General features: G+C 41.5%; 2 protein-coding genes across 3 annotated transcripts; both read right to left on the bottom strand.

The window, feature by feature from the left end:
- Positions 1–47,884: 47,884 nt before the first annotated feature.
- LOC131250672 (uncharacterized) lies at positions 47,885–48,866 on the bottom strand. Its single transcript, XM_058250955.1, has 2 exons — positions 48,216–48,866; positions 47,885–48,079 (listed from the first exon to the last, which is right to left on the bottom strand). The coding sequence occupies exons 1-2, from the start codon at positions 48,864–48,866 to the stop codon at positions 47,885–47,887; spliced, it is 846 nt and encodes a 281-aa protein (XP_058106938.1).
- Positions 48,867–51,918: 3,052 nt separating this feature from the next.
- LOC131251465 (WUSCHEL-related homeobox 1) lies at positions 51,919–54,644 on the bottom strand. 2 transcript variants are annotated; one of them, XM_058252178.1, is made up of 4 exons: positions 54,288–54,644; positions 53,888–54,187; positions 53,078–53,157; positions 51,919–52,778 (listed from the first exon to the last, which is right to left on the bottom strand). In XM_058252178.1, the coding sequence occupies exons 1-4, from the start codon at positions 54,484–54,486 to the stop codon at positions 52,383–52,385; spliced, it is 975 nt and encodes a 324-aa protein (XP_058108161.1). In that variant the 5' UTR covers positions 54,487–54,644; the 3' UTR covers positions 51,919–52,382. The 2 variants fall into 2 exon arrangements, with proteins under 2 accessions (XP_058108161.1, XP_058108162.1); XM_058252179.1 differs by having other exon boundaries at positions 53,078–53,154.
- Positions 54,645–72,089: the final 17,445 nt, after the last annotated feature.

Here is a 72,089-nt window from a genome sequence, read left to right as displayed (position 1 = left end):
CACCTCTAACCTTTACAATCCTATATAATGATTAACTCTCTTAGGGACTTACATGGTTTTTTATAAACTATAGCTAAGAACATCAGTACTACATAAGAACCTACATGCACACACTCGTGCTGGTGGCCTACACAAGAACTTGATTTATGTCTTATAGAAGAACAAATATCCAATATAAGAACCTAATTTAGTTTGGCAATTAAACTCTTATAATCAATCCTACACAACGAAGGACTGTACATGAACTCTATAAATGATAACCTTACTTGTCGGATTAAGCCCCATTGACATGCCTTCTCGAGATGCTTCTTCAATGATCTCCCATGCCTTGAATCAGCTTCTTGTTGCTCCCCCAATCTTTGAAGCGAATGGTTCAGCTCCACGATCAAACACTTTACATGTGATGCTCTTTTGAGGTGACCAATGTCATGAGAGTTGGGTGAATCTCATATAACTAATCATAAGATTGGGCTCTTAGTAGGGATTCATATAGATGGTCATTTGAAAGGTTTTTTAGACAAATGATACACCTATTGGGTTTAGTCTAACTTCTAGAGAATGTGAGATGCCAAGTTCTTCAACAAATGGAGTATTTGAATGCTCAAAGAGTGATGAACCACTTTAAAGAGGGCATAGATCTCAATGAGTGACATGAAGGATTTGAAAGTATTGAGACACTATAGGGTCTTTTTCTCACTCAAAAACATCATATTCACAAAGATCTAGTTGTTAGATTTATAGGAAAAAAGGCTCCAACAGATCTATAATGACTAGTCTTCAATCGTACCGAATTTAGCTTCGGTCGCACCGAATTAGATAGGTAAAACCACAAAAGTCATTGGATAGATTTTGGCATTTTCAGTTGGATTAAATATGGCATTCGGTCACAGCCAAAATATCTTTGATTTCAGGGCATGCTTGTTGTCCTGTTTTGATCATTATTGATTGGATCGAATCTTCTAGAAATTTCTTTAAAGTCAAACTAATAATGTTCAAATGAATTCATATGGCTTTGAATGATCAAATAAGGTTTCCTATTAGGAATGGATCATATAGACGTATGTTGATTTTGACCTAAAGGGGTCTAAGGTTATGATACACCAAGGCACATCATGTTTACATGTTTCTTCATTCCTTGATTCTCCATATCTTCATGTGTCTTCAATCTTTAGCTCCCAAGGGCTCAATCGACTCCTTGACACATAGACGCATGTGATTGACAAACAATGTACATAAATAAGTACACTGACATGTTTTACCCGTCGACCAACAATGCTTAAACAATATCTTATGCCTTTCATGCCTCACCTATCGGTCAAATCGACTAGGTGCCAATTAGATTGACAAAGCCATGTCATGCCCTATAAAGGGTTTTCTCTCCACTACTTAGGGTCCTAAGAGCCCATCACACAGCCTCTATCAAATAACAGACGTAGAGTGGGCCACAAATCTATTCTTGGCATATATGGACCGAAAGAGGCCTGAATGGAAATGGGCCTAATCTGATAGATCCGAGCCCAATCCTATGCAAGGCATGACATGATTAGGCCTTAAGTGTGCTCGGGTCAAAGAAAATCATTCCAGATATAGAGAAAGTGATAAGAGAAATGGAATACCAATTAGAGAGGAATTCAAAAAATAATTTTCAATAAAAATCGATCATGATCGCAACCGTTCGATCACGAAACGACCAGATGGATCATCTTTTAAAAGCCTTAAAAATAGTTTTCAATAAAAATTGATGCCACTTACAACTGTTTGATCGTGAAACGATGGGCCCAATCATCTTTCAAAAACCTCAAAACTAAGATATCAATAAAGATCAGTCCCGATCGCAACCATTAGGATACGAAGCGATGGACCAAATCATTATAACCAAAAAGCCATCCCTAGTGAGTCTGACCGAACCATGAGACGATGGATTTGATCAATCATCCTCGATAAATTGGAGTCTTGTTCATGGTTGTCATGCCCCAAACTCAGAAACCGGGCTCACAAAATTCTTGATCGCCGAATCCGACACCGACAGGCTCCGTAGTACCTCATTCTCGGGTCCCGGCACCCATATACTTCCAATCCTAGGACCCTACATGGAGGATTTTCAACATGAATTTATTTCATAATAATACATAATCATAAGCATAACCCACAAACAATAACAAGAACACTATCACAAACTCCACTATGATATAAACAAAACTTTAAGTACAATGCATAAGAGAAATACAATATTAAAATCAAAAGCTCCATAAGACAGCTGCACGCTCCAATCTCAATGTTGATGCGGCGTCCTAGTGTCACCTGCACGCAAAGATCATGCATAAGCTTATAGGGTGGTGTAAGTGTGTGCGCAAGGTAAGTGCCAAGTATACAATATCAGAACAATGTGTAAACATGCTGATAAGTCCATAAATGTTATCAACTATACCAAGGCTATGCGATGCAAGGCATGAATGCTATCGGCTACACCAAGGTTATGCGATGCAAGGCATGAATGTTATTGGCTATACCAAGGCCATGCGATGCGAGGCCTATGTAACCAAATGTCATATGCGAAATGCAACTAAACCATATTAGTCCTCATCTGAATCCACATAACAATACAGCTGATCTATGGAATATCACTGGGGTCTAGTACACTCAACACCAGCTTACCGACTCATCTAAGCACGCAACTGGGTAAGTATAAGAGACCTCACTATCTATTTACCAATATCGAGCCCAGATCGTCGATAGCGGACCCATTCCTCAAGTTGGGTCAAACTCAGCTTAGTCATTGCTGTCACGGCCCAAACCCGGGGACAGACAGCTTTCGTGATGCCCCGAATTCGGCACTCGACTTCCATACACCAAGTTCCGAGTTCGGCGCACCCCAAAGAAGATTTTTGACTATTTTTTTGATATATACATATAATAATAACTGAGCATGAAGATCCATGATTAAGATACCAAGCAACACTTTCCATTATAAATCATGATGGTTACAACTACAATACTTTCCAAAAGGTACACAACGTCAACATTGCCAAATCGAAAAATAAATGCAATGCATCGAGAAAGCAAAGTCTTTCAAGCTACTCTAGCCCTGAAAAAAATGGGAAATAGAAAGCTTAGGCAGAAAGCTTAGTGAGTACATACATGTGTGCAGTGTGTCCTACATGTAAGTAAGATAAATATGCCACGAGAAAATCATATATGTGAAAGGCATGTAGCACGTAAGGTATGATATCAATGTCAATGCAATGCAATGCATATACATCATAGTAATACTCTAAGTTAATGCTATCAGCATCACCAAGTCATGTTTTCATTTCTCCTATATCACGGCATAACCGTATTACACATATCCGTAATCACATCATCATCATCATATTGTCATGCCATAATCATACAATATCAGAGCACACAATATAGATTAGCTATGCAAATGAAGAGTCATGAAGAGTCAAATATCATATGCTGAGGATGCAATATACAATTCCGGATGAGTTCACGAATGCTGGCAACCGTATCTAAATGCAAAAGCACAGTAACCTAAAATGCTGTATGCCATGGATGTAATGCAATATGCAATGCGAATGGAATGACCATACTGGAGTGTGAAGTCGGGATGATAATACATAGTATCGTAGGCTACGGGGTCCATCACAAGGGATTTATATCCAAACTAGTCCCATACCTAATTTAGATAGTCAAACTCAATGTGGTAAACTCCTAATCTCCGGTTAGTCGCGCGCCTTAACCGAAATCCTGGCCATTACGAAGGTACACGTAACAAATAGTTGCGCACCATCAGCCCGAGTGGATAGTGAATGAATGAATGAATGAATGAGTACGCAACTCCTGATTAATAAGTTCACATATTAGTACAGTTCCTCTCTGGGATCATCACCGGGGTTTAGTACAGTCCAAATGGCACTGTCTCTCTCCCAGCAGCACAGTCCAAGTGAGAGTAAGAAACCTCACTATCCGCCTAGTCAATAGTCTACCAATACCTATCCGGCATGTCGATAGCGGACCCATTCACGGGCTGGTCAAACTCAGCCTAGTAATGCCCCCTACCCTCGGGCGGGTAAGTCCACACCCCCTCCCAACCGACCACAACATAGTGGGAGACGCGGCCTCCTAGTATTCGGCACTCGGGCGCTCATGTATCCACTCGGTCTCGACGTTGGGGCGTCTCCTGGCCTCGGAGGTTTAGGAATTTTTACTCAGGGACATCTATGACGCCCGTATGCTAGAACCAAACATTTCCAGTGTCCCATCTGGCCATCCATGATATGCCTATGGAGGCTACGACCCTAATGTCGCTAGGGCACACAATACAAGATGCATGAGTCATACAATACAGTCATGCATCAATCCTGCGCATACCGTGCACTCATGTGAGATAACCTTAAAGAAATTTTCTTTAAGGGGGGTAGATTGTAATGACCTTGGAATTTTTTTTGTGCTAATCTTTCCTTAAGTAGTTATTTTTGGGGTAATTAACGCTTTACTCGATTGCTTGTGAAATTCGCATCAATCATTTTAAATTGTATCTGCATGGCTCTAAATGTGTAGATTAGTGAGCGCTACGTTACTCTGAAATCTGGGATCCATCGCTAAATCCAGTTGTTCTGGAAAATTTTTGGAAGATCTGGATCGGACCTAGACCGCGCGTCGAAAGTCCGATGGCGATGATCTTAGGCTGTTGCGGTCACCGAGTTGGGCTTGGTCATCCCCTCAAAAATTAAGTCCATCTAATGTTCTGGGTCGATTTGCTTGAGCTCGGAGTGAAGAGTGTGAGAACGGTTGGAATTTATTAAGCTTTTATTGAAATCTGAGTCGTGTCGCTTGCGCGACGATTTTAAGCTATCTGACCGTTGGATTCTGACCCAATTTCACCCTCTGATCAGGATAGTTGGCCCAGGCATATCCTAGTGCTTGTGGACCTGATCGAGTTTTCGTGACCGTTGAATTGAGAGTGGTCCGCCACGGCTGATCTGAAGAGCCGGTCGGTATGAAAACTCTGCTTGACCTAGATCCATGGCCAAGGAGCTTAAGTCCGACCTTTCGTGGTTATAGGCCCACCAGAAGTGCTTCGTTGGATCGAGAAAGGCTTACTTTGGTTATAACCTAAGTATACCTTGTCCCTAGGGTTATTTTCATCAAGTAAAGGCCTATTTATAGTCCTTAAACCCTAGCTCTCTTTTCCATACGCTTTTCTCTAACCCTAGCTTGGAAAGAGAGTGGAAAGGAGAGAAAGTGAGAGAGATAAATTGGTGAATCATCTTGGATTCTTCTTTGTTCTTCTTCATCTTTGAATCTTCGCTTTGAATCGTTCTTCTGACGATTCTGAGTTCTTTTGGGGTAAGTTAATCTAACCCTAACCTATGTTAGAGCTTAGATTAGTCTTGGTGTTGTTGTATCTCATTTCTATCCTTGTTTTAGGATATTCTAGCACCGTTGACGAAGACAACTCGTCTAAATTAGTTCGGTGGTTCTTTCTTCGCTTAAGGTGAGGACTTTAAGTGTATTGGTTATGGTTTTCAAGGCTTTCAATTCCAATTAGTGATTTATTCTTGTTGTGGATGAGATTTCACATGTCAAATGTTATGTTTACGTTGCTTTCCTGATATGCATGTGCTATATTGAGATTTGTGTATTCTATGTGTATTTATAAAGTACCGTATACGTATGAAATACGCACTTGGGTTTGCCATGATTATTTGTCATGTATGTATGCTAGATGCATGTATGACAACTCCTTGGTAACAGGAATTGTCTAAGTGCATGTATTCCAACATACGTCATGTATGTTGTTCCATGTATGCTAAGTATTTGTAGAAATGCATGAATGACCTAAGTGTAATTTATTACACTAATTATGGGCGTTGAGAAATGATTCTCAATACTCCTATTGATGCGCATGATTTCCTTTATGCAGTTACATTCCAAGTTATTTAAATTCAAGCATTACCTATGCTTACATTTATGTTAAGTTGATATTCTTCAGATGCGTATGTACCATGATTGGAGTTGTTGTTCCATTACTGTCTTACATTCCATATGAATATCTGTAGTAGTGTAAAGTGTTTGGGACTATGCCTTAGTCCAGGAAATCGGTAATTGACCCTACATGCGTGGTTGAGATTACTTTTGCCACGTAGGATGTATTAGATGAACCCGAGTCGTATTAGAGTTGTCGGCAGTGTTTTGGCCACGCGGAGTGTTTGCACACTCTATGTCGCTCAACTCAACGTGTGCTCGTGCTAGTCGAGTTCGTCAAATAACCCGATTGTCCGATGTATGTTAACCATGTATGGACGCTACTGCTTGAATCTAGGGTACCAAACTTGCCAGTGAAATCCTATTAACTATGGTACTTGATCCGCTAAGACTCATGAGCCGGACATGGTGGTATGGGACACCGTGGTCGAGCTGTCGGCCTACGCTGGGGTGACGAGCCTCCCCGTAGTGACCAGTGAGCAACTAAACTCGTGAGCCGATTATGGTGGTATGGGACACTATATTCATGCTGTCGGCCTACATTGATTGGTGACGAGCCCTTTGTAGTGACCTCGAGCATACTTGGATACTGCAAGGAGGTGACGAGCCGATCTGTGGTAGTAAAGGCATAAAAGGTGTGCATTGATTGGTGGCGAGCCCTTTACTACGACCTCAAACGTATGATCGTATGAGATGTCTAGGATTGACGACCCTAGTATGGATCACTGTTTGGATGGTGATATGAGGAAGGTATCTTAGCTTCCCAATCCTGTTGTGTGAAACGGACTAATAACAACTTGGTAATCATATCCATGCACCTCATTTACATGTGCTTTCTAGATGTGGCGCACTTTGACGCGATGTCATGCGTAACGTAAGATGAAGACGTTGAGGGTGTACGTGTGAGGGCACGCATCATAGTGCATTCATACTTGCATTAACAAGAGTACTTAGGATTTATTTAATTGTCCTGCTTTATCATTACTGTTTGATTAAACTGATAACATGTTAACCAGTGCCTTATTGTTCCACTGAGTTGATCACTCACTCCCACGTTTCTGGGGCGGTGTTAAACACCCACCAGACTCTGTCTTAGGCCCTGATGTTGCAGATGTGGATGCGACGTCTGAGGCAGAGCGGGAGCTGGATGACGACGAGGCAACCTTCTCCTATATGCAGTTTTCAGATGGGTTCTAGCGAGCCTCGGTCTGATGCGCGGGATCTCTGGGATTATTTTTGGGAATTGAAATGATGTAATTTGATACTTATAATTTTGTTAAATAACACTTTCATACGATCTGGCTTGTATATGTAATTCAGGGATTTACACTTGTACACATCTTTTGCTATAAGTCTTCCGCTTGCTTTATTCACTTATCCCTGAATCATATTTGTGTTTTAGCTTAATCTATTCCATGTTTTATGCACTAATACAGTCAACATACATTCATCATTAAATATGTTGCATAAGTGATGTTTTGGAACTCGGGAGCTGAGTTATGCTCGACCCCCGAATTTCAGGGCGTTACAAGTTGGTATCAGAGCATGATCTGGATTAAACCAGACCTGGGTTATGGCCACACACCACACGTTATCGTCACTTTAGTGTAATTGGGTGCGGGTCTATCATCGCTTTGTGTTTGTGCTCCGTAGCTTCTATTGGCGAAAGTTCCTTGAAAACCTTCGTCGAGATCGAGTCTGTACTCTTACCTGATCACACACAGTGACCCGAAACATTTCCTAGACCCTCTATTAAGGAGTGTAGATGGTCTATCCTCCCTTTTTCATCTTTAAACCCTTCAGAAATCATTATTTGGATCAGATTTCTATCAAAATGACCCGATAGGCGTCAAACTATGCAAGGGGCCAATTGGGGCATTTTCTGTGGGACCCAGGGGGGAACCACATCATTCAAACCAAGGGGGACTAGGAGGGCCTCGCCAAAATGGCGAGGCATCGCCGATATGTCTAGAGATCGGCGATGCCATCGCCGGTTCGACGAGGGATCGCCGGTCGCCGGGCCAGGCGGGCCGGGCCGACGCGGGCCGATCGTCCATAGGCCTTGTGTGGCCCACCCCTCCACGGTTTCACCCTTATATCTTTTTCTTTTACCTATTTTCTTCACAAAACCTACTCCCAAGCTTTCCTTTTCTTCAAAAACCTCTCCAAATCCTCTCAAATCTTTCCCCAATCTTCATATTCCTCTATTTTTCATGCAAACCCATCACCCCATCTTCAAAGCTTCCTTCCCATTGCTGATTTCTCCTTCTTTCCTTCTCATTTGAGCCCTTGTTTTCCCTATTTGGCTAATAGTTGTGTGGAAGCTTCACCATCTTCCTATTTCTCTCTTTCTCTCATTTCTCATAGCCCTCTTTAAGATTGTGATGGCCATCTTTTCTATTTCTTCCCTTCTATCCTTGATGGGGAAGAAGAGAGCGCCCATAGATGAAGCCGGGCTGAGCCGCCCAACCTGTGCACGGAGGCCGAGAGGTGCCGCCGCTAGCACGTCCGCCACACGCGAGTTCCAGACGAAGCGTGACCTCGATCCTCGAGCTCCCGTTAGTAGGACTTTGTTGGCGGAATTGTCACATGGAGTCTATGAAGGGCGTAGAGTCCTTTTTGAGGCTCATGTTGATCCGCGGCTCTTTGGTGAGTTCTTCTTATTGGAGCACCTAGAAGGGGCTGGTTGGGGTCCCTTGTTTCTAGGCGAGTATCGCGGGAATGCTAGCACTGTTCGGGCCTTCTATGCCAACATTCTGGAGCCTTCGCTGGATCCTCTGCAGTTCAAGATTCCCTGTGGTAGCGGTCGAGTTGGTATTGTCAATATTGCTTTGATATCCTGACTCTTGAAGGTGCCACTTGGGGAAGTGCATGCCAGCGAGAAGAATGTGGACAGTGTGCGCGAGAGGGATCGTCGCACCCGATCCTTGTGTGGTCGTCTGGTCGAATGGCAGCCGAATAGGAGTCTTTTGGCTTCTCACATGACGGACGACTTTCGTTTGCTTCATCACATCTTTACGTTCAATGTATATCCAAGGTGGAGCAACCGCAGCGAGTGTACGCACCTGATGGTGGATTTCCTATATCAGGTGGGGCAGGAAGCGAAGTTGTGTGTGCCGACATACGTCCTGCGCCAGATTATTCTCATCGCTCGTTCGATTAGAAGGACCGAATCGCTTCCCTTTAGCCGCCTCATTTGCAAGATCGCACATGAGTTTGGCTATAGGCTTGGAGCTGAGAAGCCGGTTCCTATTCGCCATATCAATCTGAGGACTCTCAAGCTGATGGAGGTTGGTTCGGGTAGGCTTGCCTCAGAGGGTGAGGCTGAGTCTGAGAGCGGTGATGATGAGAGTTTTGCTGAAGGTGGTGCGGAGTCTGAGAAAGAAGCAGAGCAAGACGAGGAACAGAGCAGGGCGCAGAGCAGACTGCTAGAGATGCCTGTCTTACACGGCTTGAAGAAGGGCAAGCTGCTTTACGCCAGGAGATGGTTGATCTTCGAGGCTTTGTTAAGCATAAGTTTAAGAAGATGTCTCGGACTCTGAAGTCTATCCTGTGTTGCTTGCAGGATAAGGGTGCTCCGCCTCCATCTCCTGATTCTGACGAGTAGCATCGTCATGGCCGTCTTTGCTTTGTTTGTGTTTTCTTTCTGTGTGTAGCCATTGTTGGCTTATAGTTGGAGTGTTGGAGTGTTGTAGTTGTGGTAGTTGTTTGTGGTTGTAGTTGCTGTGGTTGATGAAGTGTTAGATGTTGTTGTTTTCATGCTTTCCTAGTCCTGATTCATGTATTGCTGCACTACTTGTATTGCGACGATTTTGATTAATGGAATGCATGTTGTTTGCCTTTGGAGTTGTGCTGTGTTGTTGTGTGGATGGATTATGTGACTTAGAATCTGACAAGTTGCATCCTCTGTTGAATGTAGGGATGCCTCCTAAGGGTTCGAAGACTTCGGCCCGTCTCTCTCTGATTGAGTCGCTTGCTGGGGTTCCTCCCTTGAGCGATAGCCAGTCGGATCCGCAAGCGGGTCCATCTCGTGCCGATGTTGGGTCGACACCTATGGCTCCCCCAGTCACACCCTCGGTTCCTGAGCCGAGCCGTGCACCTTCATCTACTCCACCTGTTGATAGGTTTGAGCAGATGATGTTGTTGATGCAGCAGCAGCAGATTCAGCAGCAGTAGCAGCAGGAGTTCCTCTCCCCATGGCTGGCATCTTTGCTCAGTCAGTAGGGGCGACTCCACCTATTTCACTTATGCCTCCATCTGGGAGTGCCAGTGTTAGTGCCAGTGCCAGCGGCACATTCGAGCGATTCAAGCGCTTGCGACCTCCTACTTTCGCGGGTTCTCATAGACCCGAGGAGGCCGAGTATTGGATTGACCGCATCTCTAAGATGTTGAGACCGTTGCACTGCTCTGAGGTCGAGCAGGTTGAGCTTGCCACCTTCATATTTGAGAAGGAGGCCAGTTTGTGGTGGGACAGTGTGCTTCGCACTGTCGAGGAGGACTTCGTGTGGTCGTGGCAGGCGTTTGAGGCGCGCTTCCACGAGAAGTATTTCCCGGTGACGTACCGACACGAGAAGGAGAGTGAGTTCCTTCGCCTCCGCCAGGGAGGGTTATTGGTTACGGAGTATGAGAACCGGTTTACTGAGTTGGGGCGGTATGTTCCTTTGATCCTGGGTGATCAGCCGATGAGGATGCGGCATTTTTCTGAGGGACCGCGACCTGAGATCCATCGAAGATTTGTTGTGCTAGCATTTCTTCTTATGCGGAGCTAGTGAGCACGTCCTTGCGAGCAGAGCAGGACGGAGATAGAACGTCCCGCATGCGAGCACCGATGGCTCCTAGGCCGCGACCGGACTTTCAGGGTGCACCTTTCCTCGGCAAGAGGCCGTATGTTGATTCTCCTCCGAGGCATTCAGCGCCGCCCGCTCAGCAGATGAGAGCTGATCTTAGATGTTCTTATTGTGGGAAGGTGGGGCACTTGGACCGTTTCTGCTTCTCCCGTATGTGAGCAGGTAGTTTTACTCCACCGCAGAGGGTTAGCCATCCGATGCCTCAGGTTATTTCTCTTCCTCCTCTTCGATCAGCGCCAGCTCATCCATCCTTCAGACCTGCAGTTCCTGGTTTCAGGCCACCTCAGCGGCCCATGGTTCCTCCGCCGAATCGTTAGCAGCAGGCTCGTGTTCATGTGCTTTCAGCTGAAGCGCCTATGTCTAACTTGGTGCCAAGGTCCTTTGAGGTGACAGCGCATATTGAAGGTATTCCCGTTTCTATGTTAGTGGATACAGGGTCCACTACTTCTCTTATATCTTATGTGGCAGTTAGGCGTTTGGGTTTGAGATCTGTTCCTATGCAAGGAGTGACGCTTACTACTGATACGGGGATGTCCTCTACTTTGGGCAAGCGTTGTATGGATTGTTTGGTCAATCTGGGAAGTGGATCGATCCGTGTTGATTTGCTAGTCGCACCGCTTTATCACTACGATGTTATTATAGGTATGGATTGGCTCACGAGGATGCGAGCTGAGATTGATTGTGATGCGAGATCAGTGACGATCCAGGGACCTGAGGGCGAGATTGTTACTTTCCCAGTTCAGGTCAGTTACCCTCTTCGTATTGATTTTTATTCTTCTTTGTTGGAGAGTTCGGCCGATTCGGCGTTGGTTAGTACACCGGTAGTTCAGGAGTTTGAAGATGTGTTTGAGTCGATTCCTGGATTACCTCCTCAGCGTGAGATTGATTTTGCTATCGATCTTATGCCTGGTACGGCACCCATTTCTTTACCCACCTATCGGATGCCTCCGAGTGAAATGGAGGAGTTGAGGAAGCAGATAGATGGTTTGCTGGAATTGGGTTTTATTCGGCCCAGTGTGTCTCCTTGGGGAGCACCTGTTTTGTTTGTGAAGAAGAAGGATGGTTCCTTGCGATTGTGTATTGATTATCGCAGTTGAACCTGGTAATCGTGAAGAATAAGTACCCTTTGCCTAGGATTGATGATCTGTTTGATCGGTTGAAGGGGGCACGGTACTTCTCGAAGGTTGATCTCCAGTCAGGGTATCATCAATTGCGCGTCAAGGATGGGGACGTGCGGAAGACCGCTTAGGACCAGCTCCGGTCATTATGAGTTCCTTGTGATGTCGTTCGTTGAGGAACGCACCGGCCGTGTTCATGGATCGATGAACAGGGTGTTTGCCATATCTGTTTCGATTCATCATTATCTTTATCGATGACATTTTGATTTATTCTGAGCCGGGCAGAGCACGAGGAGCACTTAAGAGCGGTTTTGGATACTCTTAGGGAGCATCGGCTTTTCGCACAGTTCAAGAAGTGTGATTTCTGGAAAGAGGAAGTCAAGTTCCTGAGACATGTGGTGTCCAAGGAAGGAATAGCCGTCGACCTTGCCAAGGTAGGTGCAGTGCAGGACTGGAAGCAGTTTGATACTGAGGTGAGGAGTTTTCGGGCCTTGCAGGCTATTATCGACGCTTTATTCGAGGACTTCTCGAAGATTGCCGGACCGTTGTCGCAGTGACACGGAAGGATTTGAAGTTTGCTTGGAGTGAGCAGGCGGAGTTAGCTTTTCGGGTCAAGGACAAGTTGACGTCCGCCCCTGTGCTAGTATTGCGAGCAAGGGGTTAAGTATATTATATATACGGACGCCTCTCGCGTTGGGTCTGGGTTGTGTCCTTATGCGGAAGGACGGGGTGATTGCTTATGCTTGCGTCAGTTGAAGAAACACGAAGAGAATTACCCTACGCACGACCTAGAATTAGCAGTGTCATCTTCGCACTAAAGCTTTGGAGACATTACCTCTATGGTGAGGAGTTCGAGCTCTTTTGCGACCACAAGAGCCTTAAGTACATTTTCACGCAGCGTGATTTGAATATGAGGCACGCAGATGGATGGAAACATTGAAGGACTTCAAGTTCGATGTTTCTTACCATCCTGGTAAGGCGAACCTTGTGGCGGATGCATTGAGTCGCAAGAAGGCTTTGGAGTTTGCGGCTCCGATGATGCGAGTGGGATATGTTGGAGTTCGTGCGTGATTTTGAGCGAAGCTTACGGTGGTTGAGCCGTATGAGGTTATCGCACACATTCGTGTACGGCCTTATCGACGAGAGGATCGTTGCGGCTCGGCGGATGATGAGCTTTTGGTGAAGATGAGGCGGCGGGTTGGTACAGATGAGAACTCCGATTGGAGTGTTAGTTCGATGGGGGCCTACATTTTCGTGGCCGGTTATGTGTTCCGACATCCCCGACTTGAGACGGGAGGTTCTCGAGTTAGCCCATAGTTCTAAGCTTGCGATGCATCCAGTAGCACGAAGATGTATCAAGATATGAAGAGGTCTTATTGGTGGGACAATATGAAGGTCCAGTTCTGAATTTGTTTCTCGTTGTCTCACGTGCCGGTAGGTCAAGGGCGAGCATCGCCGACCTCCTGGGTTGTTGCGCCCCATGCCCATAGTGAATGGAAGTGGGATTTCATCTCTATGGATTTTATTTACGGGTTGCCGAGGACGAGAAAGGGATTTGACTCTATTTGGGTGATCGTCGATCGCTTATTGAAGTCGGCGCATTTCTTACCGATCGAGTCACTTACTCTGCAGACGAGTTGGCTAGGTTGTATATCAAGGAGATAGTGCGTCGACAGGAGTTCCCCCGGAGATTGTGTCTAATAGAGACATGCGTTTTACATCTATCTTCTGGACTCGTATCCAAGAAGCAATGGGTGTGAAACTGAAGTTCAGCACCGCGTTTCATCCGCAATCAGATGGGCAGACGGAGCGCATGAATCAACTCCTAGAGGATATGTTGCGAGCTTGTGTTTTGGATTTCAAGGACAGTTGGGATGATTGTCTTCAGTATGCAGAGTTCGCGTATAATAATAGTTTCCAGGCGAGTATCGGTATGGCTCCCTATGAGGCGTTGTATGGTCGCCCGTGCAGAGCACCACATTGTTGGGCAGAAATTGGTGAGCGTAGTTTGCTTGGCCCAGAGTTGGTGCAGGTGACTTCTGAGAAGGTTGACATCATTCGACGTTGACTTCTGACAGCGCAGAGTAGGCAGAAGAGTTATGCTGATACGAGGCGTCGACCGCTTGAGTTTGTAGTGGGAGACCATGTGTTTCTGAAGGTCTCTCCTATGAAGGGAGTTCTGCGGTTCGGTAAGAAGGGGAAGTTGACGCCGAGATTTATTGGTCCATTTCAAGTTCTGGATCGAGTGGGAGCAGTAGATTACCGCCTTGCTTTGCCCACACCTCTTGCGGGCGTGCATAACGTATTTCATGTTTCTATGCTGAAGAAGTACGTTCCTGATCCTTCGCATATTATCAGTTGGGAGCAAGTGCAGTTGAGTGAGGATGCCACTTATGTACTGCGACCGACGCGTATTCTCGACAGGAAGGAGCAGGTATTGCGTAGCAAGGTTATCCCTCTTGTGAAGGTGCTATGGACGCATCATGGTGTGGAAGAGGCTACTTGGGAATCTGAAGCTGAGGTCAGAAAGATCTACCCTCTGATCCTCGAGGATTATATGAAGGTATGAATTTCGAGGACAAAATTTTCTTTAAGGGGGTAGATTGTAACGACCTTGGAATTTTTTTTGTGCTAATCTTTCCTTAAGTAGTTGTTTTTGGGGTAATTAGCGCTTTACTCAATTGCTTGTGAAATTCGCATCAATCACTTTAAATTGTATCTTCATGGCTTTAAATGTGTAGATTAGTGAGCGCTACGTTACTCTGAAATCTGGGATCCATCGCTAAATCCAGTTGTTCTGGAGAATTTTTGGAAGATCTGGATCGGACCTAGACCGCGCGTCGAAAGTCCGATGGCGATGATCTTAGGCTGTTACGGTCACCGAGTTGGGCTTGGTCATCCCCTCAAAAACCAAGTCCATCTGATGTTCTGGGTTGATTTGCTTGAGCTCGGAGTGAAGAGTGTGAGAACGGTTGGAATTTATTAAGCTTTTATTGAAATCTGAGTCGTGTCGCTTGCGCGACGATTTTAAGCTATTTGACCGTTGGATTCTGACCCAATTTCACCCTCTGATCAGGATAGTTGGCCCAGGCATATCCTAGTGCTTGTGGACCTGATCGAGTTTCCGTGACCGTTGAATTGAGTGTGGTCCGCCACGGCTGATCTGAAGAGCCGGTCGGTATGAAAACTCTGCTTGACTTAGATCCATGGTCAAGGAGCTTAAGTCCGACCTTTCGTGGTTATAGGCCCACCAGAAGTGCTTCGTTGGATCGAGAAAGGCTTACTTTGATTATAACCTAAGTATACCTTGTCCCTAGGGTTATTTTCATCAAGTAAAGGCCTATTTATAGTCCTTAAACCCTAGCTCTGTTTTCCATACGATTTTCTCTAACCCTAGCTTGGAAAGAGAGTGGAAAGGAGAGAGAAAGTGAGAGAGATAAATTGGTGAATCATCTTGGATTCTTCTTTGTTCTTCTTCATCTTTGAATCTTCGCTTTGAATCGTTCTTCTGACGATTCTGAGTTCTTTTGGGGTAAGTTAATTTAACCCTAACCTGTGTTAGAGCTTAGATTAGTCTTGGTGTTGTTGTATCTCATTTCTATCCTTGTTTTAGGATATTCTAGCACCGTTGACGAAGACAACTCGTCTAAATTAGTTCGGTGGTTCTTTCTTCGCTTAAGGTGAGGACTTTAAGTGTATAGGTTATGGTTTTCAAGGCTTTCAATTCCAATTAGTGATTTATTCTTGTTGTGGATGAGATTTCACATGTCAAATGTTATGTTTACGTTGCTTTCCTGATATGCATGTGCTATATTGAGATTTGTGTATTCTATGTGTATTTATAAAGTACCGTATACGTATGAAATACGAACTTGTGTTTGCCATGATTATTTGTCATGTATGTATGCTAGATGCATGTATGACAACTCCTTGGTAACAGGAATTGTCTAAGTGCATGTATTCCAACATACGTCATGTATGTTGTTCCATGTATGCTAAGTATTTGTAGAAATGCATGAATGACCTAAGTGTAATTTATTACACTAATTATGGGCGTTGAGAAATGATTCTCAATACTCCTATTGATGCGCATGATTTCCTTTATGCAGTTACATTCCAAGTTATTTAAATTCAAGCATTACCTATGCTTACATTTATGTTAAGTTGATATTCTTCAGATGCGTATGTACCATGATTGGAGTTGTTGTTCCATTACTGTCTTACATTCCATATGAATATCTGTAGTAGTGTAAAGTGTTTGGGACTATGCCTTAGTCCAGGAAATCGGTAATTGACCCTACATGCGTGGTTGAGATTGCTTTCGCCACGTAGGATGTATTAGACGAACCCGAGTCGTATTAGAGTTGTCGGCAGTGGTTTGGCCACGCGGAGTGTTTGCGCACTCTATGTCGCTCAACTCAACGTGCGCTCGTGCTAGTCGAGTTCGTCAAATAACCCGATTGTCCGATGTATGTTAACCATGTATGGACGCTACTGCTTGAATCTAGGGTACCAAACTTACCAGTGAAATCCTATTAACTATGGTACTTGATCCGCTAAGACTCATTAGCCGGACATGGTGGTATGGGACATCGTGGTCGAGCTGTCGGCCTACGCTGGGGTGACGAGCCTCCCCGTAGTGACCAGTGAGAAACTAAACTCGTGAGCCGATTATGGTGGTATGGGACACTATATTCGTGCTGTCGGCCTACATTGATTGGTGACGAGCCCTTTGTAGTGACCTCGAGCATACCTGGATACCGCAAGGAGGTGACGAGCCGATCTGTGGTAGTAAAGGCATGAAAGGCGTGCATTGATTGGTGACGAGCCCTTTGCTACGACCTCAAACGTATGATCGTATGAGATGTCTAGGATTGACGACCCTAGTATGGATCACTGTTTGGATGGTGATATGAGGAAGGTATCTTAGCTTCCCAATCCTGTTGTGTGAAACGGACTAATAACAACTTGGTAATCATATCCATGCACCGCATTTGCATGTGCTTTGTAGATGTGGCGCACTTTGACGCGATGTCATGCGTAACGTAAAATGAAGACGCTGAGGGTGTACGCTTGAGGGCACGCATCATACCGCATTCATATTTGCATTAACAAGAGTACTTAGGATTTATTTAATTGTCCTGCTTTATCATTACTGTTTGATTGAACTGATAACATGTTAACCAGTGCCTTATTGTTCCACTGAGTTGATCACTCACTCCCACGTTTCTGGGGCGGTGTTAAATACCCACCAGACTCTGTCTTAGGCCCTGATGTTGCAGATGTGGATGCGACGTCTGAGGCAGAGCGGGAGCTGGATGACGACGAGGCAACCTTCTCCTATATGCAGTTTTCAGATGGGTTCTAGCGAGCCTCAGTCTGATGCGCGGGATCTCTAGGATTATTTTTGGGAATTGAAATGATGTAATTTGATACTTATAATTTTGTTAAATAACACTTTCATACGATCTGGCTTGTATATGTAATTCAGGGATTTACACTTGTACACATCTTTTGCTATAAGTCTTCCGCTTGCTTTATTCACTTATCCCTGAATCATATTTGTGTTTTGGCTTAATCTATTACATGTTTTATGCACTAATACAGTCAACATACATTCATCATTAAATATGTTGCATAAGTGATGTTTTGGAACTCGGGAGCTGAGTTATGCTCGACCCCCGAATTTCAGGGCGTTACAAGCACATACATCATGGTGTGGCCATGATCAGCTCACCAAACTTTACCCCAAATGTGGATGTCCGGGGAGGACGCCACCGCCTTCACACCCATTATTTTATTTTAATATTAATATTATTATTATTAGTATTTGTATATTTCTAATCAAGGTGTGTCACTTGAGAGATCCAGTCCATTCATTGTGTGTGTCCCACTTGATGGAGGGGTCAGTCCAAGTTTCAAATGCATCCAAATTTCAGGTGGGGCCCAGCAAGTGCTTTTATAGGTTTTAGCCATGTCTGCACATTATTTTAGATGGTGTGGGCCACCTAAGTTCTTTGTACGGTTGATTTTTGGCGTGACCCATTTTTAAGAGGGGACCCATCAAATGCACAGTGTTGATGCTCGACACACATCAAGGTGGGGCCTGTGGTGGGGCCCACTTCCCTGCCCATTCCAATGCACGTGTCCTCTGGACACTGGACGTGCTTGACGTCAACAATGGGCTGACGCCCTTCTATATGTATATATTTTTTTGTTATTTTTTCTTTCTCAAGGTTTCCCATATGTGGGGCCCATATCCTGACGATCCACTCCATCTATTAGATTTTATGGCCCGAGACAGATCTAACAAGTCCAATGTTTAGTATTTTTCAAAGTACAGAACATCACAGTAGGCCCTAACAAATTATTACTTTTAAAACAATCATTTTAATGGTGTGGCCTACCTGAGATTTGGATTGGCTTCATTTTTTGGCTAAATGCCTAAAATGAACTTGGGAATCGGATGAACGGTGTGGATTAAATACATACATCATGGGTGGGGCCTGTTGTGGGCCCACAGCCCCCTGCCCCTTTTACAATGCAGCTGGGACGCTGCTTGCTGCAGTGTCCGCTGGATGCTGGCAGTAGCGTCTCACTCCCTCTATATATATTTTTATTTTTTTATTTCTTTTTAAATTCATTTATTTATTTATTTTCTTTTTTATATATATTTTTTGTGCACATGTGTGCATGGGGGTGTGTGTGTGAGAGTGTGTGGCCAGCCTAATGGGCCACACTTGGATGATTTGAATGTCATACAAACATTTTTGTAGGGCCCACTATTAATGGGTCCCACATGAACTCTATAATAAATTAATTTTTATTTTATTTTTTATATGTTTTCTCCTATCCATCCACACCATCAATAACATCATCATCATTATTACAATTTTCTTTACCATGAATCATACTATTTTCATCATCCACACAATTCCTAACATTTATTGCAATTATCATCACCATCAATCATACTATCTCCATCATCCATACCATTAATCACATCATTATGATCAACATCATCTCCACCATACAAAAACACAACAAAAACAAAATATGAATGAGTAAGGTGGGTGTACTCACTTTCATGAATTAGATGTATGGTTGAGATAGATGGAAGGGATGGGATTGATGGAGTTGATGGCCCACCAAGATCACTCTTCTCTCTCTCTCTCGCTCTCTCTCTCTCTCTCTCTCTCCATAGAAAATGATGAAATGCTAAGGGATAAAGGGGTATTTATAAAGAAATGGATAAAATTTTGGTTAAGTTAGGTTAATGTGATTAATATTAGCTTAGCCTAGGATTATGAAAATTAATTCATGATTAGTAGTTAATGGTGGATTAAAAGAGCATGGGATGGCATGGTGTGATGATGTCATATATGAGGTGTGGCATGGAAGAGAGTTGACTTTTCATGCACATGAGAGAGAAGAGGTATGGGTATGTGACATCACACACATGGGTAGAGATTCTCTCACCCATGTGTGGCATGTACATATGTGCATGACATGTGTTGTGCACATGTGTGAAATGAAATACATGGTGCCATGCGCACATGATACAATTATTATTTTTCACGGCGTATCTCACTAACGGAGTATCATACCGACGCATGGGTGGTACCTCCACGATCGCAGCGATGGGACGATCGATATGAGATAGGTTTTGAGGTCTTGGGGTTCCGGTCAGTTGGGTGTGTACTATGAATGGCCAATCCAGGTCTAGCTAAGGGCATCGATCATCATGCACATATGCATGGAAAATAGTACCGAATGGACCAGGTGTTACAATTGCTCCTTCACTTGGATAGGTAAGGCCACACCCCCTTCTAACCGACCACGATACGGTGGGAGACGCGGCCAACTAGTATTCGGCTCTCATGCGCTCATGCATCCACTCAGTCTAGACATTGGAGCATCCTCCTAGTATCATAAGAGTTTGAGGACTTTCACCCTAGGACATCTATGGTGCCCCCGTGCTATAACAAGTATTCTCGGTATCCAATCCTGTCATCCACGCTATGCGAGCGGAGGCCACAGCCCTAATATCGCTAGGTCATACAACAATCAAATCATACAATGCAAGATGTATAAGTCACACCATATAGTCATGCATCAATCCTGCGCGTACCGCACACTCATGAGGGACAACTCCCCCTATTAAGGAGTCTCATAAGCACTTTACCCAATGGTATACTGTTATGATCAATCAATCCTCATAAAAAGCATGTAGATGATGCGTATGGGCATGTATCATGATGCTATGCTAACATATACTCATAGTCAAAATCGATAATCGGCTAATGCATAAGGCGGAGTCCATAGAAGGACAACAGATCTAATCTATACATGAAGATCGGTCCTCAACAGTGGATATACCAAATCTGATACCACAAATTCTTCCATCTATGGTAAAGGGTGATGATGTATCCTTCCCCTATCATGGACGGGCCTAAATGGCCTACCCATATCAAGAATGGGCCTAAGGATGAAGAGTGGGCTTCCTCGCTCGCTCCATCATGTAATAAACTAAGCTCCCTAAGGGGCCCAATAAACATAACATGGACTCAATAGCTTGGACAATGTACAAGGCATGATGGAGGTATTAACAATAATGGGGGCCCAACAATTTGGGGTAAACCCAAAGAGGTAGATCATGCTAATGTCAATGGGGGTCCAAAGAATTGGGATAGCCCAATAAGGTGAGATGGATCATACTATTCATGGGGGGCCCATCAATTTGGGTTAACCCACTAGGGGAAGATGAGAATGGGCCTAAGGATGGGCCTAGGGAGGTTACAATGTAGACCTTTAACCATCATTGCTTCCAAGGTGATGGGCTTAGCAACAGGCCTTCGAGAGGCTTACAATGTGGACATTTAACCATCATTGCTCCCAAGGCATGGCTCATTTAGAGCCTATCTTATAATGGGGGCCCATGGCCTTATACTAGCTAGGAAATGGATGGGTATCATAGATATTATTATATACATCAAGGTGGGCTCACATATCGGAGTGGCCTCACCACATGGGCCTCTCATATATCACATTGGACATCATCATATGGGCCTCTCATACCCCACATTGGGCCTCACATAAGGGCCTCATATACATCACATTAGGCCTCACTCAAGGGCTACATATACATCACATTGGGCCTAATCATATGGGCCTCACACGAGGGCTTCATATACATCACCATAGGCCTCATATAAGGGACTCATATATATCACATTGGGCCTTATGGGGCAACCCATGATTCAATAAAAATGGATGGGCAGCATGTACAACATACACATTAAGGTGGGCCCTGCACATGCAAAAGGTGGGCAAGCACCTTTCAAATGGGCCCCACTAGATGGACAACTTGGATATACAACGCATACATCATGGTGGATCCCACCGTTTAGGGACTAGACGGCGTGGATAAATATACATAAATCATGGTGGGGTCCAGCCCACGTCCAAACACTAAATGGCGTGTATAAAACACCTACATCGGATGAGGTCCATGGATAGACGACTTGGATCAAACACGTACATCACATGAGGCTCACGTCTCATGTGGACGGTGCAAATACAACACATGCATCATAGCTAGATAGTGTGAATATAACACATAACTCAAGGTGGGCCCCACCCCCACAAGTGCAGTACGTGTGGGGTGGGTCCCATGTCCAGTAAATGGACAGACAGCATGGGTATCAAAAACATACAATGAGGTGGGTCCCACCGTCCAACAGGCTGGACGATGAGGATAAGACCCATACATCATAGCTAGCCCCTCCACCATCCAAGGTCTGGACGGTGAGGATGTAAGGTACATACATCAAGTGGGTCCACACGTGTAGCCCACCATAGCTTTGGATTAAAGCTAATATTTGTGTCCTGCTTTGTCCAGGCCTGCTAGACTTCCAACGGATGAATGGCTTGGATGAGGCAGTTCCTCATGTGGCCTTACATCTGAGTGTGTACGGACAGCCTGGATAAGATACTGCATCGGGTGGGTCCCATGTGGTGGTTGGCACTGATAAAATACATACATCATAGTGGGTGTCCATGTGGGTGCGCCACCCATCCAGAAAATCAGGCCGATCTATGTGTTTTCCCTTATCCAGATTGGCCCAAAAGTGGGCAGTAAGGTGTCTCAAAAATCTGGATGTGTGAGCGTCCCAAAGTTGGATGGCAACATGCATCAAGTGGGCCATTATGCAAGGGATCAAGAAAGAGAAAGAGAGAGAGAGAGAGAGAGAGAGAGAGAGAGAGAGAGAGAGAAAAAAACATGTGATGGAGGGGCCCCGCCACTATAGGTCCCTCAATACATGCATGTTACATCATACATTCATTAAGATGGGTCCCAAGCATTACATGGCCCTACATAAGAGAATCTAAGGTGGGGATGCCATCCCCACTACAACTCAAGGGTCTAGTTGATCCATCAATAGCATGGATTCAAATAAAACAGCATGATGGGGTCCATGGAGAATGGCCCCATCATGGATCATGCATGCAATAAGGATAGACCATTGGCCACATCCAAAGGGTCAAGTAGGATCTCTACCATTGATTGGTGGGTCCTACATGCTCCCATGCAATAAAAGATAAACATCCATAAAAGAAAAAGAGAAATATAGTTCTAAACATGCACCCACCGATTCCACTTCTTTTTGGTTCCTTAGAATGCTAAGTTCCTTGGCTTCTTCTTTGATAGAGGATGATGAAGATTGAAGGGTTAAGATGAGAGATTTTGGGTAGGGAAGTGGGCCTTGATCTTGGGTTCTTTTTCTCCTTAGAATCTTCTCTCTTGGTTGATTTGAGTAGAGAAATCGGATGGGATGGAGTGATGGATGAGAGAGAGGGATGGTGTTGTGTAAGAAGGATGGGATGAGAGGGACGGGTGGTGTAAGGGAGAGTTGACTTTGGGAATGGCTTGTGTAAGAGAGGGATGGGTAGAGTGATGGGTTGTTACTTGACTATTACTTGATTAATTGATGTGATGTTTGGATAGAGATTCTCTCGGGATTCACAATACGGCATTTCCTCGAGATATGCACAAGCCCACATCTCTTAGCCTGGGTATCGTATAGTAGCGTGATACGCGGTGACGGCATAGTCACTAGGGTATAGGTTTTGAGTCGAGTCGACTCAGATATATGGGATGCGACTTAGGGTCACACGCAAATGCCAACTACAGGTCGCGGATTGCCGAAATTTGATGGGGAGGATCGTAAGAGTTTAAGGAATGGTACGGTCTAGGATATGGCCCTTATAGCTCTCCCCTCCTAATAAAAATTCCGTTCTCGTAGTTTACTATCACGGAGAACAAAATAAGAAGGAAGAGAAAACATGGCATCGCATATATAGATATATCAATCAATACAATACAAAGCATAATCAATCTACAAAAAGATGGGGATAACGCTCTCTAATCTCAAACTCACGCTCCCAAGATGCCTTGTTAGCACTATGATGACCACGCTGCACTTTCACCAAAGGAATGACCTTGGTCTAGAGGACCTACTCCTTCCGATCAAGGATACGAACTGGCTACTCAATGTAAGAAGCATACTCACAAACCTCAAGTGGGTTCTAATCAATCATGAAAATAGTGTCTGACCCACACTCCCGTAATAGAAACATGGAAAAAATTGTGGATGTCAAACAACTGAGAAGGTAAGGCAAGCCTATAGGCCACGACACTAATATGCCCAGTGATCTCAAAAGGTCCAATAAATCTCAAGGCGAGCTTTCTCTTCACTCCAAATCGAACTACACCCTTCATGGATGAGACCTTGAGATACACTCTATCCCCTACTGCAAACACCAAGGAATGACGCTAGCGATCAGCAAAACTCTTTTGCCAGCTCTGAGCTGTGCGCATCCTCTGCCTGATGATATCAATAACCTCTAATGTCTACTGTACAAGCTCGGGGCCTATGAGACGGTGCTCTCCAACCTCTCCCCAACAACTGGGAGATCTACATGGCCTACCATACAAGGCCTCAAAGGGAGCCATACCAGTAGTCGTCTGATAGCTGTTATTATATACGAACTCAGCTAGGCATAAATGCTCATCCCAGCTACCCAAGAAGTCAATCACGCAAGCCTGAAGCATATCCTCAAGGATTTGGTTAACCCTCTTGGTCTGCCCATCGATTTGTGGATGATACGTTGTGATGAGCTGCAAAATAGACTCCATCACCTTCTGAAAGCTCCTCCAAAACTGAAATGTGAACCTTAGGTGTTAGTCAGAAATGATCAAAACTAAAACATCGTGTAGTCTTACAATCTCATCAATGAACAATCTGGTAAGCCGGCCTGAAGGCCAAGTTGCACGAATCGCGAGAAAATGTGCCAACTTCGTCAGAAGATCCATGATAACCCAGATGACGTCATGACTGCGCTGAGTCCTCGGCAAGCACATAATAAAATCTGTGGATTCGTGCTTCCACTTCTATGCTGAGACGCTCAATGGCCGTAATGGACCTGGGGGTCTCTGATGATCAACCTTGACACGCTGGCATGTGTCACACTCAGCCACAAAACTGGCAATCTGGCTCTTTATCCCTTCCCAAAAATACTGCCTCCTCATGTCGTGGTACATCTTCGTGAAGCCTGGGTGGATAGTAAAACTCGATCGGTGTGCCTCAGTCATCAGATCTCTGCGTAACTCTAGAACGTCTGAGATACACAATCGGCCTATGAAATGAAGTCCACCATCTGAACCGATCTGCCACTCCGACTGCCCCTCAAATGCGGCCTCTACTCGGTAACCCTATAACGACTCATCTATCTGTTAAGCCTCGATCACCCTTGTGACAAGAGAGGGTTGAATCGACATGCTCAATAGCTAAATGATAGTAGACAACAGACTAAACTCGAAGTCATTCGCTGCAATATCCCCGAGCATCTTTCACTCATGAATCATCATATGTGCGACCAAGCCTCGTGACTGACAGCTAAGGGCATCCGCTACCACATTCGCCTTGCCCAAATGGTACTGAAGATCAAAATCATAGTCCTTTAAGAGCTCTATCCAACATCTCTGCCGCATGTTTAAATCGGACTATAAGAAAAGATACTTCAGGCTCTTGTGGTCGGAGAAGAGCTTGAACCTGACCCCATAGAGATAGTGCCTCCACACCTTCAGTGTGAAGACGATTGCTGCTAACTCTAATCATGTGTGGGGTAGTTCACCTCATGGACCTTAAGCTGGTGAGACACGAAGGTCACCGGTTTCCCATGTTACATCAGGACAGAACCCAAACCAATATGCGAGGCATTGATAAAAACCACGAATCCTTCACTCCCAAAGGGAAGAGTGAGGACTGGTGCGAACGTCAAATTGTCCTTCATCTCCATAAATGCTCACTCATAGGCATCACTGCATACAAAATTTGTGCCCTTCTGGGTCAACTTGGTCAGCGGTGCTGCGATATGAAAGAATCCCTCGATAAAGCGTCAATAATATCCCGCCAAGCCAAGAAAACTTCGGATCTTAGATGCGATCGTGAGCTGGCCTCACTAACGCACTACATCTATCTTCGAGGGGTCCACTACGGCACCCTCCCTTATCACCACATGACTGAGGAACTTCACCTTCTGCTGCCAAAACTCACACTTCTCCAGCTTCGCATATGGCTAATGGGCACAAAGGGTCTGCAAGGCAATCTCCAAATGCTGTTCCTGGTCCTCGTGAGTCTTCGAATAGATTGGAATGTCATCGATGAAGACCACAACAAACTGATCGAGATAAGGATAGAAGACCTCATTCATTAACTACATGAATATCTCGAGCACATTAGTCAGTCTGAAGGACATGACCTGAAACTCAAAGTGACCTTAGCGCATCCAGATAGCTGTCTTCAGGATGTCCTCCTCTTAGACCTGAATCTAATGATAACCAGACCACAAGTCAATCTTCAAAAAGAACTGTGCACCCTACAGTTGATCAAATAAATCATCGATCCTCGGGAGAGAATACTTGTTCTTGATCGTGACCCCGTTGAGCTCGCGGTAATCTACGTAGAGCCTTAATGAGCCATCCTTATTTCTGACAAATAGTACTAGTGCTCCCACGGTGAACTACTCGGATGGATAAAACCTAGCTCACGCAACTCGTCCAACTGCCGTTGCAGCTCCTACAACTCCATCAGTGTCATATGATACGGGGCCTTCGAGATAGGCGAAGTACCAGGCACAAGATCAAGATGAAACTTAGTATGCTGGCGTGGCGGCAACCCCGGAATCTCCTTAAATACATCGAGGAAATCACAAACAATTGTAACTGATCAATGCTCACTGCTATAGGCTCTTCTACGGCACACAACATCAAACAAGATCACGATTCTCCTCTGGGCTTGACTACGAACTGGAACTGTGGCAAGCCAGGTATACAGAATGTGACAGTCCTCACAGAACGGTCCAGAACGGCGTGGTACTCGGCGAGCCAATCCATACCCAAGATGACGTCAAACTTTAACATCAGCAGCACAAACAAGTCGGTAGGCAAGAAAGTCTCCCCCACCAACATGGAGTAAGACAAACAAAATCAGCCTAATACTGCGGTCTTCCCTAAGGGTGTCGACACTCACAATGCCTCACGAGCAGACTCTAATGACAATCCAGTCGAAATGTAGAAGTCCTCGAATATAAAAGAATGCGAAGCACCAAAATCAAATAGAACTCGAGCGATGCACGCAGAGACAGGAAGAATACCCTGAACAACTCGAGATGACTACGGGTCTTGCTGAGCCATGTAGAATATATCCTGAGCTAGATGTAGAGGTGTCTATTCCCTCTGAGGTCTTTGCTACTGCTGTGGCCGAAACTTCTGCCTCGGCTGCTGTGGAGTCCCACGTCCAGCAGGCTGAACGATATAAATATAACACGTACCTCAAGGTGGGCCCCACCCCCACACGTACAACACATGTGGGGTGGGTCCCACGTCTAGTAAATGGGTGGACAACATGGGTATAAAATATATACAATGAGGTGGGTACCACCATCCAGCAGGATAAACAGTGAGGATAAGACCCATACATCATGGCTAACCCCTCCACCTCTAAGGTCTAGATGGTGAGGATGTAAGGTACAAACATCAAGTGGGTCCACACGTGTGGCCCACAATAGCTTTAGATTAAAATTGATATTTGTTTCCTACTTCGTCCACGCCGGCTGGACTTCCAGCGAACGGACGACCTGGATGAGGCAATTCCTAACATGGCCTCACGTCCGAGTGTGGACGGATGGCCTGGATAACATACTGCATTTGGTGGGTCCCACGTGGTGGTTGGCATGGATAAAATACATACATCATAGTGGGTGTCCATGTGGGTGGGCCACCCATCTAGAAAATCAGGCTGATCTATGTGTTTTCCCTCATCCAGATTGGCCCGAAAGTGACATTACCAAAAAAATGAGCAAAGGCTACAGACTATAGAGGTCTATGGCTATGGATTTAATCCATAGCTAAATAGCTACAGATTAAATCCATAGCTATAGCCTACTACCCACCACCACGCTTTACAGTCTCATAGGGGTCTTAGTGGGGCCCATCGTAATGTATTTATTTTATCTAAGCCGTCCATCTGTTTTGATATCGTATTTTAGTGTATTTGCCCTAAAAAGGAGGCATATTGAGGCCTCAAGTGGACCACACAATAGTAAACACTGAAAATTATGTGCAGGTTGTTGAAAATTATTTTGGAGTGGTGTGGTTGACTTGGGCCTTCAATCTACCTCATTTTTGGTTTCCTGTCCTATCCATGGTTGCATAAATGAATAGACTGCATGGATAAGACACATCCATCATGGTGGCCCCCACGTAGCCCTAAAGATCACCATCCAAAATATGGCCCAAGCTTGGAAGCGAATTGGCGCACACACATGATTTGGTGTGTTGACGTCACCAAGTTGTGTGGGTCCTATCATGGCGTATGAGTTATATCCAAACCGTCTATCCACTTGGTGACCTCGTCGTAAGGCTTGAGACAAAAAATAAGACAGATCAAAAAATCAAGTGGACCACACTGTATAAAGCAGTGGAGGATTAAACGCCTGCCCTTAAAATCGTTTTGGCGGTCATTAGAATTTTGGCCGCCTAAACCCTCTGTCACTCCTCTCCCTCTCGCTTTAAAAGAACAAAAAACCCTCCCTCTCGTTCTCCCTCACCGTCTCCCTCTCCCTCTCGCTCTCTCATGCTCGCTCACTCAATCTTGTTGCCACTCTCCTTGTGGATGGAAGGCCTTCTTCCTATCAGGAAAAAATAGAGCATTTCTTCCCATCTCATTGCCACTCTCGTTGTGGACGGAAGGTTTCTTCCCGTCAGGTAAAAACAAAGGGTTTCTTCCCGTCAGCCCCTTGTCGTCCTTGGTATCTCTCCTCTCTCTCTCTCTCTCTCTCTCTCGAATATTGAATGTCCAAACCCTATTCCATTTTCTTCTAATTGTTTATGGTGGTTGATCTGTCATAGGGCTCTTCAAATGAACTGTAGACATAATGTCTGTAAATTTTACATATATCTAGCTCAAATCCCAACTGTGGAATCATGGTTTTAGGAATCATCTGTGTGGAGTGCTACTCTGACGAGTCAACACCGACTCAGTTGGACCCAATCTGGTTTAACAACATAAGTCAAATCTGAGTTACCCTCAACTCAAGCAAGATAAGCTGAGTCAGCTCTGACTTGGGCGAGTGGGAACTGGACTCAGGGCCAAATGAGATGATGGGAGTCGCTGATCAGTCTTTTTAACCATGGACGAAATGGACATGAATGGTCTATATTATTGAACCATCAGCAGACGCATGGCGCCACATATGTAATTCCTCCTAAATCAGTTCCCCATTTTCACAGCTTTTATCTTAGATTATGAGCCACATGATGCACTAAAATTATGCAGATCCACGACTCAGTGGGCCACACCAAGGGAGACTTCCAGTGACCCATTGTGATGTTTATATGCCATTCAACCTGTTCATGAGATAAAAGATGGAAGAAAAAAATATATCTTCACAATCGAAAACTTCCGTGGCTCAGTCAAGCTGGTGGCATTACCATATGGACTTTTCTTGCAGTGCCATACATGAGCCCAAAACTGAGGTGGATCCAAAGCTCAAGTAGACCATTCGATGGGAAAAAGTGGGAGATAATAGCTTACTGTTGAAACCTTTCTGAGGTCTATTGTAATGTCTATGCGCATTCAAATTGCTCACAAGGTCATTCTCATTGGCATGAATTTAAAACACGACAACTTTGGCATGATGAAAAACTTGTGGCCTCAAGAATGTCTCAACGGTGGGCGTTCAATCTGCCCACTTGAGTTTTGAATTTGCTTCAATTTTTGGGTTGATTCAAATATCATAAAATTTCATGAGATTTTATACTGAAATTAGAATGATTAATCATGATATTTGGTGCATTTTCGTCTAATAACTTTGTGCATTTTCATCTAATATCTTTGTGCATTTCTTGAGATTTGTTTTTAATGCTCTTATTCTGGTGCTACTTTAATATTACTTTTGCTTATTTCCTTGGGTTATTCCTTGTTATATGTGGAATTGTACTTGAGTCCCCTATTGTTTGTTTTGGGTATTTGGTTCTCATTGGTTGGGATTGCTCTATTAGTGTGAATTTAAATATGCACAGTTCCAATGGATTCACCATTTGATGCAGAAACCCGTACATCAGTGCCACAAATGAGGAGCATGAGTTACTTTTTAAAGTCCGCATAATTACCATAGGAATACTAGTGGTAATTAAGTATACACAAGTTGAACTATACACAAGTTATGGGAAGATGGATGATGCACAGTGCTTGTTTGAAGAAATGTCAAGAAGAGAGGTGGTGGGAATCTCATGGATAAAGAGAAGATTTTCCCAAGTGCCTGTTTGGTGACTTTTGTCTATTGAATGTGGACCCTTGGCCGGATCTTTTGTAATTGTTCATTTATAACCATTGGAAGTCCTTTAATCCAATGGTTAGGATCATGTGAATGGTGTATTTTAGCTGTTAAGGCCTGTCCATTTGAGTAAGAGATGACATTGGTTCTTTGCTCATATAACTAGCCTTCTATTTACTATGTTTTTCCATTCATTGTGTGCATGCTGGCTGGGGTTATTACTTGATTTATTAAAGAATGCTTACACCATATTGTTCTAGGTTTTGGTTCCTACAATTGGGGCCCATGATTTAGTGATCTGGACTACTGATATATGGCCACACTTTAGATTGGCATGAACCAAAATCTCCAAGATGGAAAGATCGTGGCCAACAATTACAAAGGGAAGAAAGAAAGTATAACCATGGTTACATTCAACCAAAAATCAATATTCCATTGTATCTTCTATTTTATTTTATTTTTTATTCAAGTCCATGTAGGTAATAGTATCTAGGGATATTGTATCCTTAATTCAAGTCCTTTTAACTCTGTATTAGAAAGGGGGAAGTTTTTTAACTACTTGCTATTATTTTTTCAGTTAGATTGGCCTTTATATCATGGGCCATCCATACTAGTGCCAACCATTTGGACAGTCAGGATTCACTGACCGTATAGCCACATTTACTGTCGAGTTGGTAATGGACCATTGTTCATTGCACAACTGGAAAGTTCCTATGGATATACTCAATGAATGCTGAAATACTTCCCTCTTATGAAACTTAATGTTATTTTCTTAGGTATGGATTTGCATGTGAGATGATTTTCTTAGACAATTTTTAACTAAATTCTTAATATGCTGACCCTCTTTTTTAAAAAAAAAAAAAAAACTTTTTATTTGGCTTTGATAAATTCTCAACATTCGATAATATATGAAATTAATTCATTTGTTTGGGATTTGTTTTTTCACATTTCAACCAAGTTAACACCTACAACTGTCTATATCTTCCAATAGACATGTATATATAGTTTTCCCCTAATGAAGGGAATTGCTTGAAAGTTTCTAATGTAATACAAATTGGATAATGTTGATTCTTAATTTCCTTTACACATGATTTTTCCTTAAAATAATTATTAGCCAATCTCTTGCTTGAGATGCTACTAAATGTGGTATTTACTTGTGAAGTTGCTAAAGATCATGTAAAGAGTATGAGTATGCATGAAAAAATAATAATCTTAGACATACTAGGTATTTAATATATATATATATATATATATATATATATATATATATATATATATATATATATATATATATATCTACTTGTGAAGTTGCTAAAGATCATGTGAAGAGTATGAGTATGCATTTACAAGTTATAACTGACGCTGCTGTTAAAAATCAATCTGTTGTTCACATGTTGTCTGGCTATTCACTTGACCCTTATTACATGGATATATTGTGGAGAAAGACATCTAATAGATGTTTAACTTCATGGAGTGATGAAGTCTCATGGTTATGTTTGCGTTTTGTGTCCACATTGCCCATTCATGTCAAAATACGCCCTCTTTTGTTGAAGTAAGCTACTAGCAGGTATAGGGCTTCTTCGATTTAGATTAGTGAATTCTTTGTTATTCTTTTACATGGTCTTGTTGCATATTTTTCCCTCTGGTATTGATCTATGTTGTGTTGTGTTAAGTCAAATGCATGATAAGTATCGATTATTTCCTTATAAAACATCATTGAGTTCAAGTTCAATTCAATTTTGATCTGGTTGCCTGACCTGTATTGTCTCTTGTGAATGCATGTTGTGTTTGAGCTTTGACTGTTGAACTTTCATGTTCTAAATAAAATGGTATTCTTGTATTTTTGGTGAACTGACCCATTTCACTGAGGAGTTTCAGTCCCAGCTAAAACCCATCCTGTTTCAGTGATGAGTTCTGATCTCAACCAATCCTACAGTCTGGTCCATTCCAGGTAAGTAAACACCGGTCATTGCTGAAGCTCATCAAACTGGAAGCTCCTCATTGATCAAGTGAATTTAATGTGACAGGACTGCACTGGACACTGGTTTTGGGGTATGCTGAATTCTTCTAAATGCCTTTTCAGTTCATTCCATTTCACACACTTACCACCCACTGTCTAAGAAAATCACTCTTACTCTTATTTTTAGCACAATATAACTTTGTGCTTAGCATCTCCAAACTTTAGTGTCAGGTTGATTTTGTCCAAGAGGTTTATATGGTGCCTAGCTTGTTGTTTGGTTTTTGGTTTAGAAACTTGACACTTACATATGCTTCATATTAGTTGAAGCTCGAATTGTTTTAATTTTTAAATCTTGTTAATTTTGAAAAGCTTCTCTATATTTATCTTTTTCATTTGAATGCATTTCAAATTGTATTGGATGGTATCAAGGTTTTATTGATGTTAAGTTTTACCTACTTATCTCCTCTTTTATTCAACTATGGAATGTGGGTTTTTTTTTTGTGCGTGTGGTTTCTTTTGCAAGAATAATACTTAATTTATATTTTCCAGGCAGATCTCCTTTTGTCATATGGCTACGAAGATGACTTAAAAGCCCTTATCCCACATGTCCCTCGACGCTACCAATGCCTTCTCATGTCTGCTACTTCAAGGTATGGTATCTCAATTCTTTGTGTACTAGATTTGAAAGCTCATTCCTTTTCATTCATCACTTACTGCTACTAGCTTTTAAAGTTCATATCTATGTTCTTGTACTACTTTAAAAAAAGTTCTTGGAATGTTTTAATGGCTGTCAATGTCAATAACCTTAAATGGTCATGTAGAAGAAATCAATTATACCTATTTACAAGTGCGGGCATGGTCTAGTGATCCAGCTTGTTGATCTGATAGACCACACCTTGGATGGAATGTGCTCCAACCAATTCTGGTTAATTTTTAACCAAGTTATTGATTAAAGTCAGCCAAGTTGGATGGAGTCGATCTGACTGGGCCAGTTTTTTAGTACACGACAGTTTTCAGGATACTGCGTTAGTTGTAGTTTATCAAACAGTTTTTTAATACACGATAGTTTTCAGGATACTGCGTTAGTTGTAGTTTATCAGCTAACTTTGAAACTGTGCGCAGGTTGCAAGCTGGGGTGCTTACCTGTTGAAAAGAAATGTATTGGCAATGTCCTTTGCACTGAGGGACTCACATGAGGCACAAGTGCAATTTTCTTTGGAAAGAGGTGTGCCTGCAGTTATTGGTGTGCTTGGAACCATACAGCTCCCTTAATCATCTAGAGCCTTTGACATGGCTCACTGTCCGCGTTGCTTAATCCCATGGGAAGCAAATGGTGAGTATTACTTAAAATAACATATGACTTAGATTATGTACCAGCTAACAATAGAGCCATTTTCATTAGGAAAAAAAAAAAACCATACTGCAGGTTCTAAACTTATCGTTGTCTTCACACAATTTCATCTCCACATTCTCATCTCTACAACACCCAAATCTCTGCTCATGCTGCTTTCTAACTACCTAACAGTTTGCCTCATATAGCATGTTGGGTCCTCTTTTTCTTCTTCTTTTTTTTTCTTTTTTTTTTTACTACTTTATAAATTAAAATTTGTATGCTTGTGTATCTTTCAACGTTATAATGTTAACTTTACAATGAATCTTGCATTGAGAATCTTGTTAACCTTTTCCAAGTCGCTCCTAAATTTAGTCCAATCAATTCGTGGCAATTGAGTAAGCCCTTTTCTATTGGTGGAGCTATTTTAACAAGTATATGAAATTTTAGTAGATGAACTCTTCTACCATGGTACCCCTATTACTAAACTTGTTGCCGCTGCATGCGATTGGAACATGGAACCGTAGGGAGCAACCTAGATCTAAGTCTCTTCATAACTATTTGTTGATTTTATGCATGTCTTCTATATTCTAGGACTTATCTGGCAGTTGATAGTTGACTTTCCAACACTGATACAACCAGATATGGTTATTCATCTGGGATTTCTTTCTGATGGATCTACTTACACTTGTTTACATGAAGAAAATCTTAGCTCCGGAAAACATCTATTAACATCCTTTTGGAACTCAAGACTGCAAAAGATATTCATAAGACACTGATGTGCGATGCTCTTCACACTATGATTGATTGACCTCATTGGTGGAGCCTGTACTACCCTTCTTATAATTCTTCTAAAAATGTCAACAGTGGCCAGATTTGGTGTTATCTATTAATCCCTTTAAAGTATATCGATCTCTAATGACTTCAACTTCTAAGAAGCATTTAATTTGGCAGGGTGCTATTTGCTTTAAAGTACAGGTAGATGTTATACATTCCTGTATTGATTACTCAAGCATGACAGTTATGCGCATTCTTTCAGGTGGATGTTGCATGTGGGAGGGTTAGAGCTGTATATTTCAGATTTAAGCATCTGGTACATCTCTTGTCAAGTATGCACATATGTAGTTCATCAAACAATACATTATGTGATATCATGTGCATGATATCTATGTTGTAATTTCCCTCATGTATTATGCATGATTTTCATGCATTGACATGGATTTGGGCCAAAAAAGATCGAAATGGAAAATTTGAGAAAACAGAGAAAATTTTCTTTTATAAAGTAAGTATTTGGGGCCAAGTGGTTATGTATTTGCTCCATTAAATTTGCTCGAAATTAATGGAGCAGACCCGGATGTGCGTCAGAGCTATCCGGATGAGCGGGGGTCCCTGGAAGGTGGGAACCGCAGTTATGACCATGATGAAGCTGTCCATTTCCTATAGACAGCATTGGAGGGGCCTGGCCATTTGGATAGGCCGTGTTTATGTATTTGCTCAAAATTAATGGAGCAGACCCGGATGTGCGTCGGATCTATTCGGATGAGCGGGGGTCCCTAGAAGGAGGGAACCGCTGTTATGACCATGATGAAGCTGTCCATTTTTTATGGACAACATTGGAAGGGCTTGGCCATTTGTGCCAGATGGCCGTGTTTATATCTGTATTTGCAGGGACCATACCCATAATCTAAACTAAAACCTATATCCTAAATCCTAAACCCGAACACATTCTCAAATCCTATAACCTATAACTTAAACCAAAACCAAAACCTATAGCCTAAACCCGAACCCATTCTCAAATCTAAAAAACCTATAACCTAAACCTAAACCTTAACCTAAACCGTTAACCTATAACCTAAATCAAAACCTATAACCAAAACCAAAACCAAAACCTATAACCTATAACCTAAACCCAAACCCATTATTAAATCCCAAAACCTATAACCTAAACCGAAACCAAAACCTATAACCTAAACCTGAACCCAAACCTAAACCTAAACCTAAACCTAAAACCTAAACCAAAACCTATAACCTAAACTCAAATCCCTAAACCTAGACCTAAACCTAAACCTATAGCCTAAACTCAAATCCTTAAACCTTAACCTATAACCTAACCTAAACCTATACTTATAACCTAAAACTATTCTCCAATCCCAAAGCCTATAACCTAAACTCAATTCCCTAAACCTAAACCTAGACCTAAACCTAAACCTATAGCCTAAACTCAAATCCCTAAACCTTAACCTATAACCTAACCTAAACCTATACTTATAACCTAAAACTATTCCCAAATCCCAAAACCTGTAACCTAAACCTATAACCTAAACTCAATTCCCTAAAGCTAAACCTACACCTACTCCTAAACCTATAGCCTAAACTCAAATCCCTAAACCTTAACCTATAACCTAACCTAAACCTATACTTATAACCTAAAACTATTCCCAAATCCCAAAACCTATAACCTAAACCTAACCTTTCCCTAAACCTATAACCTAAACTCAATTCCCTAAAGCTAAACCTACACCTAATCCTAATCTCAACTCCCTAACCTAAACCTAAACATAAACTTGAAAACCCAAACTTAAACCCAATCCCAAACCTGAACCCCATTTCCTAAACCTAAACCATAACCCATTCTCAAATCTTAAAACCTATAACCTAAACCTAAACCAAAACCAAAACCTATAACCTAAACCCGAACCCATTCTCAAATCCTAAAACCTATAACTTAAACCTAAACCTTAACATAAACCTATAACCTATAACCAAAATCTATAACCTAAACCCGAACCCATTCTTAAATCCCAAAACCTATAACCTAAACCTAAACCTAAACCTAAACCTATAACCTATAACCTAAATCAAAACTAAAACCTAAACCTAAACCTAAAACCTAAACCTATAACCTATAACATAAATCAAAACCTATTACCTTTCCCTAAACCTTAACCTAAACCTATAACCTATAACCTAAATCAAAACCAAAACCAAAACCTAAAACCTAAACCTATAACCTATAACCTAAATCAAAACATATAACCAAAACCAAAACCAAAACCTATAACCTAAACCCGAACACAGTCTCAAATCCTATAACCTATAACCTAAACCTAAAACCTATAACCTAAACCAAAACCTATAACCTAAACCAAAACCAAAACCTATAGCCTAAACCCGAACCCATTCTCAAATCCAAAAAACCTATAACCTAAACCTAAACCTTAACCTAAACCGTTAACCTATAACCTAAATCAAAACCTATAATCTAAACCAAAACCAAAACCTATAACCTATAACCTAAACCCGAACCCATTATCAAATCCCAAAACCTATAACCTAAACCGAAACCAAAACCTATAACCTAAACCTGAACCCATTCTTAAATCCCAAAAACCAAACCTAAACCTAAACCTAAACTTAAAATGTAAACCTAAACCTATAACCTAAACTCAAATCCCTAAACCTAGACCTAAACCTAAACCTATAGCCTAAACTCAAATCCCTAAACCTTAACCGATAAACTAACCTAAACCTATACTTATAACCTAAAACTATTCCCAAATCCCAAAACCTATAACCTAAACCTAACCTTTCCCTAAACCTATAACCTAAACTCAATTCCCTAAACCTAAGCCTAAACCTATAGCCTAAACTCAAATCCCTAAACCTTAACCTATAACCTAACCTAAACCTATACTTATAACCTAAAACTATTCCCAAATCACAAAACCTATAACCTAAACCTAACCTTTCCCTAAACCTATAACCTAAACTCAATTCCCTAAAGCTAAACCTACACCTAATCCTAATCTCAACTCCCTAACCTAAACCTAAACCTAAACTTGAAAACCCAAACTTAAACCCAATCCCGAACCTGAAACCGATTTTCTAAACCTAAACCATAACTCATTCTCAAATCCAAAAACCTATAACCAAAACCAAAACCAAAACCAAAACTTATAACCTAAACCCAAACCCATTCTCAAATCCCAAAACCTATAACCTAAACCAAAACCAGAACCTATAACCTAAACCCGAACCCATTCTCAAATCCCAAAATCTATAACCTAAACCTAAACCTTAACCTAAACCTATAACCTATCACCTAAACCAAAACCTATAACCAAAACCAAAACCAAAACCTATAACCTAAGCTCGAACCCATTCTCAAATCCCAAAACCTATAACCCAAACCAAAACCTATAACCAAAACCAAAACCAAAATCTATAACCTAAACTTGATCTCATTCTCAAATCCCAAAACCTATAACCTTAACATAAACCTCTAACCTATAACTTAAATCAAAACCTATAACCAAAACCAAAACCAAAACCTATAACGTAAACCTGAACCCATTCTCAAATCCAAAAACCTATAACATAAACCAAAACTAAAACCTATAACCTAAACCCAAACCCATTCTCAAATCCCAAAACCTATAACCTAAACCTAAACCGTAACCTAATCCTATAACCTAAACTCAAATCCCTAAACCTTAACCTATAACCTAACCTAAACCTATACTTATAACCTAAAACTATTCCCAAATCCCAAAACCTATAACCTAAACCTAACCTCTCCCTAAACCTATAACCTAAACTCAATTCCCTAAACCTAAACCTACACCTAATCCTAATCTTAACTCCCTAACCTAAACCTAAACCTAAACTTGAAAACCCAAACTTAAACCCAATCCCGAACCTGAACCCGATTTCCTAAACCTAAATCATAACCCATTCTCAATTCCCTAAAGCTATAACCTATAACCTAAACTTAAACCTAAACCTAAACCTAACCTAAACTTATAACCTTTCCCTAAACCTTTAACTTAAACCTAAACTTTAAACCTAAATGTATTCTCAAATCCTTAAACCCAATCCTACACCTAATCCTAATCTCAACTCCTTAACCTAAACCTAAACTTGAAAACCCAAGCCTAAACCCGATCCCGAACCCGAACCCGATTTCCTAAACCTAAATCTTAACATATAATCAAGTTCCCAAAAGCTATAACCTATAACCTAAACCTAAACCTAAACCTATAACCTATAACCTAAACCTAAACCTAAACCTTAACCTAAACCAAAACCAAAACCTATAACCTAAATCTTAACCTATAACCTAAACTTAATTATAACCTATAGCCTAACTTTAACCTAAACCTATAATCTAAACCTAAACCAAAACCTATAATCATATGGTGAGACCATTTCTTTTGTGTCAATTTCATTCCTATTTGAAGTTTTTTTTTTATTCATTAAGAAAAAAAGTGGTTATACGTGATGCACTTCTTTCACTGTCTTTCTTTTTCCCAATGGGCATTCTAATTTATGAATGACATGACTGTTTGTAGGATGATGGAATATATGAAACTATTGAAATTTCAGGGTGAAGTCGAGCACATTTCTCTAATGAAGCTAAAGATTTGTATTTTCAGCATTATTGTAAATGTAACTGTAATTGATTGTAATTGTAATTGATTGAATGAAGGATTGTAATTGAATGAATGAATGGTGTAATTGATTGAATGAAGGATTGTAATTGAATGAATGAATGATTGTAATTGAATGAATGAATGATTATACAGGTGGTAATTGAATGAACAAAGGATTTAATTTTTCAGTGTACAATATAGCTACGGATATTGACCATAGCCACTAATCAGACAGGTGTAGCCTTTTCAATTTTGGCATATTGCTACGGACTTTCAGCTACAAATAATATCCGTAGCTGTTTGAAAGTTTTCGCTACAGATATAATTGCTACAGATTAAATCCGAAGCCATAGGTTCCAGACCTATTGTTACGGCACCTACGACAACGGTCGTGTTACGGACTAGCTACGGACTGAAACTGTAGCCATAGGTCTATGGCTACGGATTTTATCCATAGCCTTTGCCCCTTTTTTTGGTAATGTGAGCAGCAAGGTGTCCCAAAAATTTAGATGTGTGGATGTCCCAAAGTTGGATGGCAACATGCATCAAGTGGGCCATTATGCAAGGGATCAAGAGAGAGAGAGAGAGAAAAACGTGTGATGTAGGGGCCCCTCCACTATGGGTCCCTCAATACATGTATCTTACATCATACATTCATTAAGATGGGTCACATGCATTGCATGGCCCTACATAAGAGAATCTAAGGTGGGGATGCCATCCCCACCACAACTCAAAGGTCTAGTTGACCCATCAATAGCATGGATTCAAATAAAACATTATGATGGGGTCCATGGAGAATGGCCCCATCATGGATCATGCATGCAACAAGGATGGGCCATTGGCCACATCCAATGTGTCAAGTAGGATCTCCACCATTGATTGTTAGATCCTATATGCTCCCATGCAATAAAAGGCAAAGATCAATGAAAGAAAAAGGGAAATCTAGTCTTAAACATGCACCCACCGATTCTACTTCTTCTTGGTTCCTTAGAATGCTAAGCTCCTTGGCTTCTTCTTTGATAGAGGATGATGAAGATTGAAGGGGGAAGTGGGCCTTGATCTTGGGTTCTTTCTCTCCTTAGAATCTTCTCTCTTAGTTGCTTGGGATTTGGGTAGAGAAATGGGATGGGATGGAGTGATGGATGGGAGAGAGGGATGGGGTTGTGTAAGAAGGATGGGATGAGAGGGATGGGTGGTGTAAGGGAGAGTTGACTTTGGGGATGGCTTGTGTAAGAGAGGAATGGGTGTGATAGGTTATGTACTTGACTAGTACTTGATTGATTGATGTGATGTTTGGGTAGAGATTCTCTTGGTATTCCCAATACGGCGTTTCCTCGAGATATGCGTGGGCCCACATCTCTTAGCCTAGGTATCACATATGAGCATGAGACGCGGTGCTAGAACCACGGCAATGGCGCAGTCACTATGGTATAGGTTTCAAGTCGAGTCGACTCAGATCTACGGGATGCGACTTAGGGTCATGCGCAAATACTGACTACAGGTCGCGGGTTGTTGAAATTCAGCGGGGAGGATTGCAGGAGTCTAAGGAACAGTACGGTCTAGGATACGGGCATTACCATGGTCGTCGATCATATCCACACTAATCCTAATAAAGTCAGTCTTGGCTGCAGTCATTCGATTGCAAAACAATGGACCATATCATCTTTTAAAATTCTCCAAAAATAGGTCTCAATAAAAATAAGTCCTGATAGCAATCGCTCGATCACACCCATTCAATCCTAAAATGACGGATCAGATCATATTTTAAATGTCAAAAAACTCCGATCCCGATCATAACCAATAAATCACAATCAACAAGTTGGATCACCATTCCAAAGCACTAAAATGCATTCCTAATGGAGTTTGACCATAATCACGATTATCAAACCATGTGATCATGGATCAAATCATCATCCTCAATAGATCTTAATCTTGATAATGACCATCGGACGACTCGTACAGATCCGAACAAAAGGCTAGTCTCAATACCAACTGGGGGATGACAAGATAACAAACTGAATTCTGATTGTAAAACCTAAAATGTTCCTTAGGGGGTCACCATCAAAGGCATAAGATGATGGATCAAATCATCATCCTCAATGGATCCGAATCTTGATCATAGCCATCAATCAGACCCACTCTAATTTCGATAAGACCGGTCCCGATCGTATCTGTGAAACATTAGACTAGATTGTCATTCCAAAACGCTGATCACCACCCTCAATGGATCTAATCCTCGATCGCGGCTGGTAGGTCATGAGATGAAGGATCAGATCATCCCAACTGAGTTCTCCAACCATTGAACTACAAAAACAGTAAGGTTGGACAACCATATCTGAAAATCCAAAAAATATGCATGTCCCTATCAGAGCTGATCCTAATCGTAAACCATCGAATTATGAAATGATGGATCATATTTATCTAAAAAACAATGATTCAAATAAAGTATGATCTTGATCGTAGTTATCTACCTTGAAATGATAGATCAGACCCTTTTCATACTTTCAATAAAAGACAACTCACTTGGGAAACTCACGGACATCCCTAGTAGAGGCAACTAAGTGAGCTGGAAATGTTTATAAAAAAATCTTTAGCAATAAAAAACTCATGGAGTATCACTCCCTATGGTGGGGAAAATTTCTAAAATCATAAAAATAGTTTCCTAAATAAAGCACTAGGTGTCCGAAGCACTATGAGGTCCTCCATAACTATAGGTGGGTTCCAACATAAAACTAAAACAATATTTGATGCCTCGTAGTTTTCCCAAACTTTTCGAATCCATATGCACACAACGTATGGTTAGTCTGAACTCTACTATTATTACAATCATACGGGATGCTTAATGCTAGGATGAATGATAGGCTAAGTCACAGTCGAAAGAAACTATTTGAATGATGGAAAAGAAAAATCTTAACCTAAGTGTCAAAACTAGAAGATTGCAAAGAAAGAAGTTACTTACGCATACCTAGTCCTGGAAGCTTGTAAAACTTGATTAAATCCAAGTCAATGAAGTGAGTTCCCCATAAGGCGGTAGAAAACATGGGGCATCTAATCACTTTGATGATTAAGCAAAACATGTACTCTTGGGTGATCATGTAAACAAAGGACGTTCTAGATCCAGTTAGTAGCTAGGGGATCCTAGTAAGGTCACAATCAGCCGATATAGACATTGAGGCAGGCAACAATTCCAGACCACACTTAAGATTGACTAGCAAGGGTGGGGTGTCCACTCACTTTGCGAAAGAAGGACATCTGTAGACACCCCACTCAAAGGTGGATAAGCTAACCAGAGAACTTAGTCAACTCGATCAAACCCAGTCAAATCCATTCAAACCTAGTTAACCCAGTCAACCCAATCAATCCAAAACCAGGCGTAACTTCGATCTTGAAACCAAGCCTAGTTCAAGCCTATACCTACACCCATTAACACTTAGGACCATAATAATGAAATCTCGAGTAGACTAAAGGAGGTTAGGTGAGGCGCTAACATCATCCCCCTCCTTGGTAAATGTAATGGAAGGGGAAAGACGTCGCTGCCCTCACTTTTGGCCCAAAGTATACCTTTACCACTTGATCCAACCACTCATTGCGCCACATGGAAGTAGCCAATCCCAGCCTTTGAACCATTTTTTACCCCTAGACTTTTCAATAATAACCAAAGTGTCAACTAAAAAAACCTATAAATACCTCATTCCCTTTCATTCCAAATCATCTTCTAACAATCTTATTCATACCAAATCATCTTATATCCTTCATTCTCACCTTCCATCCATCCACCAAGGAGGAGAGTGCAAGAGAGGAAGCTCATCCAACCCAGGTCCATTTAGTCAAGGCTAGATTTAAATGCATGAGCCCAGAGAGGTTGATCAATCAACTCAACCCATGCAATAAACTTGTCCACCGGTCCATCCTATCTTAATCAACCTCAATCATGCTTATATAAGCATCATGCATCATTTCCTCCACTCGAACCCCCTTGCTGGCCTAGTCAGTCCAAGTGCATGCTCTACGGCTGGCTAGTGTAACTAGATCTTACCCATAATAAAAAAAAAAAAAAAAAAGATTGACTCGACCACGACCACTTCTTTAAGTGGTTGAGTCAGGGTATATTTATTTGACCTGGGCCATCACTTGTTGTATAAACTACATCACCCTAACACCTTAAAGTCTATTTAGTCCTGTAAAGGAAATGGTGCCTAATGCCTTCCCTCTTTATAACCGTGGTCCCTTAGATATTTTGTTTGCAAATCAATGAGTCATTTTAGGACAGGGAAACTAGTGATTCCTTCTCCTAAGGTTTCTATAGGGTCTAACTGATTGTGAAAATTTGAGTAATTAGATAGTGGTGACTCCAAGTAAAATTTAATACCTCCACGCCTCAAAAACATCAACTAAAGCCCTAAAAAGGTAGTCATGAATGCATTTTATCTGCGATTAGCATCCACAGGTACATCAAACATATTAGAATCATTTAACAACATAATGGTCAACTAAATCATGCTTATCATCAAATAATCATGGCCATCAACATTATAGACCCTCGATCTGGATCATTTCTCATAATCAGACTATGAGACTTGTATCATTTAGTTGTTAATGCTTGAGGGAACAAAGTGAATGGTGATCATTAGATGGATCATGTGATCTAACAGTCAAAACTTTAGATCTTCAAAATATACCATTAAATGAACCTTCTAACAATAAATTTAGTAATTAATCAATTACTATTCAATTTAGATGGTTTTGATCGCTGATGCATGGTTTGGATTGGTGATCCAATGTACTGATTGTCACAAATATTTGTTTAAATGGTCTAAATGACACACCTAATAGTCGATTATTATTAAATAATTAAAAAAATTATATACCCCTTAAAATTGTTAAGTATATTACATTATTTTTCCAACGAGCATAAAATTGACCTGATTTGACCCATTATGAGGAAGTTATAACAATTTTCATGGGATCACACAATGCTAGAAATGAGAGAGAAGGTGAGTTAAACTTTGGGTCCACTTTTGAAAGGTTAAATGGTCTCCAAATTAAATGATTCCAAAGCCATTTGAAAGTTCATTAAATTATCTTTCCAACGAGCATAAGATCACATCCATCCGACTTGTAACGAGGAAGTTATGACCATTTTCATGGGACTGTGTGATGTATAATCTAAACTTCAATAAGGGTTTATCTAAATCATGATGTGGATTTTGAACTAACTCTTGAAAGGTTAAATAGTCTCCAAATGAGATGATTCTAAAGATGTTTGAAAGTTCGTCAAATTATCTTTCCAATGATCACAAGATCACCCTGATCCAACTTGTACCAAGGACGTTATGATCATTTTCGTAAGACCGTACAATGCATAGTCCAAACCACAATAAGAGTATTGGCCAAATCGCAATATAGACTTTGGACTCACTTTTAAAAGGTTAAATTGTTTCCAAATGATATGATTCCAAAGCCATTTAAAAGTTCTTCAAATTATCTTTTTAATGAGGATAAGATCACTCTGATTTAACCTATAACAAGAAAGTTGTGACCATTTCTGTGGGACCGTGTGATGCTAGAAAAATAATTATGATCTATACAAAACAACAACGATTTAGATAAAATAATGATCGTAATTTGGATAAAGTCCATATTATGGTTTTTTCAGAATGATAGTTCCATGAAAACATTCATAACTGCCTCATTACAGGTCGGGTTGAGGTGATCTTGTATTAATTAGAAAGAGAATTTGACAAACTTACAAATGACTTTGAAATCATCTCATTTTGATACTATTTGACTTTTCAAAGGCCGGTCCAAAGTCCATATCATAATTGGGACTATGCATCATGTGGTCCTATGAAAATAGTCATACACTCCTCGTTACAAGCCGAATCGATGTGATCATCTCATTTAAAGTGGGTTCAATGTGTCAATCATAATTTGGACAAAACCCTCGGTTTAAACTATGCATCGTATAGTCCCCAAAAAGGTCATAACTCCCTTTATAGGTTGGATCAAATTGATTTTGTATACATTAGAAATACAATTCGATGAACTTTTGAAATCATATCAATTGGAAATCGTTTGATCTTTTAAAAGTGGGTCTAAAGTCCATATCACAATTTAGACAAAACACATATTATAATTTAGACTATGATTTGTGTAGTCCCATAAAAATAGTCAACTTCCTCGTTATATGTCAAATCAAGGGATCTTGTGCTTATTGGAAAGATAATTCAAAGAGCTTTAAAATGGCTTTGGAATCATCTTGTTTAGAGATTGTTTGACTTTTAAAAAGTGAACCTGAGTCAAGCTCACGTTCATTCTCATTTCACATTGCATAATCCCATGAAATGGTCATAACTCTCTCATTATAAGTCGGATCGGGGCAATCTTGTACTCGTTGGAAAGATAATTCGACGAACTTTTAAATGGATTTAAAATCCCTTCATTTGGAGACCATTTGACCTTTCAAAACTTTCTTAATGTTTAACTCTTTAAAATGACCAATCTAAGCCTATATATATATATATATATATATATATATATATATATATATATATATATATATATATATATATATATATATATGTAAAGAAAGAAGAACTCATCTTCTAAAAGTGGAATTTTTAATATCTCTCCTCTCCTTACATTATTTTCTTCCCAGGTGTACCCATTTAAGCATAATCTTTATAAAAGAAAGAAGAACCCATATCCTAAAAGTAAAGTTTGCTATCTTTTTTTTTTAATTTTTGAAAAAGGAAGATTTCATTACATCAAAAAATATTTACAAAGCTGGCTCGCATCAACCAGGATTCAGGCTTCCTCAGACAAAAGGCGAGGGAAACCTATTGTAAGGAAAAGAAGAGAAAAAAAAGTAAGGAGCGAAGTGGGCCCAGAATCTAAGTCCCCCTCCTCACTGAGCCTAGCAACAATTTGACTAGGAAAAGGAGGCCCCTGACTATCGGAGGGAGGCTGGCATGGTCCAAAAATAAAGACGACCTTTGACATTCGCTCCCCAATTTGGCCAAGGCATCCACTGGCCCGTTTCCTTCTTTAAAAGTATGAACAAAATTTACATTTTGGAACTTGGAGAGGTTATTTATTCTGTCTATCCAACATTTCCATTTACAGCCGGGAACAGCGTGACCCGAGAGGAAGTTCACGACCAGGAGCGAATCCGATTCAACAAGAATATTGGGGTACCCCAGATGAAGGCAATGCTAAAGGCCATCGTGAATCGCCCGAAGCTCCGCCCAAGTATTCGAGGTGACGCCATAGCCCGTGTCAAAACCCAAAGAGGAACTCACTCCTCTCCCCTCTGCAAACTCCTCCTCCCCCAGCCACACCTAGATTTCCCCTAGCAGAACCATCAATATTTAATTTAACCCAGCCCGGCGGGGGCTTCCTCCAAATCATCACGTGGGATGTACATCTAGGCTGGGCTGGCACTGTAATGCCCATCACCCCAAGAGCCCTACTCATTGTATTAGACTAGGAGGGTGGAATTCCCCATCTATTAACGATGAGGTGAACCCAACTATGGATGTGGGAGATGATCACCCCCTGCTTCATAGACACCCCTTCATATCGCGCCAAATTTCTGCTCTTCCAAAGTTCCTGTAGAATAAAACAAGGAATAAGGTTCTTGAAAGGGGATGATGGACCATTTCCTGATCGAGATTCCCACCAATGGGTTCGCCTTCAATTGATGAAGAAGGGGGCATATGGATGTCGAAGATTGAAGCGAAGTGGGACCAAATGGCGCGCGCCATCCTACTCTGAATGAAAAGATAGAGTATGGTCTCAATCTGAGGTCTATGGCCCTAGCTAGCATCAACATTACAGCAGCAGCGTTGAGATGCGAGGTGGACTCCGCGAGCTTGAACCCTCGCATCAACCTGGAGCGCTCGCGAGATAATTCTCTAAACAAGCAGAGATACCTTCGGGGGGACTTTGACATTCCAGATTTTGGAACCCCAGATCGTGGCAGGCCCGCGCGACCTGATGACATCCCAAGTCGATGCAACAGAGAAGGCTCCTATGGGGTTTCTAGGCCACATAGGTAGATCAGGGCCATCCGATAGACAAATCCCTGCATGGAAGATGAAGTCGATGTCCTGCTCGGACAGGACAGTGAGAGCAGCCGAAGGCGGGAGAGGGCCAAACTTGCCCAGAAAATCCTTAATTCTGAGGTCTTTGAGAGTAAGTCAGATGATGTAGGCTACCCTGTTTTCCAAAGGACCTAAACCAGACCAATTAGCTTTCCATAGATTCTGATTGCCCTCACCGATTTGCCATTGCATGTGGGTGTCCAGCAGTGGGAAGAGAACTCTAATTCTTTTCCATAAAGGAGAGAAAGAGGATGTCCATTGAGGAGGGCCATCCGTCACGAAGTCCTTGGCGTATCTAGATTGTACAAATCGCTACCACAGTCCTTTTTTAGTGTTAAACTTTACAGTCCATGCCATTTTCAGGTGGAACGCTGACATCACATCAAACAAGCTTCTGATTCCAAGGCCCCCTTCCCATTTAGGGGCTGTAATATGCTGCCAAGATTTTCAGTGCAATTTTTTTCTGCTGTCTGCCCAGCCCCATAGAAAATCTGAAAACCTTCTCTCCAACGATTTCAAAATGCCCAACGAGATATGCCTAGCAGCCAAAGAGTGGACCGGGACACTTGCTAACACATGTTTAACTAGCGTGACTCTTCCAGCCATCGAGCGACCCGAATTTCCAACCGTTAATGCGACCTCCACTTTATCAACTAGCTTCTAAAAGTTGATATTTTTCCTTCTACCTGCAGATATTGGGACCCTTAAATAGATGATACTAGTAGCTGAATTGCTGATCTCCAGTTCTCTTTGGATAGCATCAACTCTAGCAGAGTTCATGGTTTCGGCACAAAGGAAGACACACTTCTGGAGGTTGATTTTTTGCCCAGACACCCGCTGAAAATTCTCTAGAAAATCCATTGCCGCACGGATGGAACGAAGACCTCCGTTTATGAAGAGTAAAGTGTCATCTGCAAAAAGGAGGTTAGAGACGACTTCATTATGTCGTCGACCTTTGAATGGAAGACAGGACCCATAAGCCACTAGATTGTTAAAACCTCAACTGAGCACCTCAGAAGCTAAGATGAATAAGCTGGGGGAAAGCAGGTCTCCCTGGCGGAGACCACGAGTGGACTTGAAGAAACCACCCAACTCACCGTTAATAAGAATCGAGAACCAACAGTTGCTCCAACAGCATTCCACCAGCTTGATCCAGGCATTGGAGAAACCAAAATGGTCGAGCACGCTTTTAAGGAACATTCAATCAACTCTGTCATAAGCTTTTTCCATGTCCAATTTAATCGCGATATTCCCACCTTTGACTTTTCGATTCAGTTCTCTAAGAAGCTCCTGGGAGAGGGCTATGCTTTCTGAGATGGCGCGCCCCTGCACGAAAGCACCTTGCTCTTGAGAGATTAGCGAGGGAAGCAATTTACGCAATCTGCATGCTATAACCTTGGCAAAAATCTTATAAACTATGTTGCAAAGACTAATGGGCCTGAAGTCTGAGAATTTGTTTGGATCTGCCTTTTTGGGGATAAGGGCAATTAGAGAAGAAGTGAAGGCCCTAAGCATAAACCCTCCTTCAAACCAAAAAAATGGTTGCATTGAGGAGATCCTGCCCCACAATGTCCCAGCACCCGACGAAGAAAGCGGCGAAAAAACCATCCGGACCCGCAGCCCCATCTCTAGGGATCGAAAGAACTGCGTGATGTACTTCTTGAATCGTAGGCTTGGCCAACAAGTTGGTGTTATCCTCTGCTGACACCAAAGAGGGAATGGAGGAGAGGAGATCTTCCCCTTGATCCACCTCTCCAGCAGAAAATAGGCGGTGGAAGTATCTAGCTACCTCAATTTTGATATCTTCTTGCGACTCCACAATCCGCCCAGAGTGTAGTTGGATTGCAGTGATAACGGCTCTCCTCACCCTTTCAATTGCTAACACATGGAAGAAACCAGTGTTCCTATTGCCCTCCTCAAGCCAATTATTCCAGGCTTTCTGTTTCCAGAAAGTTTCCTCCATCCGTTCTAAACGGGATAAGGAGGTTCTCGCATCATGGATTTGACAGTGGAGGGGGTCAGACTCCAAAACCGGTTCCTCATATTGCTGAAGTTTCTCCTCCAGGAATGACAGTCTCTGATCTGCTTCTTTGACTACCGTAAAAATGTTGCCGAACTCCTCTCGGTTCCAGCACTTCAGTTGAGTTTTAACTGCCTTTAGTTTGGAGAGGAAATTGATCATGGGATGGGAGTCTTCAGTGGATGACTAGGCTTCCTTGACCTTGGGCAGGAAAGCGTCATGGAGGAACCACATCCGTTGGAAGCGGAATGGTTTGTGGCAAGAAAACTGCTGTCAGGGGAAAACAATTAACAGCGGAGCATGATCAGAATTATGACGAGGGAGGTGGCGTACCTAAAGAGAGGGGAAAGAGTTGCTCGAAGCCGCATTGATCAACACACAGTCCAGTCGCGCCCAAACTTGTGCCATACCTGCCTGTTTATTTGACCATGTGAATTTGTTGCCCCAGAAACCAGCGTCAAGAAGACCAGTATTGTTAATGGCCTCCACAAATTCGCGAGAGCTCCCACTGTCAAACCTCCTTTTGCTGCGCCTTTCCAAAGAGTTAATGACGACGTTGAAGTCACCACCTAATGCCCATGGGCCCTGAATGGATCTAGAGAGGTTGGCAACATCTTCTTAAAGGCTTTTGCGCTGAATCCTAGAACAGCTCGCATAGACCACTAATAGAGTGATCGGGTTGCTGCATTGCTGTAGCTTCAGCGTTAAGGAGATCATTTGGTTTGAGATGGAAACAGCAATGACAGGGGACTGGAATTTGGAGAAAACCCAAATCTTACCACCCATTTCTGCATTAGAGTATGAATAATGGTAACCGATGTGGAGGCCGATTGCAATATGTCTGGAATCCCTGATCATAGGTTCAAAAATCACCACGATCCAAGGATTGTAAGTCTTGATAAGCCTCTGTAAAGTCCTGATAGTAAAGATTTCTATCTCTTTTCTTTACTTCTATTTGTTTCAAAGAAGAAGAAAAATACAATTTTTTTAGGTGAGAGTTTATGCTGGAGAGAGAAGTCAGGAAGCACAGAAGAATGTTTGGGAGTAGCTTTTCTTAGGTAGGATTTTCTATATAGTATAGAAAATTGGAAACAGTATTTAGGAGCGTTTTCATGGCAAAAATAAATAAATAAATAAATAAAATAAAAATATTATTCCATACACGAGTTTTTGCTTTGTGTAGCACTACTTGGAAAAGCTCTCTGGCCCGTGATGTATGATTTTTAAAGGCATCATCCATCCACTTTTCCAGTTCATTTTAGTCAAGCACAAAAATAAGTCAGATACAATTCACAGATGGACTACACCACAGGAAACAATGGTGATTCAACACACACCATTGAAAACTTCACGGGGCCATTGTAATTTTCATTTGCCATCCAACGTGTTGATAAAGTCATGCAGACCTGAATGAAAGAGCTTGATCCAAAACATCTGTGGCTCACAAAGAAGTTTTTAATGGTAGGAGTTCAATCACCACCATTTTTTATAGTGTGGTCCACTTGTGATCTCTAGATCTTCCTATTTTTTAGTTCGTGCGCTAAAATGAGCTGGAAAAATAGATGGATGGCATGGATAACACACATAAATCATGGTGGGCCACAGAGCTTTTCCATTAACGAGGTTGGTGCTGCGTGCTGCACTACGCAATCTGATTCAGGTAGGCAGAGATGTTTTGCCCTACCCTCGGGCCTCCTGTTTGTAATAGTGGGACCCACTTTCAATGGTCTAGACCTCCTGTATCTTCTTTCTGACATGCTACGTGGTCCGATGATCGGAACCATCCATGTTGTGGACTCTTATTACAAATGGCTGGGCTATCGGAAGAAACTATGCTGATTGAATGAGTGCAGAAAATTAAAAGAAAATTTTGAATGGCTCGTATTTTCAACTCTGAAATTCAAAGGTCAGAACCATCCCAGAAGTGCGATTACGGTACAATAGCTTATTTATAGCAGTAGCCAGATTATGGACGGTTCAAATCATGGGACCATCTCCCAATCGGTAGATCCTAAACATGTGACAGTATAAAAACGAAATCTCCAAAATGGGCCAGTAGCATCAGTCTAAATCACTCAAGTGTGGCCCACTTTACACCCTGATGCCAACTTAGAACATGAACCCTACAATACAACATATTATCTGTGTGAAATGGGATCGGATTAGGTGCGCCCTGGACTCATCCAACACGGTGCAGCCCTGACCGTGGGACCCACCTTGATGAATGTGTAGTATATCTGCGCTGCCCATGTATTTTTGTAGATCATTTTAGACCATGAAATTAAAAATAAAGCAGATCCAAATTAATCTCAGATAAACAGTGGTGATTGACCATTAAAAACTTCTCATGGGCCACAAATGTTTTGCATCAAGCTAATATTTGTTTTTGTTTTTTTATTTTTTGTTTTCCTTCATTCAGGTGTCTCTGTAACCTTATCAACATGTTAGATGGCAAATAAACATTACATTAGGCCTAAGATGTTTTTAACGGAGGACGTTCAATCACCACTTCCTGCAGTGTGTTCCATCTAAGATCTATATCTACTTCGGTTTTGGGCGCATGCCCTGAAATGGTCTCGAAAAACGGATGGATGGCGTGGATATACTACACATACGTCAAGGTCACGGTCAGAGCCTAATCCGCTCCAATGTGAAATAGTCTCCTAGAATGAGAAAATCTTTGTTACTCTGGGAGAGTGCGATGCTCCATACGCCTACGCATGCACACAGAATTAGTGGCCTGGATTCGTTGACATGTAATATGCATTTAAAAAGAAAATTATTCAAGGGCGCAGATTCAACAAACAAACTTCTATTATTAGTACATCATAATCTTATAATCAGTCAACTTCCTGGCCCATGACCCAACTATAGTAGGCCCTGCTCCTAGGGCAGTTTGTCTTGAGGTAAATGTAGTCGCATGTACAGTGTGCATGCTAATGCAGCATCACAGTCTTGCCAGATTATCAAATAACTCCTCCACCAGTTCCTATGTTACTTCAACATCAACCTCAATTCTATCTCATTCCCATTTCTGATCACTCAAATCAATCTCTATCACCTCTCTCTCTCTCTCTCTCTCTCTCTCTCTCTCTCATGCATCCATTTCTTGGGTGTATGAACATGGTCCATATGCACTTTCAGGCAACCTACATAACAAACCCACCGCAACCAACTACACCCCATCTCTGCACCTTCCATGTTACCAATACTATAGTAATAACAAGGCTACACTAATAGCAACAATAACAACAGTTACCATTTCTAACCACAAACATCACAAAACATCAACATCTCTTGTTACAAAGACATGATCATGTTTTCTCACAGAATTTCTAATTTGGTACCTTTCCCCTCCCTTCACATAGACACACACACACTGACACACACGACATGGATCTATTACCTACATACCAATTAATTTTCATTTCCATGAGACACTACCTTCTAGCAACCCATCCGCTGTAAACATGGCATAGATGCACCACAATCCAACAATAGAAATTTGTGGGCCCACCGTAGATTGATCATTGGCAAAAAGCCACATTGCTCAGACGATCGCAACCATTGATCAATGTGATTTTCTGGCTATGATTTGTGGGCAATGGGAGACATGATTTTGATGGTCTGGATTGGTGTGCACTGTGCCTTTTGTACTGTGGATTGGAGCCTAGCCCTTCAATTCTTCAATGGGAGGAACTGGATGAACTGGTGAGAACAGAAATCAGTGGACGCCGCTGGTGCAGCCGACACCTTCTCAGTGACTGCGATGCCGTCGCTATGGAGAGGAAACAACTCAAGAGTCCTTGATGGCCCACTTGGTGGGCCACCCACATCAAAATCCTCATTGACTGTAAACTTTGATTCCACTATAGCTGCTGCTGTAGCTACGGCTGCGGTTCGATTTGAAAGTGGGGTGGTAGGGTATGAGTTTATGAGGTGGGGCAGGGAGCAGAGATGCATCATCTGCCACGTGGCATTCCCATCTGGAGAGCCATGGTTTTGTAACTCTCGGCTGCACTGAAGCCATGCAGTATCTCTCCTACTTTCTGGTCTAGACATAGAAGCAGATTCCTGCGAAGAAAAAAGAGATAGAAAAAGATGAGAGAGAGAGAGAGAGAGTTCACAGGTTCATAAGCAGGATTTTTTCGTAGAGAGCAACCGACAGAAAGAAAGGAGGGCAGGTAGCTTTTGAGGCCTTTGCATTTCCCAACATGCAAAAAGACTTTTCTTCTCTTACTACGATCTTCCTTTTTCCAAATGCCTTTTCAAGCTTGTATGAGGTACTATTTTATTTGGTAGACCTCCTTACACTCTATGGATGCTAGCCGGTGGGGTAAAAGACAAGGGGGTTGTTTTGTGTGTATGCATACCTCCGCAATGGTACTAAAGTTTGTAGGAGATGGCCAGCTCTTGCACCCTTCAGCTTCAAACCCTTTCCTGCTCATCTCTACTGCACCAAAGTGAGAGAGAGATCTAAAAAATCATATAAGAAACAAAAGTAGATACAAAAATATACTTGAGAATATTTACACCCACATACATATCAGAAAGCTAGCCTCTCTCTCTCTCTCTCTCTCTCTCTCTCTCTCTCTCTGAATAAACGCACAGCACCACATGCTATGGTATTACACGTACAAAGATGATGACTGTAGACACATGATCTCTCTCTCTCTCTCTCTCTCTCTCTCTCTCTCTCTCTCTCTCTCTCTCTCTAAATAAACGCACATTACCAGATGCTATGGTATTAGACGTACAAAGATGAAGACTCTAGACAGATATGAGAAATCTCTCTCTCTCTCACTCTAGACAGATATGAGAAATCTCTCTCTCTCTCTCTCTCTCTCTCTCTCTCTCTCTCTCTCTCTCTCTCTCTCTCTCTCTCTCTCTCCAAATAAACGCACATTACCAGATGCTATGGTATTAGACGTACAAAGATGAAGACTTTAGACTGATACGAGAAATCTCTCTCTCTCTCTCTCTCTCTCTCCAAATAAACGCACATTACCAGATGCTATGGTATTAGACGTACAAAGATGAAGACTTTAGACTGATACGAGAAATCTCTCTCTCTCTCTCTCTCTCTCTCTCTCTCTCTCTCTCTCTCTCTCTCTCTCTCTCTTCCCAGTGCCATATCATGACAAAGAAAACGGAAATTGAGAGATGGGTTTTTCTCTATGTACCCAAATCTTTCCTCTCCTCACTCTCTGCATTGCGCTCTGCGGCAGCCGCTACTTCAATCCTGCGCTTACGCTTCTGCCGCTCCCTTGCCTTGTGGTTCTGAAACCAGTAGAATACATTCTTCCCTTCAATCCTACCATATCGCCGAAGCTGCGCCGTGATGTACTGGATTTGATCTGCGGTTGGGGTCCTCGTGCCACGTCGATACAAATCCTCGAGTGTCCTTAGCTGTTCTGGCGTCGGATTCCACCGTGAACTCACCGGCTGAGCACTCAACTCTCGCTTTCCATGTTCCATTGTTCCTGTTTCACACATATAACAAAAATGTCACATTTTTGCTAAGTCAGATTATGAAATTAATGAACCTAATTATATTTGAAACTTATAGATTGGACGACTTACCAAGATGGTTATGTAAGGAGAGAAGATCATTGCCATGAATTCGACTCAAGCACGAAGACGATGTGGTTGCAGTTGTGCTGGGTGTGGAAGAGGAGGAAGAAGAAGAAGTGGGCCTTGGAATGAGAGGGCGGAGTTTCCGACCGTTGATCGAATCGGAAGTGTTTAAACCACTCCCATCTCTACAACCCATCATCCACATTGTTGCAATGAAGTAGATGAACCTCTCTCTCTCTCTCTCTCAGTAATATGAGTTGCACTAGAAATGGGATGGAACAAGGGAGAGAGAGAAGATGGGTTTGCTTAAATAGAAGAAGAGGTTGAATAGGTTGACTGGGGAGGGAGGGGGTCTGTTGAATATGAGAGAGAGAGAGAGAGAGAGAGAGAGAGAGGGAGAGAGCGCGCGCGCGCAAACAAAAGGTGTGTTTGTTTCTTTAGGTGGATATAAAGGGGGAGAGAGAGAGAGAGAGCGTGGAATTCTGGGAGTTATCGGGAGAAGGGAAAGAAAAACGACGTGACGATGATGAGGGCTATCATAAGGCTCATCACCTCTTACGCCTCATTTATTGTTCTACCCCTGACTCGTGCCTTTCGCACTTATTCTCAATCCGAACTGCCTCTCTGCCTTTCCTCCCTTTCCTAGTTCACCACCACCTTACCTCCCTCCTCCACCCTCCATGTGTCACATCTCTACTCAGTCTCATCTCTCCAAATCATGGGTCCCATTCTACATGGACCATCGCTGAATAAAACCATCACATCCATCCATTTGGCAGTCGTCAAACGGACCTCTTCACATGAAGCTGTTACAGGTTAGTATTCACTCCAGTCGAACAGATGGTTCAGATTAATTTCCTTTATCAGGATCATGTGTATTGGACCCTCTTCTATCATCCCCGACAATGATTTGGACGGTCTAGATTGCATTACTATCATGCTATTGTGTACGTGCCGGAGTTTGACTCAGAAATGTTGGTGGACTATCAGGGTATTCAAAACCCAGAAACGCTACACAACACAATACACACACCTGTTTTGTCTGTCTACATCTGCCCAGTGACTCAGCTCTCTCTACACCCTACGCATGCTCCTTTTTACCATTCTTCTCCTTCCCTGCACGGATTTCCCCTAAATTCCCTAATATCTATCTATTTATCGGGAGTAGATTAGGTGTTAGTCGAGTAATACGCTAGCAGGTTGTTTCCCTGACCGTGGGGCTCATATTGATGTATTTTTTGTATATCCATACCGTCCATCAGTTTTTCAGCTCATTTTTTTAATCCGATATTCAAAAAATTTAAGCATATGTAAATCTCAATTGGGCTGCAAAGTAGTGATTGAATGCACACCATTAAAAACTTTTGGGGACCACAAAAGTTTTGGATCTATCTGATATTTGTGTTACCCCTTCATTCAGGTCTTTGCGACCTTATCATCAGATTGGATGGAAAATAAACTTTACAGCGGTCTCTAGGAAGTTTTTAATGGTGACCATTCAATGAAAACTGTTCATGCAGTGTGGTCTACTTGGAATTTTAGTCAGCTTCATTTTTTTGGCCCATGCAATAAATTGAGCTGAAATAACTGATGGACGGCGTGGATATACAACACACAGATCGAGTGACCCAACGGTCAGGGAACCAGTCACTAATGTGTTACCCGGGTAATACCTAATCCGCTCCCCTATTATCTGCGCTACGTTCAAATTGTTCGTTTGTCACAGCTCACTGAGTGACAATTTACCCACACACGTCTTATTCTATGCATGTGAGCCAATGCGGACCGCTTAAACTGTTGGTCCCATTTTTGGATTGAGCATACCCTGAAAATTACACTGATTGGATGATCCCATTTGTTCTGTTTTTACTCTGTTGAATTTTCAGCTAGTGGACCATATTGCTTGGGGAAATTATGTTTCATGGCCACCAATTTGATGGTTATGATTATCATGTGAGTGAAAGTTTTGAGCCATGATTTATCCATGATGCTCCCGCTGTAGGACATCTATCTAATAAAAATTTACTAAGCTGTGGCTAACGCACTTTATAGTCTGGATCATGTACTTTGTATCCTCTACCTTCCCTTTGGGTAAAACCTGGCTTTACCCATTCACGTATTCCAAGGTTTACAGTGGAAATATGCGTTATTAGAAAATATTAGACAGCGCTTTTTCATTATTTCCATTCTAATGGCAAACTGTAACATGTACTATGTATAAGGTGAACAGTGTTTGGCTAATTTCACCACAACAATGTCAAAGGGAAGGGTGTAAATTTTTAGAAAATCACATGTGACCCATTCAACAGAAGGTATCTTCTACATTTTAATTCTTTCATGCGAGTAATAGATCGTTCCCAGCCTCTCCTCTTCTTTGCATGTTGTAGTATTTTGGACTCAGTGCAGTAAATTAATGTTGTGTTGGGCCCATCATGAAGACTATATGATGAGTACTTTGTACATTTGTTGCTAAGCCTAACACCAAAAGTCAATCCAAAAACAAGGCATATCTATAACTTGTACCACCCATTTCCCTAAAAATATAAAAAGGAATAAATTGCTCACGTTGGTGTTCTTCTTTTTCACTCTCTGGATGTAGATGTTCTATTTGCTTCTTCCTTTCCTTTAGGGCCTTTTTGGATATCATCCAATGAGTTACTGTTTCTACTTGAAGCAGTAGATAAGCAACTTGTTTGAGATAAGTTTGATTTAAGATAGCAACTTTTTACTTAAAGGTAATTAATTAATCACTACAGCTTAATGAGTAAAAACTAAGATAAGCTACTTGAGACATTAGTAGTTTATCTTAAGTGACTTGGGATCCAAAAACGCCGGTTCCATGTCTGTTGCATTGCTACACCCTTAGTATTGATAAAATAACTCCTTTCCCATGGGAATTTGTTTGTAGTCGCAACTCAAGCTCACAAGCACCCATGTTCCATGGCAAGCAGGACCATTCATCTTCTTATGCTATTCTAAAAGGGCCGTGATCAAATAATGATGTTAAACAAGGTGATCCTTGTTAGAAAATCTTAGATTACGGTGACTAAGGAAGGGTTGTATGAATAGTCAGTTATACCTTTTGGTCTTTCGAATGCACCTAGTACATTCATGAGGTTGATGAACTAAGTTCTGAAGCCATTTATTAGGTAGTTTTTAGTGATCTACTTCCATGACATTTTAATATACAGTTAAGATGAAACAAGTTGTATGTAACACCTCAAACTAGTCCTTTGTGAACTCATTGAAAACAAGTTGTATCTCAATCTAAAAAATATACGGTTTTTTACAGCTTGCTATTTTTGGACTTTGTCGTGACGTCCACGGGTATTCAAGTAGACGACGAAAAGGTGAGAGCCATCAACGAATGGCTGGTTCTAACAAACATTCATGAAGCATAAAGTTTTCACAGGTTGGCGACATTCTATCGTTGGTTACTGAAAAACTTCATCACTATTATATCATCGATTACAAATTGCATGAAGAAATAACTATTTCAATGGACTAATGAAGTTGACAATGGCTTTATTGAGATTAAGCATAGATTGTCTATAAGCCCAGTTCTCGTACTTCCTAGCTTCGACAAACTGTTTTATGTAAAATGTGATGCTTCATATGTCGAAATTAGAAGAGTTTTGTCACAAGAAATCAGGCCAGTAGACTTATACAGTGAAAAGCTTAGTGATGTAAATAAAAATTGGTTGACGTATGAGCTTGAATTATATGCAGTGGTTCAGGTACTGTGACATTAGCGACATTACTTAATTCAAAAGGAATTCATTCTTTACATAGACTATCGAGCTCTCAAATTCATTAATAGCCAAAAAAAATCATTAATAGTTAAAGTAATGTGAATCGTGTATGCTAAGTGGATTTCATTCTTGCAAGAATTCACATTTGTGTTAAAGTATAAGTTTATGTAACATAATAAAGTGGCTGATGAACTTAGTTGACATGCAACTTTATTAGTCACCATAAGAAATGGGGCTATCGGGTTCAAATGTCTCAAATATCTATATGCTGATGAGGATGAATTCAAGGACGCATGGATCAGACGCCATGAAGGTCATCCCAATGACCTCAATATTCAAGATGGATTTTTCTTTAAAGTAAAAGAGTCGTGCATTCCCCAGAGTTCATTACGAGACCATATCATCCACGAGCTACATAAAAGTGGCCTTAGCGGTCATCTAAGACGGGACAAGATAGTAGCTCTCTTGGAAGAACATTATTGTTGGCCATAGGTAAAACGAGATGTGTGAAGAGTAGTGCAGCGGTGTCACACATGTCAAGCATCCAAGGGGCAGTCACAAAACACGGGACTATACACTCCATTGCCTATCCATAGCAACTCTTGGATGGATTTGTCTATGGACTTTATGTTAGGTCTCCCACGGACCCAATGTGGTGTGAATTCTATCTTTGCCATGGTCGACAAATTTTCCAAGATCGAAAATTTCGTACCATGCAAAAAAAATCTCGATGCTATGCACATTGCAAATTTATTTTTCCAAAAAGTTGTTCGGCTATATGGCGTCCCAAAATCCACTACCTCAGATCATGACACTAATTTTCTCAGTCATTTTTAGAGGACTTTGTGGCGATGATTTGGCACACAATTACAGTTTAACAATGCATATTATCCGTAGACTGGACAGACTATGGTAGTAAATTGTACACTTAGCAACATTATACCATGCATTTCAGGTGATAAACCCAAACATTGGGATTTGTCCTTGGCTCAAGCTGAATACGCGTTCAATAATATACTGAACCATTCCATCGGTAATTCCCCATTTGAAATTGTGTACGAACGAGTACCTCGACACACCCTTGATTTGGTTCCCTTGCCCAAAAACGCAGGCCAGTATCCAATGATAAGTACAAAGATAAGGCTGACATGCATCAGCGTTTGAAGGTATTCAATGTGGGCAACAACATGATGGTTCATCTACACAAAGAGAGATTTCTAACCAGGACGTATATTAAATTGAAGAACCAGAAGATTGGAATGGTACCCATCCTCCATAAGATCAAGGACAATGTTGTTCTTGTGCCGAAGGCCCTGATCGAGTCAATTGAAAAGCTGTTTGCTGACTTGCTTTGGGGGTGGGCCGAGGGAGTCAAGAAGATGCACTGGATCCATTAGAAAGTCGTCACCAAGCCAAGGGAGGAAGGCGGTCTTGGGATCAGACCACTGAAAGAGGTCATGGAAGCGTTCCACATGAAACTTGCTTGGATAGTTAAAAGCGACACTCATAGCTCTCCTTGGACTGACCTGATGAAGGCAAAATATGGCAGCGATATCTCCCCTCATTCAAGACAGAGAAATTCGGCGCCTCCCTCTCCCCTATGGAAAAAGATAAAAGGCACGTTTCCTACCCTAGAAGAAAACCTGCAATGAGTTGTGGGGAATGGCAATTGCAACCTCTGGAATGACAACTGGACAGGTCTTGGGCCTCTTGCTAACTTTTCCAGTCCGCCTGTTCCAAACCATATGTGGGGTCTTAACGTCAACTATTTTCTGGGTCCTGCTGGCCCGCTCCCGCCGTCATCGGCCCTCGCCTTTCTTCCTTAGTAGGTTCTCGAAAGAATTTTTCAAGGGGGTTTCACTACCTCATATGACAACGATTCCTGTTTCTGGCACAAGGATCCCTCGGGCCGGTTTACTGTCAAGTTCGCTTGGGAGCTTTGCAGGATGAGCGACCCTCAGAGGCCCTGGATGAGAAAAATCTGGCACAGCAAAATGCCGCCTAAAATATCTCTGTTTCTTTGGCGTCTCCTTCTTCGTGCCGTCCCCCTGGATGACAGAATCTAGGCCAAGGGAGTGTCTATTGCATCAAGGTGTTGTTGCTGCGGCCTAGACTCTCTCAACAAACCAGAAGTTGAAAGCCTACTCCATCTGTTTGTTCACGGCGCAATCGCAGGCCACACGTGGGCGCACTTTGGGAGACTGTTCGGGGTGCCGTCTTTACAAGCCACGTCACTTGAGGTGAAGCTAAACTAGTGGTGGTCTCCTATCGCTGTTGGCGGATGCCTCTTGGCTATCTGTTCCTTGCGTGCTTCTTTGGGTGATCTGGAAGGCCCGCAACAAGGCCAGATTCGAGGGTCGTGCTATGTCTAGTAGTGCGGTGGTGAGGCAAGTTAGCTAGTGGGTCCAACTGATGGCATCTATTATGGCCATCCCTGTGCCCATCAATATGGTGGATGACCTGACCATTCGTAGCCTCAGGATCCCCACATCCCATCACCCAATTCCAAATGTCCAAGTTATCAGGTGGATCAAGCCCCCATCTGGGTGGAGTAAACTAAATGTGGATGGGTCTTCTCGCGGGAACCCAGGTCCAGCAGGGGGGTGGGGGGTGTTTGCAGGTCTGACATTGGTCATTTTCTCTTCGCGCCTTTTCAAAGGGCTATGGCTTTGGTTCAAACAATCTTGCCGAATTCAGGGCTATGTGGGATGGTCTGGTTTTTTGCATTGAAGAAGGGCTGTCCAACATCATTATTGAATCCGACTCTAAGTTAGTTGTTGATATCCTTAACAGTGCATCCTGCTCGGCCTGGTACTGGAAGACTTGGAAGGACAGGATTACAAATCTGGGACATCGCCACCAGGTTATCGTTCGGCATGTGCCTAGGGAAGGGAATCACCCCGTTGATGGTCTGGCAAAGATGGGGAGTGAGTCCCAAGTATCCCTCCAGTTCATGTCTCTCGCGGCGCTTCCACGGGAGATTAGAGGTAGTATTCTCCTAGACAAAGTTGGGCCGGGCTCAATCTGCCCAGGTGCCAAGGCGTAAGCCTTGTTTTTTGGGGCCCTGTTTCTTGTGTTCCACTTTTTCTCTTCTATTTGTGCTATCTTTGCCTGTTGGGGCCAAAGTTGGCCACTGCTCTTCATATGATAGGCGAGGCTCGGTTCTTTTTATTGGGGCCCGCCCGAAATAGTTGTATATGCACTTTCCTTGAATGATATTAGGTGGATCTTCCACCTCTTTCTTTTTAAATAAAAAATAAATAAATAAATATATGGAGATCTCAAGCACATTCAATGTAGCGAACTTGTATGAGTATTATGAAACCAGATTATCTTAAAATTCAGATCAAAGAGGATGACATCCTAAAATCAAGAAACTAGTACCACGTTTTGATAAATCATGGTATTATCTTGGAATTAAGATCAAAGAGAATTACATCCTAAAATCCATTGAAGGTTTGATGTTGAAGAGTTTGAAAAGTTGCTTAATGAAGTAAAGCCAATAATATTGGAACTTTATGTAACTTCAAAACATTGATTTTTTTAATGTGATTAGCAACTTGATCCAAGGGTTGAGTGTTCATGTAGGGAACAAATATACCCACATGAAAATAATAAGGGCGGTCTAAGTTTGCCACATGATCAAAGATGCATTGTTTGATGATAGAGGGATTCCTTCCTCATGACTAGGCATGACTCTTACAGTCTCTCTCTAAAGCACAATGCCAAACCTCTTAGGAAACATTAGGTCGACTTTAATGTGAATCTAGATATAGCTAAGGGGATAGCTAGTTGTTGCATCATGAAAAATAAAAAAATAAAAAAATAAAATAAAATAATTATAAAAATAATAATAATAATAATAATAATAATAATAATAATAATAATAATAACAGTCACCAAGTTGGGTAAAAAAATAGTAAGTAGGATCAACATCGTAAAAAGCCCATACATTATAACAACAGAAGACAAATATTGGTAGAATATTTATTTAAATTTTATAATATTGGTAACCATGATAGTGAACTACTATTTGAGTTCGGAAGAATAGTTTTGATCTATATGTGTTGTCGACCTAGCATCAATTTATCATAGGTGATCCAATCTTTGATGAAGAGTTGACTAAGTAGCGAATTATCTTAGGAGATTTGATTTATGGTTATTATGATGAAGATGTGATGCAGTCACATCTTGTTCATATTATTCCCAATCATTGATCACAAGACCACCTGAAGTCATGGCCCTAAAAAAAGGCTCCATTGATAGGAGATTGTGACTGGAATGTCGCCTTTAATCTGGACGGACCTTTCCATTCTTTAGCCACGGACCCCATGGGCCAACTCCTAGGTGTATCCTCTTAAGAGTGCCATTTTAAGGGTCATGTAGAGCAGGTCGCGGACAATTTCATGGCCAAGATGGACCAGAAAAGGCCCGATCAAAGGCGGAAGTGATCCAGACCATCAAAACCTTAAAGCGGGCGTATCTCGCAAACCAGAATGAGTTATCTGACATGCCATATATGATTTTGGGGTAGGACGAGCTACTCTAACCACCTAACTTGCTACGCCGAGTTGTGAATGCCAAATTTGTGAGATTCCATCAGATCGACAGTCGAATTTCCATTTTATTTTTGTTTTAATTTATTATTTATAGTTAGTTTTAGTTTGACTATAACTCTTCATCCGTTGGGATTTAGGAGTTGTGTTTAATATGAAAGTTCTTGGAATGATTAGGAGAATAGCATGGTTGAGCCAAATATGTCACTTATAATTTTTGGCCGAAAACCATGAGGTCTTGTGGAAATCATGACCATCTATAAATAGTAAGTTTATTGTTTACAATAAGTCCCAGTTTCTAGGAGTTTTGGTTGTAGTTTCATTCTAAAACTTCTTCCTACATTTCATGCCATTATTTAAGAAGATTGTAAGCTCGTTTTAATTATCAGTCAATTTATTATGAATTTCTAGAATTTATTCTATTTTCTTATTTTCCTCATGGATTGGAGGTATCTCTATAAGGTGTCTAGAGCAGTTCCATGGATTCGGAATAGTTATCCCTTGAGGAAGACGATGCTCGACCTCAACACATCCTTCCCTGTGTCAGAGGGAAACAAACATAAGCAAATCATAACTTCTTAGAGATTCTCCATATGGATGCCACATGTGTAGGATGTTGGGGGACTACGGGAGCACACAGAGATGAATCAAGTGAATTAATCCAATTGCACCAAGCAAGTACAACGCAAACACTCCGAATCTAATGTGGAAAATCCCTTTATAGAAAAAACCATGGCATAAAGTGACAAAAAGCACTATGAAAGAAGAAATTACAAGAGATGGAGAGAATACCCTATTCGAACAAGCCTCAAATCTCCCTTTACAAGCCCTTGAAATCCTAAGAATGAATTAGAAAGCCTTAAATATCTCTCAATCCTGATTACACCTAAATATATACCCTCTAGGAGAATCCCAATTAAAATAAAAAAAGATCCCACAAATTTGTAAATCTATAAATATCTATGCGGAATCATTTGATGATATTGAACACACTTTGATGTCATCAAAACTTAACCTTCGATGATATTGAAGCTACTTCGATGGCATTGAAAAAAATACTAAAATGTTCTAATGAGAAAATATCAAAATCTAGATATTACTGATGACATCGACCAGGCCTTCGATGACATCGAACGGTCTTTGATACCATCATAAAGGGCACCAAAGTGTCCAGAAACTAAATTAATTTATTGAAAAAAAATCTCGATGGCATTGAGTCGACTTTAATGACATTAAAGCCTTCTCGATGGCATCGAACTTGTCGTCGATAGATGGAAGAATTATAGATTTAAGACATCTATCAACAATCTCCACCATGTCTTCAATCGCCGTCCTTTATAACTTTTTTTCCTTCTCTAATCCTGTCTTGCATCATAGTTCCATCATTGCTTCTCATACACACTTCGTCTTCCTTTTATGCCTTCGTCAAGCCTAGAGAAGTTGCATAGAACTTGAACTTCTCTATAGGATCCACCTTGGTGAGCATGTCCACTGGATTCACGCTTGTATTAATCTTCTCTAGAGTCAGGCTGCCTTCCTCAAGCACCAGTCGGATAAAATACTGACGAACATTAATGTGATTAGTGTGTGAATGATAAACAAAGTTTTTAGCTAGATTAATAGTGTTATCGCTATCATAATTAACCAACACAGCCTCCTGCTGAACCCCAACTGATTTATCATACCTCGTAACCAAACACCTTCTTTAAATACTTCTGTCATTGTCGTATACTCCACTTCAGTTGTAGAAAGATCCACCATAAACTAATGCCTCAACATCCAACTAATTGCTCCACTCACTAGCATAAATGAGTAACTTGAAATCGAATTTTTGGAATCCACACTGCATACGTAATTTGAATCCACATACCCAACTAACTTCCCCCTGCCTTTTCAAAAGTTAAGACGTAGTCTTTTTTACCTCAAATATATCGAAGTAGCCACTTCCCCACCTCTTGATGTTACTTGCCGAAGTCTAACATGTATCTTCTCACAACACCAACTGCCTGTGAAATATCTGATCTCGTATAGACCATAACATACATTAAATTACCTACCACTACCAAAAAAATGAGCAAAGGCTATGGATGATTGGAGTCTTTAGCTACGGATATAAACCGTAGCAATATTACTACGGATTAAATCCGTAGCTAAAGACTCCAATCATTCATAGCCTTTGCTTGTATTGATGGTCTCTTAGAAGTTCTATGGGGGGCCCACCACAATTTTTGTGTTCAATCTAATCCGTCCATCCATTTTGACAAATCATTTTAATGCGTTAGCTCAAAAATTAGATAAAGTTAAAGCTTAAGTGGACCACACCATAGGAAACAATGGAGATTTAGTGTCGTTTGTTGATTTGTGGTGTGGTCCATGTAAGTCTTCTATTTGCCTCATTTTTTGGGATAAATCCGTAAATAATTCATTGAATTGAATGGAAGGCATAGATAAATGACATACGTCATGGTGGGCCACACGGAACCCCTAACATGACCGTCCATCTAAATTCGGCGGCCGCGTGCGCAAAAAAACAAAATAGCCCGCCCGCCCACTGCATTTTCATTCTCGCGCCCACCTCTCTCTCTATCTTCTCTCGCTCCTTTCTCTCTATCTTCTCCCCACTTCTCTCTCTCGCTCCCTGCCCATCCTCGACTGCGTGAGGGACTCGTTCGGACGGCTCCACTTCTCTCTCTCTCTCTCTCTCTCTCTCTCTCTCTCTCTCTCTCTCCCTGCCCATCCTCGACTGCGTGAGGGACTCGTTCGGACGGCTCCACTTCTCTCTCTCTCTCTCTCTCTCTCTCTCTCTCCCTGCCCATCCTCGACTGCGAGGTATCTCTCTCTCTCTCTCTCAATCTCTCTCAATCTCAATGTTGATTTATGAATTTGGGGATTTAGTAATTTGTGGATTTCCAATTCGAATATGGACCCTCATTTAGGGATTTGGGGATTTTAGGGCTTACAAATTTAAATGTGGACCTTGAATTTGGGTTTTTCTAATTTTACAAATTGGGGATTTGGGGATTTTAGGATTTTGTTTCATGGGCCGTGGATATTGTGAAGAAAACAATGATGGACCTTTTAGATTATGAAGAAAATGTTGAATCAATGGTTTTATCGAATTCCGAGAACATCGAACGGTTAACAGCAAGTTTTTTTCCAGCATCTGCATACTCACGCATCGAAGCACTCTCTCACTATCCAGTTCTATGCTTGCCTGTTCAGAACTCGCAATGGTTTCCACTAGCTTTCCATCTGATTCCATGGCCTTCTCATTTAGAACAACATCGATCCCAGTAGCTAGATCGATATTTTTGCATTTCGCGTCTCCACCCACATCTGATGTAGAATGAGTGGCCATTTGAATTTGATCAACCTCATCGGTCATCACCTTTTCTATGTTCCCTACAGCTGTTTGAGTCTGATTAACCTCATCCATTACTTTCTCATCCATCTCCACCACACCAAGTTACCACCGTCTCCTGCAGCAGCTGTCAGGGGATGTCCAACTTGCTTGATGGGAAGAGCATCTCGATTTTGGCCTTCTGAAACAGAGGAATGATCCTCAACCAGTAACTTGGATTCGACATAACTATTACTATTTGCTGCAATATCTTCTTCACCTGCAGCTTCAACATGGTTTCCTAAATCACAAGCTTTATCTACCTCTACAACTTGAACATCATTTCTAGAATCACCTGCTGGATGATCAACTGGCATCTTCTCCTCCCTAGTCATTGAATTCAGAATGGCAGTCCCTTCAAGACCCATGTCAGCTTGAAAAGGAATAGAAGGATTTTCGACCAAAGCGCCTATCAGGTTGTCGCTACTCCCAACAGGGAACTGATCTTCACTAGCATTAATCTCTTTGTGATTCTCACTGTCTAACAGAGTCGTCTTTTCCTCATTCACAGTGGCAGCACCATTATTGGATAGGCTCATATTCATGCTAGTAACAAACACGAAATTAAAATTTAGATCGGGTAACACAGACCTTGTTAATTCCACAAGCGTACACACAGCCCCTCTACAAGCTGCCACATCTCTCAAATTGGCATGTGTGCCAAACAAGAAATCCCCAATCAGGTGGGCTTGCTCGTGTATATGCTGTCACCAAAATAGGCATGTACCACCATCGGGTACACTAGTCTATGAAACAAATGGATGACTAGAAAGAAAGATATTCGGCCAACTTTCTTCGGTCATCTATTTGTTAGGTACACTTTGCATAGCCCACATGAAAACTACGGCTTGATCTTTTCGCGAGGGATAATATACACACAGGGCCTGCTTGATGGAATGCTTGGATTCTTGCATGCATATGCCACATTAGTATATGTGATCGCTTGTAGAGAAACTGATAGATGGTTTGGATCTCAAGCATGTACCACAATCCATAATGGTACTATGTGGCTTCTAGAGTTGCTAGGATATACAAGCATCACAAGGATACAAATGAGGATTCTATGGATTTTCTTGCTTTCTTTTTTATTTGTGATGTATGCATTTCTATTCCCCAACTTCTTAGAGGGCATTATTGCAATCTTCTCTTAGGCACTTCACAAATAACCAAATTGTGGAAATTCATCAACCATGAATTTGTATATTTGCATCCAGACTGTCCACATCTTGTGCTCATAGTTGATAGAAAGTAAGATGAAAATTACATCCATCAAATGATTCGAACCATCCATTTTGTGGTTGATGTCATACTTGGGCAGAGTGTTGGACCATGTAAACCAACAATATCTTTGCATCAATACCATGGAGTTTAATAAACTAAATGTGTACCAAGCGATGTTGGGTCATTGTTGAATCTTGAGGAGGCTCAGAGACTTGTTCTTGCTCGCCTTCTCTCCCTTTACATCACTTTCAAGATAGGGAAGAAGTGGAAGACATAAGTGATGCTTGGGGACCAACACTTCTATATACAAGGGACTCTTAAGAACATTCAGCCCATCAAGGTTCCTTAGCCCTCAAGTCTCTATTCTTTTAGAATGCCCACACTTGCTAAGACCCCACCACATGAGTGTCTATGATCAGCCCATACTATGTAGGATATGATCAAATCATAAGTGGGGCTCACAAACATGCTCATTAGTTAAGATCCAACAACTTGATTCAATCTATTTAATCAAATCATTGATCTATGATGGCCCACTAAACGGACAATAGTCTTACATTCTCCTCTTAAGCCACATAGATCGATGCTTTACTTGTAAAATTGAGTTAAGTGTTAACTGACAATAGTCTTGGTATTGATTCCCTAGTGGGGGTGGCTAACAGTGAAGTGTTAACTGACAGTGGGGTGTACTAACAAGCTATAAAAAAATTGAATTTTTTTTTAAAAAAAAAGGAGTTTGGAAATATTTTTTTTTATTCAATTTTCTCATACCATGGAGGAATCCGGGCCATTTTAGGATGCAGTCCCAAAACTCAATCAGATCCAAATCTCAAGTGAAACACACAAGATCTTGTTTTTAGCACGATATAACTTTGTGTTTAGCATCTCCAAACTTTAGTGTCAGGTTGATTTTGTCTAAGAGGTTTATATGGTACCTAGCTTGTTGTTTGGTTTTTGGTTTAGAAACTTGACACTTACACATGCTTCATATTAGTCGAAGCTCGAATTGTTTTAATTTTTAAATCTTGTTAATTTTGAAAAGCTTCTCCATATTTATCTTTTTCATTTGAATGCATTTCAAATTGTATTGGATGGAATCAAGGTTTTATTGATGTTAAGTTTTACCTACTTGTCTCCTCTTTTATTCAACTATGGAATGTGGGTTTTTTGCGTGTGTGTGTGTGGTTTCTTTTGCAAGAATAATACTTGATTTATATTTGATTCCAGGTAGATCTCCTTTTGTCATATGGCTATGAAGATGACTTAAAAGCCCCTATCCCACATGTCCCTCGACACTACCAATGCCTTCTCATGTCTGCTACTTTAAGGTATGGTATCTCAATTCTGTGTACTGTATTTGAAAGCTCATTCCTTTTCATTCATCACTTACTACTACCAGCTTTTAAAGTTCATATCTATGTTCTTGTACTACTTTAAAAAAAAAGTTCTTGGAATACTTTAATGGCTGTCAATGTCAATAGCCTTAAATAGTCATGTAGAAGAAATCAATTATACCTATTTACAAGTGCGGACATGGTCCGATGATCCGGCTTGTTGATCTGATGGACCACACCTTGGATGGAATGTGCTCCAACCAATTCTGGTTAATTTTTAACCAAGTTACTGATTAAAGTCAGCCAAGTTGGATGGAGTCGATCTGACTGGGCCAGTTTTTTAGTACACGACAGTTTTCAGGATACTGCGTTAGTTGTAGTTTATCAGCTAACTTAGGAAACTGTGCACAGGTTGCAAGCTGGGGTGCTTATCTGTTGAAAAGAAATGTATTGGCAATGTCCTTTGCACTGAGGGACTCACACGAGGCACAAGTGCAATTTGCTTTGGAAAGAGGTGTGCCTACCAAGGTACCCCTATTACTAAACTTGTTGCCGCTGCATGCGATTGGAACTTGGAACCGTAGGGAGCAACCTAGATCTAAGTCTCTTCATAACTTTCTATTGATTTTATGCATGTCTTCTATATTCTAGGACTTTTTTGGCAGTTGCTAGTTGACCTTCCAGCACTGATACAACCAGATATGGTTATTCATCTGGGATTTCTTTCTGATGGATCTACTTACACTTGTTTACATCAAGAAAATCTTAGCTCCGAAAAACATCTATTAACATCCTTTTGGAACTCAAGACTGTAAAAGATATTCATAAGATACTGATGTGCGATGCTCTTCACACTGTGATTGATTGACCTCATTGGTGGAGCCTGTACTTCTCTTCTTATAATTCTTCTAAAAATGTCAACAGTGACCAGATTTGGTGTTATCTATTAATACCTTTAAAGTACATGGATCTCTAATAACTTCAACTTCCAAGAAGCATTTAATTTGGCAGGGTGCTATTTGCTTTAAAGTACATATGGATGTTGTACATTCTTGTATTGATTACTCAAGCATGACGGTTATGCGCATTCTTTTAGGTGGATGTTGCATGTGGGAGGGTTGGAGCTGCATATTTCAGATTCAAGCATCTGGTACGTCTCTTGTCAAGAATGCACATGTGTAGTTCATCAAACAATACATTATGTGATATCGTGTGCATGATATCTATGTTGTAATTTCCCTCATGTATTTTGCTTAAAATCCATGTTTATGCATGATTCTCATGCATTAACATGGATTTGGGCTAAAAAAGATCGAAATGAAAAATTTGAGAAAACAGAGGAGATTTTCTTTTATAAAGTAAGTATTTGGGACCAAGTGGTTATGTATTTGCTCCATTAAATTTGCTCAAAATTAATGGAGCAGACCCGGATGTGCGTCGGAGCTATCCGGATGAGCAGGGGTCCCTGGAAGGTGAGAACCGCTGTTATGACCATGATGAAGCTGTCCATTTCCTATGGACAGCATTGAAGGGGCCTGGCCATTTGGACAGGCCGTGTTTATGTATTTAATCGAAATTAATGGAGCAGACCCGGATGTGCGTCGGAGCTATTCGGAAGAGCGGGGTTCACTGGAAAGAGGGAACCGCTATTATGACCATGATGAAGCTGTCCATTTTTTATGGACAGCATTGGAGGGGCCTGGCATTTATGTCGGATGGCCGTATTTATATCTGTATTTGCTTTGCAGGGACCATACCCTTAACCTAAACCAAAACTTAAACTTGAACCTATACCTAAACTTGAAAACCCAAACATAAACCCGATCCCGAACCCAAACCCAATTTCCTAAACCTAAACCTTAACCTATTCTCAATTCCCTAAATTCCCTAAACCTATGTCTTATAACCTAAACCTAAACCTAAACCTAAACCTAAACCTTAACTTATACCTATAACCTATAACCTAAACCAAAACCCATGACCTAAAACCTTAACCTATAACCTAAACCTCAAACTTAACTTAAACCTATAACCTAAACCTGAACATATAACCTTAACCTAAAACCTAAAACCTAAACCTAAACCCATAACCGAAATGTATTCTCAATTCCCAAAACTTAAACCTACACCTAATCCTAATCTTAACTCCCTAACCTAAACCTATACCTAAACTTGAAAACCCAAACATAAACCCCATCCCGAACCCAAACCCGATTTCCTAAACCTAAACCTTAACCTATTCTCAATTCCCTAAACCTATGTCTTATAACCTAAACCTAAACCTAAACCTAAACCTTAACTTATACCTATAACCTATAACCTAAACCAAAACCCATGACCTAAAACCTTAACCTATGACCCAAAACCTCAACCTTAACTTAAACCTATAACCTAAACCTGAACATATAACCTTAACCTAAAACCTAAAACCTAAACCTAAACCGATAACCTAAATGTATTCTCAATTCCCTAAACTTAAACCTACACCTAATCCTAATATTAACTCCCTAACCTAAACCTATACCTAAACTTGAAAACCCTAAACCTTGACCTATAACCTAACCTAAACCTATACTTATAACCTAAAACTATTCCCAAATCCCAAAATTTATTACCTAAACCCATTCTCAAATCCATAACCGATAACCTAAACCTGAACCCATTATCAAATCCCAAGACCTATAACCTAAACCAAAACCAAAACCAAAACCTATAACCTAAACCCGAACCCATTCTCAAATCCCCAAAACCCAAACCGACACCTAAACCTAAACCTAAACCTAAACCTATAACCTAACCTCAACCTAGACCTAAACCTAAACCTATAGCCTAAACTCAAATCCCTAAACCTTAACCTAGACCTAGACCTAAACCTAAACCTATAGCCTAAACTCAAATCCCAAAACCTTAACCTATAACCTAACCTAAACCTATACTTATAACCTAAAACTATTCCCAAATCCCAAAACCTATTCCCTAAACCAAAACCAAAACCTATAACCTAAACCCGAACCCATTCTCAAATCCCAAAACCCAAACCTCAACCTAAACCTAAACCTAAACCTATAACTTAAACTCAATTCCCTAAACCTCAACCTAGACCTAATCCTAAACCTATAACCTAAACTCAAATCCCAAAACCTTAACCTATAACCTAACCTAAACCTATACTTATAACCTAAAACTATTCCCAAATCCCAAAACCTATTACCTAAACCTAAACCTATAACTTAAACTCAATTCCCTAAACCTCAACCTAGACCTAAACCTAAACCTATAGCCTAAACTCAAATCCCTAAACTTTAACCTAGACCTAGACCTAAACCTAAACCTATAGCCTAAACTCAAATCCCAAAACCTTAACCTATAACCTAACCTAAACCTATACTTATAACCTAAAACTATTCTCAAATCCCAAAACCTATTCCCTAAACCAAAACCAAAACCTATAACCTAAACCCGAACCCATTCTCAAATCCCAAAACCCAAACCTCAACCTAAACCTAAACCTAAACCTATAACCTAAACTCAATTCCCTAAACCTC

Source organism: Magnolia sinica, chromosome 7 (genome assembly GCF_029962835.1).
Source record: "Magnolia sinica isolate HGM2019 chromosome 7, MsV1, whole genome shotgun sequence".
In the NCBI taxonomy this organism is placed as follows: Eukaryota; Viridiplantae; Streptophyta; class Magnoliopsida; order Magnoliales; family Magnoliaceae; genus Magnolia; species Magnolia sinica.
Note: the sequence above shows the minus strand (reverse complement) of the source record. Positions and strands in the feature narration are given on the sequence as shown.

Excerpts from the sequence above, each read along its gene's own strand:
- LOC131250672 (XM_058250955.1), bottom strand. The coding sequence starts at position 48,866 with ATGATCAATTTCCTCTCCAAACTAAAGGCAGTTAAAACTCAACTGAAG. Across the intron at positions 48,080-48,215 it reads TCAATGCAACCATTTTTTTG|GTTATAGCATGCAGATTGCG; the intron begins GTTTGAAGGAGG and ends ATTTTTGCCAAG.
- LOC131251465 (XM_058252178.1), bottom strand. The coding sequence starts at position 54,486 with ATGTGGATGATGGGTTGTAGAGATGGGAGTGGTTTAAACACTTCCGAT. Across the intron at positions 54,188-54,287 it reads CTCCTTACATAACCATCTTG|GAACAATGGAACATGGAAAG; the intron begins GTAAGTCGTCCA and ends TGTGTGAAACAG. Across the intron at positions 52,779-53,077 it reads ACTTTAGTACCATTGCGGAG|GAATCTGCTTCTATGTCTAG; the intron begins GTATGCATACAC and ends TTTTCTTCGCAG.